Source organism: Cheilinus undulatus, linkage group 22, assembly GCF_018320785.1.
Source record: "Cheilinus undulatus linkage group 22, ASM1832078v1, whole genome shotgun sequence".
Lineage (NCBI taxonomy): Eukaryota > Metazoa > Chordata > Actinopteri > Labriformes > Labridae > Cheilinus > Cheilinus undulatus.
In genome coordinates this window covers 2,673,316-2,745,404 of record NC_054886.1, presented here as the reverse complement: position 1 = coordinate 2,745,404, position 72,089 = coordinate 2,673,316, and the positions used below count along the sequence as shown (strand labels likewise).

Below are 72,089 nucleotides of genomic sequence, written 5' to 3'. Positions count from 1 at the left end.
TTGACATTATTCAATGATTGCCTTTTCAGCAGCAACAACATCTTCAAGTGATAATATTTGGCCAGCTAATGTAGCTCAGAGTTGCTGCATTTTCTTCTCCACCATGATCTTTCGTTAAGCTCTGCCAGGACCACTATTTGTCACAGAAGCCTCCGTTTCTTTTCTCTTCTGAACTAACCACTGCAACACTTTTCTCACTCGGAGAAACCACACAACTGAGACCTTTAACTTTCTCTATGAAGAGAAATAGGAGATCAACTGGTCTGTTGCTTTCTTCTCTCTTTTGTTCATCATTTTCTGTGCAGTTGGTGCTTTTATGACATCCGCAAAATTGACTTTTGCCTCTCCTTTGATCTCTGGGTAATCACTGTTAAGAGAAGCATAGTCTACAATGTTAACTGGCCATTCTGTCTCATTCTTGAGGAGAAAGTCAGGACCATGAAACCATCTGTTATGGCTGAGAAGGTATTCGATTTTCACACCACGAGATGCCTCATCAGCTGGGTTCTACTTTGTATCAGCATATCTCCATTGTGAGACATCAGTGGCTTCTCGTATTGCAGATTCCCTATTGGCGACAAAGGTGTGAAACCGCTTTGTTTCGTTCCTGATATACTTTAACACTGTTGTGCTGTCTGTCCAGAAGGTTGAACTGTCAATCTTAAGTTGCAACTCATCTTTAAGCATCCTGTCAACTCTCACTGATAACAGGGCAGCTGTAAGCTCCATCCTTGGTATTGTAACACTTTTTAAAGGAGCAACTCGTGCCTTTCCCAAAATGAATGCCACATGAGTCTTTTTGTCATCATTTTGCAGCCTCAAGTAGGAGACTGTGCCGTAACCATCAGAACTGGCATTAGAGAAGTGATGCAGCTGGGCACTTATGGGCTGTCTGATGTCTTTGGGCTTAATACATCTTGGCACACTGAATTTGCTGAGGCCTTTTAGACCTTCCAACCACCTAACCCACTGCTGCTGGTAGTTTTGGGGAATATGATCATCCCAGCTGAGATTCAGCCTACAGAGGTTTTGCAGCATCAACTTGTGTCACGTTGTATCAGATCACCATTTGGCCACCACAGAAAGTGAAGGAAGCCTGTATCTTCTTTTGCCACTTTGACTTGGTGATACATTGCTTGTATATCAGCCATCATTGCAATCGGCTTTTGGTGAAACCTTGTGAGAACTCCCAGCAAAGAATCTGTCAAATCAGGTCCCTGAAGAAGCTGACTGTTAAGTGACATCCCCTTGAAACTTGCACCACAGTCAAATACCACTCTCAAAGTACCCTTCTTTGGATGGCGTACACCATGATGTGGGATGTACCAGACTTTGCCTTCCTCTCCTTTTAGTTCGTGTTCTGGTACTCGCTCTGCATAGCCCTTATTTATAACATCACTCAGGAAATTCACATATTCCTCTTTAAATGCAGCATTTTTCTTTAATTTCTTTTTCAGACACAAAACCCTTTGCTCAGCAGCAGGTCGATTGTTTGGCATGATGACGTTATCCTCTCTGAAAGGTAATTTCAAGCTGTAATGCCCATTGTTGAGTTGTACTGAACTGTTCACAATTTCCATGAATTTGAGATCTTCTCTGGGCATTTCTGGCTTTTCCTCTGACTTTTCGAAGTCATGGTTGTACTGCTTTACTGTCAGTTCCTCTATGTTAGCAATGGATATTCGGTTGGCTGTTATAGTGGGACAGCTGCTGCCAGTATCATTGCCTCCTCTTAGTGGCCCATGGATGACCCATCCCAGTAGGGCTCGAACAGCGTAAGAACCTTCACCGTTGCTGTTTACCACTTCCCATGGTTCCATCACTTTTGGAACATTGGTCCCAATTAACAACTCAACCTCAGCATTAATGACAGGAATTTCCACAGAACTTAGATATGGCCAAACACGTAGCTCTTCCTGTCTCAGATTGTTTTCCTGTGTCACAGGCATCTTGGGCTGGGTGTAAGCATCAGGCAGTTCAAAGAAGTTATCACTGTTAAGTGCAGCTACTTCCAGTCCTGGGGCGATGTAACTGTCCACAAACTTCTCCTGATTTATTGTTCTTACCAGGATTTTAGCACTTCTGCCTCTCACTTTTAACTCCCTCATGAGTCCCTCAGAAGGTGGCTGTGCTTCCAGGATCTAAGAAGGCATAGGTTTGAAGCACTTTGCTGCCTTAAGTGGCCTTAATCTGTACAGGTACAATTGCCAAGACACCATCCTGCTCTCTGGCCCCTATATGCCCACAGGTCTTGGGAGAAACTACATCACTGTCTTAAACTAATTCATGGTATGTGTTCTCTGATTTGGTATCTTTCCCTTTTGAATGAATGTGGAGGATGGTGGGATGTTTCAAATTACACAATGTGCAGGACATACGACGACGACAGTCTTTGCTCATGTGTCCAGCAGAAAGGCATCCAAAACAAAGACCTTTCTCTTTTAACGGGTCAAGTTTTTCTCTGTGAAGCATTGTCTCCATCTTGGGGCAGACCTCTAATCTGTGAGCCTCTTCACACAACAGGCAAGATGCTTTTGTTGGCTTACTAGGTAAGGTTTTCTCTGTTTGAATTTGATTCCTGTTTCCAGATTTAACAGCCGCCACAGATGTTACAAAACTGCTTCCTTTTCTTTTAATATGAGTTTGGGAGACCTTGTTACCACTCCTGTGCTTTGGAGGTGAACTTGGTTCATCCTGAATGCTTCCAAAGAGGGGGTTAGAAGCAATTGACACTTGTCTCTCAATAAAACTCACAATATCACTGAAACATGCTTGACGACAGTGCCTTTCCTGCAGCTCATAAGCAGTGTTCCTCCATTTTTTCTCTCATCTTGTATGGTAATTTCAGGATTATAGCACGCATGTTGGATGGCATGTTCATCTCCGACATGTAATTAACATCCTCCATGGCATTACAACAGACACGTAAGAACAAGGCAAATTCTTGCACAGCCTTGATGTCCTCTGATTTGACAGGTGACCATTCGAGTGCCTTTTTCATGTAAGCAGTTGCTATTCTTTGCTCATTTCCAAAGTGTTCCTGCAGAAGTGCCTTTGCTCTTTGGTAACCCCTGTCAGGTGACATATGTTGACAGCTCTTGACCAGTTCCCGAGGCTGTCCCTCTGTATACTGCTCCACAAAGTACAAACGATCAACACTGCTAGCAGTCTTTGTCTCCACCCCATGCTCAAAAGCTCTAAAAAATGCATTGTACTCAAGTGGTACGATAAAGAAGATTGCTGTTGCACTAAAAGAGCTGTTATATCATTTTGCTGCTGCATGATGGTAAGAAGACTGCCTTGGTCAATATGAGCTTGCAGTGGGCTGCCACATTGAGTAGGTTCCTGTGTTAAATGCATAGTGGGTTCCTGTTTGGGATAGGTGCCGTGATAACTTTGCTGTAAGACTTGATGTGAATGAGGTTTGTGGCTTAGAGCATGAGCTTTTGGTCCAATCTCTAGGTTATTTTCTTTGGGCCGTGCTCCCATTGCGGGGACAGCTTCACTGCTGCCTCCTGTAGGTGGATGATAACAGTAGTCATTTAAATCCTTCAGCTGTGCCTCCATTTGCACTGTAGCTTTGCTGCCTCCTATAGGTGCACTGTAAAAAATGTCTGTGGAAAATACGGCAAAAGACTGTCAAATAGCAACAGTAAAAGACCGTAAAATAAATAAACATATATTACTGTATAAAATACACAGAATTGCTGTAAATCAAGCAACGGTATGAAACATAAATTTTTACAATTAAAGTACGTAATAATTACAAAATTGTACCGTTTAAACGAAAGAAGATTGTGAAAATAAAGGAAAAATACTGTAATCTTCAAGACGGGCAATTACTCTAAAAATTACAGTAGTATTTTGTTAAAATTACAGACTTTTCTCTCATGTACATTTAAATTCACAGTAAAAATCTGTGAAAAAAATTGCAATCACATACCGTAATTTTAGCAGGGACAAGAGGTTAAAAAAACTGTATGATCAGGAAAGTTCTGTAGAAAATACAGTAAAAACCTGTCAACCTGCAAAACCTGTGAACAAGCACCAATTTGTTGTTATGTTCACATTTGTTTCTCAGTGCTACACCACATGATGCTGCCTTGTGAAATAAACGGACAGTTACAGTTAATATGAAAACCTTATTGAAACAAGAATGGTACCAAAAATCATTTTGTTTGTTCTTAATTTGATGGATGAAAGTGGTCAATTATTTTAGTTTAACTGATTTATTGGAAAAGAATGATGTTAATTGCTCTGACAAAGAATGCCGTTGCATTTGTAAAGCCATTCCACTTCCTTTAATGCATCTAACACAAAATACATTGATGTACTTTAATGTTTCAGTCAATCTTTCAGAACTGAAATTGGATGACACATATTACCGATAGGAAATATAACAAGGTAATTGGAAAGAACTATTTTATATATACATAAAGAGAGAGAGAGAGAGAGATACATACTGTATATATAATATGTATATAGTACAGTTGAATATATAGTATATACATTATATAAATACAATAGTTATTTTTACTGGTTAAATAACTTAAACATGAATGCAAATAGAATGACAAGAAACCCTCCATAATCAGTTTTAAAAATGAATGTGAACTGTACATATAGTCTATCAAATTGATTTCTAAGGGAAAAAAAATTCTTAAAAAAAAAACAATATGAAACCATGGTTTAGTTTCTGAAATTTTAATTTACTTCTCATACCTTATGTAATTTAATCTAAACTTCTCTTTACCTGTATGTGGGGTTATTTATGTCTAGTAAATACGTGTTGTTTCATGTGCCTATGCTGTATTAACTCTTGGAATCTGTTCAATAAAGTTGTATCAATATAAAAAATAAATATATAAAAATAATTTTGAAAAACTGTTTCCCGTCGCCATTCAACCCTGTCTACACAGGAACGTCTTCTATTCTGTCTGTACTAGAACAGCGATTTGGGTGTTTAAAAATGGAACAATTTGGAAACGAGCTCCAGAGTGAACAGTTTTCAGGTACCTCCTTCCATGCACACAAACAGTGCTGCTTTCTCGAAATGCGTTTGCGCATTGTGGTTGCAGTCAATTGCCATGCGCGAATACGGTTTCGCGCAGGCGCGGGGAAAGAAGGACCTAATACGCATGCGTGTGTGGTTCGTTGGAAAATCAAACCGCCAACGGCTGCCTGGTAAACTACAGCGTTTTCGTGTCTTCTGTGGTCTCGTGTGCGCGGAAATATTTCATAAAGTTGCTGTCTGCTCGTAGAACGAGCTGCAAACGAAGATGGAATACAAAGCAGGACATTGGCGTGTATTAATTCGACGTCACCCGGAGCATCAGCCTACGAGCTATTGGTAAGGTATGTAGAACTTCTTTTGTCGTAGTGTCAAATTTTTCTTGAGTTCTTTTCATTCAGTAACACCACGTGTTTATAGGTAGAAGTTAAATGGGTCAGGAGGCTTTTTGTTTCAATTCTAGACCAGCCAACATTGCTGTCTGATTTGTATTTTTTGCTGTCATTTTAGCGTGGAGAACGTTGAACACTTGCTGTGTTGGGGTCCATAAGTGAACCCCAAGCTCAGAGCTAACTCCGCCCACTTCAGACTTTTGAAAAATGTACAAAAAATGGGCGGTTGGGTGCTGGGAACACTTGGAAGAGGGAGAGAAAAAGGACGGAGTTTTCCAGATGAGGTGGGAGTGACCGTGAGGACCGTGATGCCCCCTAGCCAAAAAGTGAGAGTCCCGCCGCAGCACTGATGCTTCAGAGCGACCTAAGGTGAAGGATTTTTCCCCTTCAGAGTCACATTCATATCTGTGTTCAGAGTCACATTCATATCTGTGTTCAGAGTCACATTCATATCTGTGTTCAGAGTCACATTCATATCTGTGTTCAGAGTCATATTCATATCTGTGTTCAGAGTCCCCTGAGGCAGGCTTTCCAGCTTATTCCTACTCCTCCATGAATATGGGCGCAACTTCCGCTCCGTTCTATCTAAACGGGACTTTGTATAGAAACGAGATGCTAAACGTGACTATTAAAGCAATTTTGATACCAAACTACATAAACTTAGACTGCTTAACCTCAAACGGGATAATATTATTATTATTTCTCTAGCCTCTACTGGAGAGTTCACATTGATGACATTACTTTAGATAACCTACACGGGCATATTTAGCTAACTTTATTAGCTTTATATCAGTATAAAAAGATACATTTCTAGTTTGTGGAGTTGCTGAAATTCTCATTTTACACACTAATCCCTCTTAAATATGGGAATTATATTTATAAAATTATCCATGACTCAAGTTGCCAGCTCTTCAGTTTGGTAAATGTCAAGTTTTGTATTAAGAATTAATGATAAATTAATACTAAAAGAATCACATCCCCGATGCACTTAGACAGTGGACAGCATGTTGTGAGAGACATATTTAACTTTGTCATAATATTAGTACCATGAACATAGCAACAGGTACTGAGCATTACAGAAAATATGATTAAAAATTTCAGCTCATTGATTTAACAAAAATGAAGCAGTATTTATTACAGCAAATATTTATTTATTTCAGAACAACCACTGTGGACACTAAATCACTTTAGTAAGCCTTTGGAAAAATCATGTTTTTGCTATTATTGTTACTGTACTGGAAGTTCCACTTCCATTCATAGCTACAGTAGACCCCCAGGAATAATGTGGTATCCACCTTATTTACTTATCTACAGCTTATAATACAAACAATGTGAACATGTGATAACAAAAATATAAATATTTACAAATTCCAGAAGAATTCCTATTGAAACAACTGTCGTTCTTTGTTAGCGTCCATAGTTAGGTGCTGTACTAGAATACATGTATTTAATGTAGCCTACTTCCGTTTTGGCACCGGAAGTTTCGCCCATATTCACATTTACCGTAGCGGCCCCAGGAATAAGGTGGATAGTGTGGTGGTGGACTGTGGTGGTCCTGGGCACTACCTGTTGGCTCCAGCACCTCCTAAATGCACAATGGGGATATGTGCACGTCAGTGTCATGGCACTAAAGATTTAATAGCTCACTTGATTTTTGCAGGATGCCACAAAGCTCAAGATTCAGAGAGGACAGTTGGAGGGCTGCTCAGAGGACATAAAGGGCTTCTCTCCTGTTTCGACAAAAAGAAGACAACCTCTTTTGCCTTGTTGAAACATTCTTGCCAGATGGGGTACCAGTGGAAAGCCTGCCCCATGTATTGATTTTTGTAGTAAGTGGATATCAGAAACACTTTAAAGACTCATTTGGATGGTAATGGATGATTTGCTTGTAATTCTTTTCTACTTTTATCATCCTCCCAGGAGCCTCTTGCTAGGCTTCAAGGCAGCTCATGCTATGCATTGACCAGCATTGGGATCCACTCAGGAGTTCCTACAGAGGTAATAATTTTTCCTCTTTAGAGGTAGTTATATGGTATAGTGTAATGCTGGCAAAATGTTTTATTTCCTTCCAGCCGTGTGCATCATATGATACAATATCAGTTATTTTTATAACTGTGTTATCGTCACCTGTAACAACTGCTATCCTGAGGAAGACGGTTCAGGACAATAAGAGCCAAAACTAACAGACTGAAAAACAGCACATATCCCAGAGCAGTTGCAATAATAAACTAGAAAAACACTCAGAGAGCGCAGACCTCCGCCATTAGCCCTATCTCCCAATAGTGAAGAGTCCTTTAAAAATTCCTAGATCCAGACGATGATCTGAATCAGTCCCAAAATCAAATCAGTTCTTCCTTTTGCCATTTCTGACATTTCCTGGAAATTTCATCAGAATCTATCCATAACTTTTTGGGCTATGTTGCCAACAAACAAACTAACAAACCCTGCCAATCACATAACCTCCTTGGCAGAGGTAATAATAATTGCACTGAATGGAACTGTGCAAAATTTCGTTGTACTTGTGTACAATGACAATAAAGATTCTGGTTCAGATTTTTAGGTTTGATAGTGTCCAAATTTTCAAATTTAAACAACAAAAAAATAGATGTGCAGCATTTTTCTAAACCAAAACTGTTGTGAGCAGAAAAAGCGCAAGGGCAAGCAAGATGACATACAGAGCTGTGGGATCAACACACACTCTAAGTGGAGGGGTAGCACCAGTCACAGCTTAGTGTTGATTTTAGAAGAACATATAAACACAGCAACACCCTGATAACTGCTTGACAGCTGGATCACTCTACATGTATGTCTGCATTTTTGTGTCTGCTGTAGCTTCTGCCACAAAACACAAGGGATGTGACAAGACATTCAGCTCACGGGACAAGAAGAGATTGGGTCCACTCCTTTTTTGAGTGACTTCAAAATTGGATAGTACTTTGCAATCAGTGCATACATAAGTGTTCAAAACTTCTAAGTTGACATGATTTGGTGCTTTACCTTGTCTTTCTATTTTTCCTTACTCTTTTTTAAGGTCCTGTTTCTTCTGCTAGTAGTGACTAGGACTCCATTACTTTATACTGTCTCCGGTATTCCACTCTTCTAAAAAGACGCCAGTTATCAAGGATTAATAATGGTAAGCCTTGCACAGCATTTGTACATACCTCAATAGATTCTTTAGATTAATCTGGTCATGTAGAAATACCCAGAATACTGCCATGCCACTGCTTTGTCCAGCTTGTTCTCAGTGTTCTGATGATCACACCATATGGGGGCCAATACAGTTTTCTGTGTGAGTCATATGTTTTCATTATGATTGATTTAAAATTCAGTGCCCATCATCTTTGTTACAGCAAAATCCTTTTGCACCCCAAAGCATTTAGGGTAAGTGTACCCATTAGGCCCACCAAAATCTAAGTTCACGTATTTTTCATAGATACTAAGATGGTTTATAAACATGATCATTTGTTAGAATGAAGGATTAATCCCTCATTTGAAGGTATATTTATTTACTTATGCATATTTTAAAGAACAAATTAAAGAAATGTTATGAATAAAGTCAAAAGTCTGGCATGGCCTTAATTGGTACCTAAGTACCATTTAAGCCCACGTGTGTTCCAAATAAGCCCACAACCACGTTTATTGACAGAAATTTAAAAAATTATTACATTTTTCAAGTAGTAAACATACATTAATTCAGTAACATGTTATACATGTTAAACAAAATAGATTTTTTGAACTTGGATTTAATGTTTGGCTTGTAACAATGGACCACCACAAACATGACTAAGTAGGCCTAAAACTAATTTTTATTGGCTTTAGTATTTAACATTTCATTGAACATTTTATTTAAATTTGATTCAATATTGACAAAATAAAAAAATGTATTTGTTTTAAAAAGTATTAAATGACATTACAGTGCATCAACAATATCTTATTGATCTTGGATTTAATGTTTGGCTGTCACAATGATGATTTTAGGACAGTTGCTGTAATTCCTCTTTTTTGTTGGCATTTTTCTCACTATAAACAAATAATTATGCAAAATTAACTGACATAACAATTCTTCTGGGCAGTGTGTGATCTGTGATGTACTCGTGTTAATGAAGTTGGTGAGGTATAACAACATCCAACACAGGATTACAGCGAAAAGCTATCAAACCTCAAAATTTCATTTTTTTCTATTGAAACACATAAGATGGGCTTAAATGGAACACACTGGGCTTAAATGGTACTACAGTGACTACCAGGGAAATGAAGATAATATGTTCTCACCAAAATTAAACAAATGTTTAAAGAAATGCCTGTAGGCTAAATATGCTGTAAAACTTGCCATCAATGTTATTCCTCTTCTGCCAAACTTTCCGAATTATCAAGGAATTCTTGTTCAAAGTTTTATGTAAGATTTATGTAAAATGAATCAGAAAACACTTAGTTTGTGTACTTATCATTTTTAATCATTAAGCAGTGTATCTGTCAGTAGGGCTACATGTATTGACTAGTGATTAGCTCGCTACGCTAGCTAGCATGACTCATCTTTTCACATAAAACTAAATAGTAAGAAATTACAAAAAACTACCTGTTTATACACAAAAAACAAATCAATAATCTCTCAAATTACATAATATGAATGTACTTAACAAGTCAGTGGCTGAAAATGGTTGAAAAGAGGTTCTTTCTGAGGGGTCCCAAAACACCAAAGTTTTGAGTGACTTTATCTGAGCCTCTTGAGACTGCACAAATGTAGGCGGGCCTTTTTCAATATCTACAAATGTGATTGGTGTCAAACAAAAACTGACATATAATTAAGAAATTGTGTGATTGGACCAAATAATGTATAGCATAAGACAGGCCCCTCTTTTTTTTTTTTTTAAATTGACTTCAAAGTCGCCAGTGGGCTTAAATGGTGCCTGGGCTTATTGGGTAGGCTTACCCTAAAACAATACAAAAATAACTTTATTCATCCCCGAAATTATATAGAAATTATATATAAAATTATATATTATATTTACATGTAAAAGCAAATTCTATATTTATTTGGGTGGTCTTACAAGTAAATATATATATAAAGAGCATAGTTTGCAAATATTTATCTTGTGGTTCAACTACCTAAAATCACAATATAACCCTTATGAATGGTTCATACCAAGGTCTTTTGCTAACACTTGTGGTTTGGGCTATTGTGTGTAGCTTTAAATCAGTGTTAATTTTCGACTAAAACTATGACTAAAAATGTTCATCGACAGCTTTGTTTTCCATGACAAAAACTAGACTAAGACTAACAAAAATAGATCTGTGATGACTAAAACTGACAAAAACTAAGTTTAGTTTTTGAATAGAATGTAATGTAGTTTTCTGGACATTCAAAATCCATGATATCTCTCCACTGTGGGTAATTCTGTCAAAAACAATGCAGCTGTAGCTCTTCTGTCTCTCAGCTGTAGAAAGCAGGGACCCCAGGTTTGGCAGGGTGCAGAGAACATCCCACTATGACTTGGTACCAGATTAAGCAAGACAATAAATGCTTGGACTAAAAGTAAAACCTAAAATGTGAGGACTTTTTATGGGCTAAAACTAAATGGACAGAAATGACTAAAATGTGACTGAAACTAAAATTCATTTCACTTAAAGACTAAAACTAAGACTAAAATTAAAAATATCTGCCAAAATTAAAACTGCTTTAAATAATGACATCAATTCAAATTTATGTTTAGTTTTTACAGCAATAGCTATGTCACTTTTTGTGTGGGTCCATATCTTCTTGGATATGTGAAGGAGGGGGAGCTCAGTGGATACAAGCCTGGGCACCACAGCTTTAAACTATAGGAAAAGCAAATTGCAATTAATATGTCATAACTGTCTCATTATAATCAATAACGGAAAAAGTAATTGGCTGTTGTTAGGTGATTGCTGACTTAATAGCTGGCACTTGTGGGTACATTTGCGTTTCTTCACCATATTCTATTATAGAAATGATCTATATGTACTGTACACACTGTTTATTTTATTCTGTTGTGCTGATTGTAAGCATGGCTTATTAGAGCCTAGTTTTCTCAAATTTACATCTGTGTAGGCATTAAACTGAAGCACTGAATCACTCTAACTTTGCTTTGTATATGTACTTCCTGCAGAGAGGATGGAGCCAGTCCAAAGTAGAACACCTGATGAACTGTGCTCGAGTCTTCAAGAAGATGAAGTTTCTTGGCCATGTGAAGCTTCCCAAGTGGAAGGCCTTCTTCAGTCAAGACTGGACTCATTACTCTTGAATCATTTAGGGGCAAGTGACTTTGTTTCATCTTCATGCATTACACCAAGGACTACCTGTCATACATATGGACACAAGCTTTTTCTTCCAAGATCTAAACTGCTTTGTGAGTATACAGACAAGTTATCAGATGTGTTGAAAGGTTTTTTATTTCAAACATATAACTGCAGAGTTTCTTGTTGTTTATTCAGCTTGAATCTTTTGTTAAAAGTAGGAGTATTAGGGCACTACTGCAAAAATCTAGCAAATTAACTGAAATTTCACATGTTTTGTACTGTATTTTTTACAGTAAATTTCTGGCAACCACAGCTGCTGGTAATTTACCGTAAAATTTAAAGTAAGGCAGTATTAAGCTACTACTGTAAAATCTGCAAACATCAGCTGTAATTTCTCATGTTTTGTACTGTATTTTTTACGGTAAATTTCTGGTAACCACAGCTGCCAGTAATTTACTGTAGAATTTAAAGTTGGGCAGTATTTTGCTACTACCGTAAAATCTGCAAATATCTGCTGTAATTTCTCATGTTTTGTCCTGTATTTTTTACGGTAAATTTCTGGTAACCACAGCTGCCAGTAATTTACTGTAAAATTTAAAGTTGGGCAGTATTTTGCTACTACCGTAAAATCTGCAAATATCAGCTGTAATTTCTCATGTTTTGTACTGTATTTTTTACGGTAAATTTCTGGTAACCACAGCTGCCAGTAATTTACTGTAAAATTTAAGTAGTTATAATAAAATACCGTTAAACATTATAATGGTCTACTGTTTTTATTACTGAGATAGACTGTATTTAGGTTTACAGGATTTCTGGTGTTTTTAAAGTAATTTACCGTAAACAGGTTTGTTTCATTATCGTTATTTTTACAGCCAATCCCTGTAGAAAATGTTGTAATAGAGCTGTAATTTCTACATCAAATTACAGTAAGTTGTACAGCAAATTACTGTAAATATGGTTACAGTATAACTGTTATTTTTACAGCAAATCCTTGTATAAACGGTTACAATATTGTATTTTTTTAACAGAAATTTACAGTTAAAAAAAAAACAGGTTTGAACTGTAATATTTACAGTTGTAGAATGAAAACACCGTTTTTTCTCATACATTCTCACCGTAATTTTTACAGTAAATCTCTGGTAACCACAGCTGCCACCGTTTTACCGTAAATTTAACGGAATTTTTTTTACAGTGTGGAACGTTGAACTGATGGTTTGATTTTTTTATACTGTGTCTCCAATGACATTGCAGCTTTGGCGCCTCCTGTTGGTGGAAGATTGAACTGATGCTGAAGATTTAGACTTTGTGGAACAAATGCCATGGCGGAGGGTCTGAGAGATGATTGATATTTTGAGCCTTTCAGGTATGAATTCATTCCATCTGAGTTTGCTCTGCAGCTCTGTACATCAGAACCTCTGTACTTGAGTACTTTAACTTTTGCAGTGTGGGCAGCAATTTGACTTTGCAATTCAAGGGATTCCTTTTTCCTCCTGATCTGCTCCTCCTGAGCCTCCAGCTCATGTTTTTCCTTGAGCGCAGCCGCTTTTAGCCAGAAAAGCAGCTCTTTCAGCCTCTGCTTTAAGGCATCTAGAGGAGATGGATGACCTTGATGATCAATGGCTAGCGCGACCAGCAGATATGCGTGTTTCATTGCCAACATTAGAGCTGCTGTCCCCTGGACCAGTATCATCAGTGATCACAGTGTAAGGAGCTGCATTTACCACATTGTCATCACCCACTTCATCAACACCAGCATGTTTACATAGCTTTTTTTTTTTAATCAACCAACCACTTTTCAATCTTTTGTTGCATTTCTTTATTGCTTTGCATTTGGGTTTCAAACCATTCATTTTGTTTCAGCATTTCATCATTAGGTAAAAATGATTTCAGTGTTTCATGCAGCTCATTTATCTCCACATTCAATCTCAGCATCATGTTAAATTTTGACTCCACTTCAGAAACATTTCTGTCTGAAAGCACCAGTAGCTTGTCCTCCTTTATCATCTTATGTAGTCTTTTTATTTTGGAATTCCTTTCTTTTTGATCAGAGATTATTTTTGTTTCCAGGGCTTTAGCAGTAAGTTTAACTGATCTCTTCTCTGTTTCGTTCTGATTGACAGGTAGATTCCTTTTCACGTCACTCATTTTGACTCTAACTTGTGAAACAGGCCGGAGCTTAATTTAGAATTGTAGCAGGATTTACCTTTATCCCGTCTATGAGAAGGTCAGTCCCTTCCACAGTTTAGAACAATTCCAAAACAGTCCTACCGTGATCCTTCAGCATTTTCAACCAGGCTGTCACTTGCCGGTGTCCAGTTGGAGAGGAGGAGTGAAGGAGTGGAGCTGGAGCTGGGTCAGTGTGCAGCGCTGTCATTCATCCACATCGGAGCGTCTGTCCATTGAAGCGTAGTTTTTCAACACAATGTAGTGGCAATCTACTGATCAAGAAGGCCACTGGAGGGAACTTGAAGTCATTTCCAACTCATGGTGGTTAAAGAGAAGGAGATCCACCGTGATTTAAGATTAACACTTTATGAACGATTCATTGTCTTAAAAACACCTACAAAAGGGTGTGCTACATTACTTTAAAACGAGCTCGACATCAAGAAACACAAAAGAAAAACACAGTAAGGCTCCGACAAACACTAACTTAACCACACATGGTTGAAAAACTGTGTGGCTTCCCCTAATTCATGATTCCCCGCACCTGTTCACCTGTGACTCCCTTTTCTTGGTGAGTGGCTGTGATTTCCACCTATACCAAGGTGCATGCAGTGACGTAGCAACAGCCGCAATGTTTACATGCAAATCACAACATACTAAGACACTTCAAATTGGCGACAACAGACTGTGTTAAATCTGATCCAGGTAATGTATAAACAACTTTACCTGGCCGTCACATTAGTAAATGAATCCTGAAGATATCAGTTTTTGGAGATCAATGCTATCCGTGATCAATGAAGTGGTGCAGTGTCCTCATTTGTCAGAGTTTACAGTTGAGATTCTAGCAATTCTAACAGCGCTGCAGAAAATAGAAGAATGTCATATTAAAATGTGATTCTTTGTACTGACTGGGCTTCAGCTTTATTAGCATTAAAGTCATTTCAATCAAAGAGGAGACAAGACATTGTTAATGAAATGTATGAAAGTTTATAGAGATTTAAGAATATTGTTGTAATGTTTATGTGGATAGCAGCTCATAGGAGGATTAAAGACAATGAAATGTCTGATTGAGTCTAAAAGTGTCTCTGAAACTTGATGATAAAATGAATATCCCTATCAGTAAAAATGAGGCTAAAGCATTAGTTAAAAGTCACATCATGAAAGTATGGCAACAAAGTTGGGATAATGGATATACTGGAAGGCACCTTTATGCAATACAGCAAGAAGTGTTGTCATGACATGGCTCAGGTGGTCACAACAAAGGAGGGAGACAACACCATGGCAAAGTTTTTAAAGAGATCTTCATTTTCAAATCAAACCAAATTGAACCAAATTAAGCATTCAAATCAAATAATCAAATTAGGCAGTTTACTATTAAACTGAATTGAACCAAACTAAAGAGTCAGAAATGCCAAATTAGACCAAATTATGCCAAATTACTCAAAGTTACTTCAAATTGGATCAAATTAAATATTTACAGCATGAAGTATGTAAATCAGTAGAGTCAGTAGTGTAGGATGTACATGAGTTAAGATAATGTGTGTAAATGTTGTAAAATGTGAACTGAACTAAACCTAATCTAACATAACTAAACCCAACTGTGGTATACCTGTGTGGAGGCCAGGTCAGAGAGAGAGGCTGTGTGACTGCAGGAGTTTAAATAAACTCCTTACTCTAAGCACAGGTGTCTGAAATTATTCCAATAAAGGAGCTGCACTCACAGACACAGACACTCAGGCTGACAATACCAAACATCTCATGATGTCATGGACATCACAGTGGGTACAGTGAGGAGGAGGAGGAGTAGAAGAACACATGAAGAAAATCTATGAAGAAGATTAAGAGTAGGACATGGTCATGTCTTGTTCTCTCATTATTTTTCTGAAGGCAGTGGACTACACAGCTTATATCAGAAGCGTGTCTTTAACAACATACCTTGCTATCAGTGTGTTTAGTGCTTCCTTGGTGACACACTCTGCAGCTGGCGGTGAATTAAATCCAGTCTTGGGTTGTTTACACGGGGTGGCTCCTCCCTGCTTGCTCTGCCCAGCTAACGTGAGCTGTACCTGGGTTAGTGGTATTTTTAGCATCCGGCTCTCTGGAAACTAGTTCGGCTGAAGCGCGTTGTTTAACTTGGCACTTTGAGAAGTTAAAATATCTGTTTTTGGAGGTGGAAAGGTTTACTTCCCTGCTCTTTTTCGTCCTTTATCTCAAGGAGGGAATTTAATTCTGGTGTTTCCGAGACAGAGAGCTTCAGAGCCGTTTGTGTGTTTCTGCAGAGGCTGTTCTCTCTCCCAGGATGTAGATGTGCTTATCGCTCTGTCACGTTGTCTGCCTAACCAGATGTTTACTAACCTTCATCAATGAGCTGTCGGCTGTAAAATTAACGTGTGATCTAAATTCCCATTCAGAGTAACGGCATTATTAATTTTAAAAAAGAAATGCACTACACTACTAGAATAAAAAGTAACAGAGTTACTGTAATGCGTTACAGTAACTACAGTAATGGCCACTTAGTAACGCGTTACTCCCACCACTGTTGATTGCAGTGAGGGGCCAACTACAGGGAGGATAGATTTAAGAAACTTTGGAGGGTCACAGGAACTAGAGGAGGGACGCACATGTTCTACTGTGCTAAAGAGGGTCTGTAAAGAGATTGTAAATTCAGGTAGTTGAGCTGGGTAATTCAGTGGGGCTGGAGGGTTGACAGACAAGGTGATCTTTGACCTAAGGCCATCAGTCTTGTCTTTAAAGAATGATAGAAATGATTCAGGATCCCTGGGAGATGAGACAGGTAAAGAGACTGGAGAAGGGTTTACCAACTGGTTAATAGTATTAAAAAGGAATCTAGGGTTTTTACTCATGATCAACCCAGAGAAGTTAGCAGCTCTCACCTTTTTTATATTTGAATTTAATTGCTCGCAATAGCTCCTTCATGTGGAGATGGCGAACTTCAAGGTTAGACTTTTTCCACCGACGTTCAGCCTTCCTAAATATCGTTTTTAATTGTCTAACACTGTCATTCATCCATGGAGTTGTGTTAATGACTGGGGCCGTTCTAGCAGTTAAAGGAGCTATGAGATCCAGTGCAGAAGCACACAAACCATTAAACCAGTTAACATTATCATTTATATTGGGGAGCTGGTGGGGGGGTTATTGGGCAAAGTGGAGAAATGGGCAGAAAGTAGAGGAACAGAGTTTTTGTTGAGGATACAGGGTTCCCGCAGATCCTTAAAAAGTCTTAAAAGGCATTGAATTCATGAATCTAAAAATAAGGCCTTAATTGGCATTAAAATGTCTTAAATCAGTCTTTAAAAAGTCTTTAAAAATTTTAGCACATGAAAAGTAGGATTTTATGATTATAAATAGTCTCAAACCTCAAAATAAATGGTAACTTTTATTTTTTTGAATAATTCACTGAATGACTCTTGTGGTAACATCAAGCAATCAAGATAGCGGAACCAACAAAACAGTGGCCGGGACTCTTAGAGCAGAGCACAACGTTCATGTAGCAACTTTGGACAACATGGGAAAGTGTAAATTCAACAAAAATTGGCTGTCCAACCAAGATTTTTCTTCATGGCTGAAAGCGGTACCAGCATGCCCGCCCCTGCCTAGACGCAAACTGCACATAGCGCGTATAGCCTCAACATCGTGGAGGGCCTCACTTTGAGCGTCTTCTTCTCTCTCTCTGCACGTCAGTCTGGTGTTTGTATGATAAATGTGAACGAGGTAATGTATGTACAATGTTGGCCAAACACAAACTTTACCTGGGCATTATGTTAGTAAATCAACCCTCAAGATATCTGTTTTTGGAGATCAGTGCCATACATGATCAAAGAAGTGCGTGCAGTGTGCGCTCGCCCCCCCCCAACGCATGCAGCACAGAAACTCTAATCACGTATGTCCTGTATATTCACCTGTTATTCTGCAACCTCTCTTGTCAAAAGTCAGCTCCTACTGTCCTTTAGTTTGTGAATTTATGGTAAAACTCTGTAAAGCTCCCGCGCTGGTTCTGACCAGGAATTAATAGACATCGTAGAACTTCCTTGCGCTGTTCAGCTGTCTTAAAATCAGATCACAGGTGAAAACAGATAAAGACAACGTATATTAGGTGATATAATAAAATAAAGCCTATTGATAATGACACAGAAACATAGTGAGGAAGATACAGAAGCAAAATGGATAAGCTACTGCCTGTGAGGGGAGGGGAGGGGATGCAGGGGTGTGTTTGAGGGGGGACGAGGGGGGCAAGATCACTAGTTTATGCTAGTTTAATTCTGAGGGAGAAACCCCAATAAAACAGAGCTAAAAATGTGGGATTAATGTTTTGATGAAAATAACCTAAAAAAGTCAGATAGACATTAAAAATATTATCTTTATTATTCTAACAAGGATTATGATCATTGAAAGCAATGGCAACATTATGTATGTGTTATTGTAAAACCGAGATGGTGGGTGTGTGGGTCGGGTATTTCATTCAACCTTTATTTAATCTAAAAAAAAATTATTGAGGGTATTCCCTCATTTTCAATGTCGAGGGCACATCCAATAAAATGCATCAAGAAAATTGATACAAAGAATATCAACAATACAATTAAAATCACTTACGTTCAAAAGCAGAATAGTTCATTATCATAGTTTTAAACTGACCAATAGGAACAAGCGCTTGCAGTTTAAATGTTTGTTGTAAAATGTTCCAAGTGAATGCAGCAGAGAAGCTGAAAGCAGTTCTTTTAAATAAAGTGTTTGCACATGGAATTTCAAGCATCAGGAAGTTACTGGATCTGGTTGAGTATTGATTATGAGACTGATTTAACAGAGATGAGATGTACGATGGCATATTACCAAGTAAGGCTATATAAATGAATAAGAACCAGTGCCTGTCACATCTTACAGACAGGGGTGCCCAGCCCACCTTTTCATATAAAGTGCAATGATGAGTGGAGTAACCTTCACCAGTGATGAATCTGATGGCTGAGTGATAAATGGCATCCAGGGGTTTAAGAGTAGAGGCAGAGGTGTTTCTATAAACAACATCACCATAATCTAAAACAGATAAAAAGACAGCTTCAATGATACATTTCCTTCATAGCAATGGGAAGTTAGTTTTATTCCTGTAGAAAAATCCATTTTTTTGTCTTAACTTGCTGGCCAGGGAGTCAATATGAAATTTGAAGGTGAGTTTTTGATTTTGGGACCTCATATCAGAGTCTGCTTAGGGCCTCATTTCTGCCAGCGGCAACCCTGGGTACCAGGCAATGTCCACGAGGCCATTTGTGTTTGTTGTGAAGTTGGTCTTAAATTTGATTTCAAATGGCATTAAAAAGTCTTTAAAAAGTCTTGAATTTAACTTGCCTCAAGCTGTAGGAACCCTGGGATACGAGACTTAGGCTAAGTATACATTTCTGGGTTGATGTGTTAATATGTAAAGCTGCTTCAAAAATAATACGTTGATGGTCAGATGCAAAATCAAACTTATTCACAGAATTAACTGTCATATTAAAGGTAAACACAAGACTGGACACATGTTGCAGAAGATGAATAGATTTGGAAATACTCAAGAAATCTGATGCTGATGAATTAGAGAGATTGTCAACATGAATGTTAAAGTCACCAGCAATAATGGCTCTGTCAAATTTAAGTACCAGAGATGAAATTAGGTCAGAAAATTCATTAAGAAAACCCACATTTAAATTTGGAGGTCGCTAAACAATAACACAGCAACAGGTGTTTTTCACAAACAATTTTAGAAGCCAGTAATTCAAAGCTGTTGAAGGAACCAAAGTTGATTGGTACACAGGAGAAATTATTTTTAAAAACAGCTGCAATGCCCCCACCTCGGCCATTTATCCTAGGCGCATTTAGGAGGGCAGATCTCCACTAGAGGGCAGCACATCCCCAGTATAAGTCAGGTCTCAGTGAGTAAAAGGAAATGAAGGTTATGGGAGGTAATGAGATCATTAAGGATAAAGATTTGTTAGTCACAGACTGGGAGTTTAACAAAGTAAAGATAACTGGAGTCTGACTTTTAGTGTTTGCGTTTGTACAACAGATGTTTATTAGATTCCCTGCCCCGGGGGGGTCAGACAAAGGCTATGTGATTGGTGACTGGATTTGATTCTTGAACCAATTCTAACAGGAATAGGGTGTGTGGCCAGGGAAATACAACCAGGTGCAGAATTTACATTGGGGTGGGGCTTGATTGGTGTTGCATAGAGTCAGTCCTTACTGGAAGTCTGCACAGTGTGTCTGATATTAGCCGCTAGCATTTTGAACTAGAACTGTTTGGATGCAGACCATCAGCTTTAAAATAAGACCATTAGTCCCCCCCAAAAAATCAAAATGGCTGATGAAGCCCACAGCATAATCCATGCAGGTCAACTGCAGCCAGTGGCTGAGACTAAGGAGTCTGCTGAAGCGGCCAATACCGTGACCGATCGTGGGCTTGAGACAAACATCCTCTAGTGATGCAACCTGGAAACATCAGCTGTGATGTTACATGGAGTCCTCAAGTGTTCTGGGTCTTTCGAACATCATACACTCTCATCCAGGTGACCCAGCTGGGGTTGATCAAGCCCGAGCTTGTGTCCAGGTAGCACTACCCTACCCACGGATCTCCTCTTCTGATCCACAGCCACCTTGAGGCAACCTCAGCTGCCTCAGTGGCCTCCTTGATGCCTTCTGGTTCCTGTGATGCCCAGGATGTTGTAGGCCCAGCAGAGGGACTGGCCTGCAGACCCTCTGCATCCTACCTCAATGGGCTAGCATCTTGCTCCCCACCCATTGCGTTGGCACTCGTCCACCAGCTCAGCATATCTGGCCCTCTTTCTCTCGTTGGCCTCCTTGATGTGGTCCTCCCAAGAAACAGTGAGCTCCAGGAGGACAACCTGTTTGGAGATAACTGAGAATAGGGCCACATCTGGCCTAAGTGATGTTGTGGTTACCTTTTCTGGGAACTTGAGATGCTTCCCCAAGTCAACTCTCAGCTCCCAGTCCTGAGCCTTTGCTAGCAAAGGAGGTGGTCCTGGCAGCAGCTGATGGTTTCTCCCTGGCTCTGACAAAAGCGATGTTCTTCTTCACTGGGCGGAGGTGCTTGCAGTGGTCAATGCCACTGCAGATGGTGTTGCTATGGCTCTCAGCACTTGGTCATGGCGCCAGCGGTAGCGCCCCTCACCCAGGGCTTTTGGACAGCAGCTTAGGATGTGCTCCAGGGTCCCTCTCCTCTGGCAAAGGGTGGATGGGCTCGGTAGAACATCGTAGGCAGCCTGGATCAGAAATCGAATTTGATGGGGCTCGGCTCTCCACAGCTCGTCCCAAGAGACCTTGTGCTCCACCGCCTTCTCTCATCGTGTCCAGGCTCCCTGCTGCCACATTCCGACTATCCTGCTGGCTCGTTCCTCCTCGATGGATGCTCGCAACTCCTCCTGGACCAGTGCTCTCCTGATCTTTCCCTGGGCACCTCCTGGACCAGTGCTCTCCTGATCTTTCCCTTGGCCTGGTTGTAGCGGGGTGTTGTGCTACTGCCCAGGCCTACTCTTCTTCAGTTCACTGCCCCACCCAGTGCCCTGTGCCAAAGCTGTGATTCAGCCACCTCCACGGCCTCAGCTGCCCTCCACTTCCGTCCTGTCCTCACTTTAATCCCTGCCTGTGAGACCTTCGGGTCACTTGATTCTCAGTATTGCAGCACATCCCTTGTACGGCTCACCTTAAACTCTTTAGTGAGGCTGCTGGTGGGAAGCCTCAGCATGTTGTTCTGTCCGTATAGGGCAATGCTGCTCAGGCTCTGAGGTAGGCCCAGCCACTTCCGCAGGAACCTACTGACTCTCCTCTCTAAGCCCTCAATGGTAGTGATTGGGACCTCAAAGACCAAGAGGGTCCAGAGAATCCTTGGGAGGATGTCATGTTGGTATATCCAGGCCTTAAACTTTCCTGGTAGGCCCGATTTGTTCACTGAAGTGAGCTAGGATTCCAGCTATTGGATGGCTGCTGTGTCTTTCAGGCTGCAATTGAACACCTTTTCCAGGCTCTTTACCGGTTTTTCTGTGATTGATGGTATCTGGGTGCTACCAATTGTGAAGTGGAATTTGTTTGTGACCTTCCCGTTCTTCAGCATGAGGCATCTGGATTTCGCTGGCTTGCAGCTCATACGGGCCAAGGTGGTCAGCTCTTCCAGGCCCTTCAAGATCCATCTTCTCCCGGGGACGTGTGGTGTTGTCCCCATTAGATCATCCATAAAGGCCCTAATGGGTGGCTGTCGAACTCTAGAGTTGCAGAGGGGCCCTCTGCACTGAACTTTAGCTGATCTCACCAGCTTGTTCATGGCTAGTGCAAAAAGGATCACTGAGATGGTACACCTAGTGATGATTCCCTTCTCCACCTTATGCCAGTCTGATGTTGTGGACCCTGAAGAGACTCTCAGGCTGAATCCATTGTAGTAGTCCAGAAAAAAGTCTCTGAACTTGCTTGGGATGTGGTGCCAGCGAAGAGCTTCTTCCACCAGCTTGTGGGGTATGGATCCATAGGTGTTAGCAAGGTCCAGCCACAGCACAACCAGGTCACCTCTGTTCTCTCTAGCTTCCCTGATTAGCTGGGTGACGACAACTGTATGTTCCAGACATCCTGGTACTTTTGAGAAACCTCCCTTCAGGACTGAGGTATCGATGTAGGAGTTCCTCAGGAGGAAATCTGTCAAGTGTCAGGCAATAATGCTGAAGAATATCTTTGCTTCAACACTGAGCAGAGAGGTGGTTCTAAACTGCTCCATGTCTTTTGACTCTTCCTTCGGAATCCACACTCCTTCTGTGAACCGCCACTGTTCAGCGACCCTTCCCCTCCTCCATATCACCTTCATGAGCCTCCAGAGCCTGTGAAGTAACCTTGAGTAGTAAGTAGACCTTATAAGGCACTCCGCTAGGTCCCGGGGCTGAGCTGGCTCTTGCCTTCTTGACAACCTCCTGGATCTCCTTCCAACAGGGCACCTTCCCATTGATGTCCAGCGTTGGTGCAGGGGGGTCTATCAAAGACAGGCAGTTGCCCAGTTCTTGCTCCTCTCAGAGTGGTGCAGACGTGGTGGTTGATGTCAGCTTTGGAGCAGGTGAGCTGGCAACTACGCTCCTGGCCCAGGAACTGTTTTGTGAATCCAAATGGGCTTGCTACAAAGGTAGCTCACTTCCTGGCTCTTTCTTTCCTCCTTCTCCTATGCCATTCTGCCCTCCTCAGAGTCATGAGCCTCTTGCAGATGATGTTGCGCAGCTCTGTTAGGGGTCCTCTCTCCTCCTCTCTCACCTCCTTTAACTGGCGCCTCAGGCTCTTCAGCTCTTGCCTGAGCTGGTGGATCTTATTCGCTGGTTGCTTTTGATGTAGGGGAGTTTCACTGTTCTCTTCTCCTCTTGCCCAAATCTCTCAGCTGCTAGACTGATGATGATGGTGGTCATGGTCTGGAGGCACCAATCAGCTTCTCCCTTGGATGTAGCATCCAAGATGCCATTGGCATCCTCATCAAACTGGAGCCATTCCTTCTCCTTATTGGCTTGGGGCCACTTGACCCAATGATGTTCTGATGGTCGGTGTTGCTTTAGGGCTTGAGTCACCTGGAGGTTCTGGGCACTGTGGGTTGACTCCAGGCCTGGCCCCTCCTGCTTCTCACCAGGGTTGGCCCCTGAGCGCTGTGACACCTGCTCTGTCTGCATACACCTCATCTTGGCCTGGTGGATCTTCAGACCACGTGGGGTCTTGCACACTTTGCCACAAATGCACTGTGTGCTCATGGTCGAGTTTCCCTTGCTGAGGTTCGTCATTCTTAGGTCTGTCCGAGTGGGACCCTCATTCCCCCTCTCTCGGTGATCCCTGGGGGTATTTCTCCGTAAGTTGATCTGTAGCTTTATGTCGGGTTCTTCCTCTCAGAAGATGCAGATCAGGTTGCTAGCCCTTTCTGCCCCAATGCTGTCTTTCCGGGCTGTCCACTGTCTCTCCAGCTGTCACCACTCTGTTCTTGGTTGTCAATAAGTCTCTTCCTGATAGTCACTGGTTTTTCCAGGCAGAAGCTTGAGACATACATCCACTAGTAAAGCATCCTGGACACATCATCAGTGATGTTACCTGGAGTCCTCAAGTGTTTCAGGTCTTTCGAACATCATACACTCCCGTCCAGTGACCCAGGTGGGGTTGATCAAGCCCCAGCTTGTGTCCAGGTAGCGCTACCCTACCCATGTGGGAATGGGGCCTGAAATAAAAATGGACTTTCCACAGCCTGTTAGAAATTTAAGAAGATCTTTGAAGTGGGATTTGGTCAGTTCGGATTGATGGTCGGTAGTGCCAATTTGTACCGGTGTGGACTATTATCCTTTTGTTGGAGGAAGGGAGAGAAGGCAGTGAGTCCTGCAGCTTTTTTTAAAGTGGCTCCAAGAAGACAGTGGGTGATTGCATCAAAGAATTGTGCATTTCTGATAACCAATTATCAGTGTAGACGGTGTAAACAGAGGCTGAGGGATTGCTGGCCGAGCTATGGCCAGCAAGAGCGCATCACGCTGCACCCCTGTGGTGTGTGGTGCACACATTTTACCGGTTGTTGCTGTGGGACATGCTCGCCCAGAGGAGGGAGGTCTTGTTTACTGAGAAAATCAAACCTGTTGGTGAGCGGGATGGACAGAGGAGAAGAGTGAGGGGAAGGCTCTCAGCGATGCAATGCTTTTCCTCAGATTAGAGATGCTAAATGAGCACGACACACACTCTGAGAGGGACCAGTCCAATTCTTTAGCGATAAAAAATATAAAAGGCAGCAAGTCTTCAGTGGAAAAAGGATCAGTAAAAACAGTAAAGAGCGAAAAAGCGAAGAAGCGGTTTGGCAGTTTGACAGCTTACTGCCAACACCGGCCTTTCCCAGGCAGGGATACTACCATGTTGGTCTGTAACTTTTTATTTGGGCATCTGATGAGAAAACTTTTGCTCCTGGTTGAAATGCGTTGATAAAACAACTTGTAGCCAAAAGCAGAACTTCAGATAGGGACATAAAAACAGGAGTAAAGAGTGCTGATTTCTTGTGTTGTAAAAAATATTCCAAGTAAAATGTTTTTGGCTGAAGGCTTTCCAACATTTCCTCAGCTCAGTACTGAGACCAGACACTTGTGGAGAAGAACGCTGTCCATCATTGAATCTGACTTCAGGGCAGCTGTCTGAGGAAGAAAGATGACTCCCACTCTCAAGGTAGGAATGAATTTACACTCAACAAATTTAAAGTTTGACTTTTTCCTTTCTGACAATTTGATGGAGTTGACCAGGTGATTTTCTGGCTCCAGTGAGAAAGGTTTGGATGTCCTGGAAGGTTAGACATAGTTATTTGGTGTAGTTTCCTCTAACTGCAACTGACTCCTGACTCCACTGACTTCTACCAGGAGGCCATTTTTGTTGCAGTAGTATGGAAAAGTGTATCAGTTTGACATTGAAAACACTGCTATTGTGACAACTCTCCTCCGCAGTAATGCAAAGCTGTCAGCTGAAGATCTCCACCATGACTGTTTTCTTTTCTGCTTCTTGTTGTTCTAGAAATGGAGGGGCACGCCTCGTAGTCATGACTGTCAGCAGTGCGGTAAAGAGTTCCCTTATTCATATGATTTAAAGAAGCATATGCTAGTTCACACAGGAGAGAAACCATACAGCTGTGATCAGTGTGGTATGGCCTTTTCTCAAGCAAGTCATCTAAGGATGCATCAGCGTATCCACACAGGAGAGAAGCCGTACAGCTGTGAGATCTGTGGGAAAGCTTTCATACAGTCATCTGCATTGAAGAATCATATACGCACTCACACTGGAGAGAAACCATACAAATGTGAGGACTGTGGTAAAAGTTTCAGTCAGGTGGGTTACTTCAAGACTCACAGAAATATCCACACCAGAGAGTTACTCTACCCTTGTCAGGATTGTGGTAAAGTCTTTGCTCATCAAGGTGCTTTAAAGCAGCATGAACGCATTCACACTGGAGAGAAACCATACAGCTGTGAGCTATGTGGTATGGCCTTCTCTCAAGTAAGTACTCTAAGGAGCCATCAACGCCGCCACACTGGAGAAAAGCCGTTCAGTTGTGATCAGTGTTGGAAAGCTTTCTCAGTCTTAGGGACTCTCAGGTTACACCGCCGCATTCATACTGGAGAGAAACCATACAGCTGTGAGCAATGTGGGAAAACATTTTCAACTCAAGGTAGCCTGCAAACTCACATTCGTGTGCACACTGGAGAAAAACCCTTCAGCTGTGAGCAATGTGGAAAAACCTTCAGGTATCAAAGCAGCTTAACATTCCACCAGCAGATCCACACTGGAGAGAAACCACACAAATGTAGACACTGTGAGAAAGCCTTTAGACGTCAACAGGACTGCAACACACATGAACGCATCCACACTGGTCTGAAACCATACGTCTGTGGGGAGTGTGGGAAGAGTTTTGGTAGGTCATCTACACTTGGCAGACATAAACTCACCCATGCTGGAGTCAGAGAGTACCAGTGTGAGCGCTGTGACAAAAGCTTTGTTTCAGCTCACAGTCTTGAACAGCATCTGCGTGTCCACACTGGACACAGGCCGTACTGGTGTGTTGGTTGTGAGAAAAGCTTCACATGGAGCTCTTTGCTGAAAAAACACAAATGTGTCAAAAAAGAGAGCTAGGGGGTGCTCGTGAGCAGCAACATGTAAAGACATGTGTTTACTCTGCATGAATTAAAATTTAAATATTGTTTTTAGCTCTCACTCAGTCTAAAAGTCAAAGAAGGACATACTACAATGTGTTTGTAGTAGTATAATTCAAAAAATAGATGTCTCCTGAACTGCCTGGTGAGTTAAATTGCCCTGAAATGCCAAAACATTCAAAGGCCAAAGCAGGCCCAGAGGTCTTGGACTGTCCCGACCCTGAATCCCCGAAAACCCCCGAGAGCTTGTCAGACGTGAACGCGATAATGATGGCGCTGCAGAGAATGGAACAAAGTGTGGTAGCTGAGATCGATACGTCCATCGCCGCATTATCAGGTGAACTACACAAGAAAATAAACCATCTCTCGAGGGACATGAGAACGGCAATTCCCGGAGTCCAAAAGAGATAAAAGCATATGCTACACAGATCGATAGCCTGGAGGAAGGAGCTAACAGCTATGCTAACAGGGTCGTGGAGTTGGAAAATAAAGTTTCGTCTCTCACATCGGAGATCACTTGGTTGACAGCTAAAACCGATGACCTGGAATGTCGCCAATGGAGAGAAAACTGCAGAATAATCGGCGTGGAGGAAGGTTTTGGAGACACGCAACCGGGGGTGGGGGCGGCGGTGGCTAATCTGCTGAAAGATACCCTGGACCTGACCTACACACCCACACTGGACAGAGTGCACCAGAGCCTGCAGCCTAGACCACACACTAACCTGTTATATGCTAGAAGGTAGGGGGACTATTTGTAGGGCAGTCTCATGTTCAAGGAAGACCAGCCCAGGGTTCCAGGATGGCAAGAGGAGGTTTGTTTCTTTATCTGGTATGTTTTCTTTTTCTTTTTTGTTTTTTTCTGATGCAGTATTTTAGTTTCATCATGACTTATTCTGATACAGTACACAGCCAGTGTGTGTATTTATATCAAGTCTTTTCATTACAACCCCAGTCTACAAATGGTTTCTGAAATAGAAAATAATCAAAAAGGTGCAATATCCTTTGTTAGCTGGAATGTTAAAGGATTGAATAATCCGCTGAAACGAAGCAAAATACTGACTCACCTTAAATCACTCCATGTGGACATCAGATTCTTACAAGAGACACATTTGAAGATTGCTTGTCAGGGAGGTTGAGGTGTAAGTGGATTGGACAAATTTTCCATTCAGATTTTAATGATAAGGCCAGGGGGACAGCTATTCTTATCAGGAAAGGGATTCCTTTTGAACTTACCAATACAATTTCAGATGTTAATGGATGTTATGTCATAGTTGTGGGCAAATTATTTAATACCCCCCTCATTTTATTTCATGTTTATGGCCCAAACTGGGATAATCCTCAGTTCTACCTGATTTGAACTGCCATCAGCTAATTTGGGGAGGGGATTTTAATTGCGTCCTTCATACACATCTTGACAGATGAATCCCAATCCAAATAGCTCCCTGTCAGCTTCAGCAACTGTTGTGAATTCTTTTCTGCATTCCTACAGCCTGTGTGATCCATGGAGGAAAATAAATCCCACCACCAAACAATTTTCTTTTTTCTCCCCAGTTCATCACAGTTATTCAAGGATCCACTACTTTATTGTGGATAATAAATGACTACCTTTGATTTCCAGCTGTCAGTATCATAGTATAGTCCTGTCTGATCACTGTCCTGTTCAAACTGATATACAGTTTCCAGACAATATAGCTCCCCAGTGCATTTATTCAATCATTGTATGTATCTGTGTGTTTTGGTGGACTACATTTTACTCTCATTTTGAGTGTATAACCTGTTATTTGCCTCCTGAAGGGTGAGGGTGGGGGTGGGGGCGGGGAATCTATGTGTCATGATCTTCATTTTATCAACATGTTTTGTATTTGTTAAAAACAACAATAAATAAAGTAAAAAAAAAAAAGAAACAGAATGAAACTGAGTAAAGGAAACACAGTCAGGCTTAGTTATGTGGATAAACTCTGGAAGATTGGCTTACATGACCTAAATTAGTCTTGTTCAGTAGAAAAATCACAGTGTCTTATATTTTTAACAAAAGAAACTGACTACAAAATGATTTATGTCAAGATAGAAACTTGGATTTTTATTGTTGAAATCACAGATTAAATGAAGTTACATTTACTTTTGCCCAGATTGATTTTTCTCAGTGTAAAAAGATGAATTTGGTTAATCTACATTAAAAAATCAGATTTCTAAGTAGAGCTGGCTGGAGGTTTTTATCAGACACTGAAAAATAGCCAGTCAAATGAATCTTTACATAAACCACTCATTTATTTTAGTTGAAGAACCAAAAATCTCTGTAACTTTCTCTCACTCTGTTAGTAGGTTGAACAAAGCTAGCCTTTGCTTAGTTTGGTATTTCTTCTTGAAATAAATGTAGTTTGAAGTAAAGCCGGCTTTAAAACAAACTCAGTTTTATGGTGTTGATTGATCAGAGCACAGATTTGTAGCCATTAGTTTGTGTATTTTTCCACACTTCATTTCTAGAAGCCTCTTCCAGCAGGCCGGTATAAATCCACCTGACTGCTGTTTGACTCTGCTTTTATTCCTCCATAGCAGAGATGATGAGTGAGGAAGAGCTCTCTTTAACAACACTAATCTCTCACAAACAGGATCAGAGGAATCTCAGCAGTCATCTCTCCACACATTTCATCAAATCTACATTTACACTCTGCCCCAGGGCATCATGGGAAAATTCTGCCCACATTTGAAACCCCCCCTCAATCAACAGATCAGCTGTAAATTCACAAAGCTCTTTATCCCTAATACTGAAATACCCACAATGCACCACAGGGAGTGCTTTTGGGTTTGCACTGTGTCTTTGTTGTGAAATATATGATATATATGGCCATATATAATAATATATGGTGTGAAAATCAACTCAAAGATACCTGGGAATGTACCTCACAATATTCTGAAGGACTTCATAGATCATAGTTTTATTTTGATTTTTTATGAATATTTAATATCTGCCATTTCGGCTAACGCGCCTCACCTCCCTGATTTTGGAGTGCTGTAAATCAATAATGCTCCAGTAAAATTGTCTGAAAATCAGCACAGGGGTATCTGGGAGTGTACTTTACAATTTTCTGTTGGAACTTATAGACCATAGTTTGAATTTGGCTTTTTATGATTTTATTTCTCACATATCTGCCATTTTGATTATTGGGCCTCACATGCCTGTTTTGTAGTGCTCTAAATCAATAACAATACAGTAAAATTGTCTTAAAATCAGCACAGAAGTACCTGGGAGTGTACTTTACAATATTCTGTTTGACTTCTTATATCATAGTTTTATTTTGATTTTTTATAATTTTATTTTTTTCATATATCTGCCATTTTGACTGTTGGGCCTCACATGCCTGATTTTAGAGTGCTGTAAATCAATAATGCTACAGTTAAATTGTCTGAAAATCAGCACAGAGGTATCTGGTAGTGTACTTTACAATATTCTGTTGGATTTCTTAGATCATATTGATTTGTTAAATTAATATTTAATATCTGTTATTTTGGCTATTGGGTCTCGCATGCCTGATTTTGGAGTGCTCTAATTTAATAATGCTACAGTCAAGTTATCTGAAATTTATTCAAACATTAACTTTCCGATGCATTTTGACGAATTTCAAAAATTAACAGGGACAGTCAAGACAGAAAAGATTCAATTTCTATTCACTGATTTGTCACCTCAGCCATTTGCCAAGAGAAACCACGATGTCCCTGAATGCATCACAGACACAGCCCCGTAAATGTTTGTCTACGTGCGCAACACAAATTTAAAGCCTGGATGGTGTGACTGCATATATCCGAAGCACGGATGGCGTGACCGCAGTGTGATTATCAGGAGGATCAATGAAAAAAGAGATATTTTTAAAATTAATAGCACGAATATTTGATGGAATGAACGTATATAGTCTTTCAAAACTAGATTTATATCTCCCTTTCACATTTCTCTGCTGGCTGCGTTCTTAAACCCGTTCTCTAAACTTCACAGGCTGAATCTCTGGACTCCATCAGACGGCTTCATTCCAGCTGCAGCTCAGTTCAGACTGCTGAGACTCTTTCTAGAACCGTCTGGTCGTGTGGCAGATCTTTGGTCTGAACTGAACATGAGAGAAATAAATCCTCCAACAATAAAACTGGAGAAAATACTCACTTAAAAACCTTCTTCACCTTCTCTCAGTATTGTCTCTCCTTGTGGCATGTGCTGCTCCAACTCTGTGTGTCAACTAAAGTTTCTTCTTCTTCTTCTTCTTTTTCTTCTCTGGTTTTTAACGGCAGCTGGCATCCATGAAGTTGCATTACTGCCACCTTCAGTTTCTCATACTCTAGTTACTCGATCATTTTATTCTCTGTATAACAATCCAGTCACAGTCAAAAAAGTCAACACTTCCTCTCTCCCTTGCGCACATTCTGCACATTCAAGAATACCTTTCACCCTATTCTTGGCTCTTCCTATTCTCTCCAACTTATTCAACATTATTTGTCTTTCTTGTCTGTATCTATCACATGTCACAAGTGTATGTGCTGTTGTTTCTGGCTCCTGACAATGCTCACACAGTCCTGTTGGGTGTTTCCCTCTTACGTGCAGTGTACTGTTCAAGTTATTATGCTCAATCCTTAGTCTTGTTATTATTACTTGTTCTTTCCTTTTATGACCTCTGTTTCTTGATGCTCTTACTCTGTTTTGTATTGATTATAAATGTCCTCCTTTGGTCTCAGTGTTCCATTTTTGTTGCCACATCTGGGTCACTTTGCTCCACAAAATACTTTAACCCTCTGACTTTGACAATTTAAGATTTACTTCAATAGCTGTTCTTCTAACTGCCTCCTTTGCCAGCTTGTCTGCTCTTTTGTTCCCAACAATGCCCACGTGTGCAGGGACCCACAGAAACACAACATCACATATCTTTTTCAGTCTTTCAAAAGAGATCAATATTTCAAATATTAAATCTTGGTGAGATCTTACTACACCTGTTCCAATACTGGTCAAGGCTGCCACAGAATCACTGCATATGGCAACTCTTTTGCAGCCACTCTGTTCAGCCCATTCTATTGCCATAACCACAACAAACAACTCAGCAGCAAAAACACTAATGTGATGGGATGTCCTCCTACTGCACCCAAAATTAACACCAGGTACTGCCACTGCAGCACCTGTTGCACCTGTGAGAGGCTCCTTTGACCCGTCAGTAAAAACTTGGACCCAGTCCTCGTATCTGTTTTCTACAAGATGATTAAATCCATTGACTAAATCTGTGTTTTTATTAGCTTGCTTAGAAGCTCAAAGTCTATTGTTCGCTTTTCATACAGCCAGAGAGGCCTTTCAGGCCATAGTGCAGTCTCTGCAAACTCTTTTTCAAACACACCCATATCGTTAGCTACTTCATTTCCCTTCCATCCAAAACTTTCTTTTTGAGCTCTTTTCTTCTCCCAACAGTCCTGCAGCACACTTTTTGCAGGGTGCTCAGCACCCTGCCCTTTAATGTTAACCCAGTAGTGGGCCGTCAGTTGCTTCCTCCTCAAGTACAATGGCATTTCCTTTGCCTCAACCTGGAGTGCACAGACAGGAGAAGATCCGACTGCTCCTAAGCCCAGCCTTAGCGCTTGTGCTTGGATAACATCTAAGCCTGCCAATACTGACTTTGCTGCTGAACCATACAGTATACTCCCATAGTCCAACCGGGATCTGATTAGGGCCACATAAACGTGCTTCAATGACATAAAGTCTGCACCCCACTGCAGTCCTACAAGGCATCTCATGACATTTAACACTTGTTTACATTTGTTGATCAACTTACTGATATGATCTCTGCAGGTTAATCTCTGGTCAAAATGTACCCCTAAGAAACGAAAACTTTCAACTCTTTCAATTTCCTCTCCATACATTTTTAATCTGCAGTGAGTTAGTTTCTTTCTTGTAAAGAAAACAACTTTTGATTTTTCCACTGAGAACTTGAATCCCCATTTAGTCCCCCACCTCTCGACTTGGTTGATCCCCTCTTGTATTTTCTTGATAACATGCTCAAAATTCCTCCCCCTTTTCCACAAGGCACCATCATCTGCATATAAAGATCTCCCCATTCCACATGGAACACTTTCAAAAATATCATTAGTCATTACTGAGAATAATGTTGGACTTACTACGCTCCCTCGTGGCGTACCATTTTCAACTTCATACTGGCTGGATAATTCTGCTCCTATTCTCACCTGAATAGTTCTTCCATTTAAGAAGTCCATTACCCAGTTAAATATTCTTCCTCCAATCCCCATTAGGTGGAGCTTTATCAGGAGGCCCTCTTTCCATAACATGTCATATGCTTTCTCAACATCAAAAAACACTGCTCCTACCATCTCTTTATTCACTTGGGCTTTCTGTATTTCCTCCTCCAAGCACACCATTGGGTCCACTGTTTGTCTCCCTTTCCTAAACCCACTTTGATAAGAAGCCAGCATACTTTTGCTCTCTAACAAGAAGATTAACTGCTCATTTATCATCCTTTCCATTAATTTGCATACATGTGACGTAAGAGCTATGGGTCTATAATTCCCTGGCTTGCTTGCATCTTTCCCAGGTTTCTGTATTGGAATGATGATTGCTTCCTTCCAGCTCTTTGGCATTCTCCCTTCTTCCCATACCTTGTTATATAGTGTCAATAACTTCCCTAAGCTTCTTTGGCTTAGATGCTTGAACAAACAGTAACATGTTTCATCTTTCCCTGGTGCAGTCTGCCCTGTTTTATTAAGCGCCCTCTTCAGCTCATCCATGGTAAAAGGAACATTTTCCACTCCATCAGAATTCATTTTTCTACTGAGTGCCCCTTTGTTTTCTGCTCTTGTTCCTTCTCTGCCTCTTTGACCTTCTTCTGATAAATTATTTGTGCTATGCACCTTAGTGAACGTGTTCGCCATCAGCTCTGCTTTTTCTTTATTTTTGACTGCTGTGGTGCTTCCATCTATCAAAACAGGATAACTCCACTCTCTTCTATCCCCTCCCATTTTCTTAATCGTCCCCCACACTTCCCCTGCTTTTGTTGAGCTTCCTATTGAGTCACAATACTGTCTCCAGTGATTTCTTTTGGCCTGTCTTATCGTCCTTCTCACTGCTGCCTGAGCTTGCTTGTACTGGATCAAGTATTGAAAATTATGGGTTCTTTTCACTAGTCTGAATGCTTTGTTTCTGCTTCTCACTCCCTCCTTACATTTGCTGTCCCAACATGGCACTGCCTCTTCTTTTTCTTTCCTTTACTTTTTGGAATAGCTTTTGTTGCAGCTGCTATAATGCTTTGTTTTATTTTGCAATCAAGCATTTCCACAATCAGTTCCTCACTGACCTGGTTTAGTAGTTTGTCTCCTTCTTCCATAAATACCTCCCAGTCTGCTTTTGCAAATATCCACTTTCCTCCAACACTCTCTACACCCTGTGGGGAAGCAGTATTAATTTTGCACCACACTGGATAATGATCACTCCCTATAGTTCCTCTTTGATACACTGACCAATCACATATTGTTGCAATACTGTGTGATACTAGAGTCAAGTCTAATGCTGACTCCTTTCCAGAATTTACATGAATTCTTGTGTGGCTGCCATCATTTAAACACACCAAATGTTTCTCATCAAGCAGTTCTTCAATTATCTGGCCATTATGATCTGTCCTGACACCTCCCCATAGTGCACTATGCCCATTAAAGTCACAACACCAGATGACTGCACCCTCACCCTGCCCATTTATCTCTTCCAGTTTACTCAGCTCCAACCTCTTGCAAGGGTTGTAATAATTTACAACTACCAGTTCTCTCCTTTCAGCCCACACTTTCACCACCACATTTACTTAAACAATGTATTATAAGTAATCCTGGTGATAAATGTACTGGGTAACTAATGGGCAATATTATTATTAGAGGAAAAATGAATGAAGAAGTTCTGGACAACTGGAGTATTTATTCATGTTTATGGTATAAAAACATTTTCTATTATTTTGCATGGAGGTTTTTGATTTGGAAATTTTCACCTTTCCCACTGGGTCACATGATATCTTTTTTCTCTGAGTCATTTTTTAGAACAAGATTACAAAGAATTGAATAAATTGACCGAATTTTTGCATTTTGTTTTTCCATTGCTTTAATTGACATGAAAAAAAGTGAAAACTGCATATTTTTCATGTTTCCCCAAAAAATAATAAAAAAGAATAACCAGAGTTTCTGAGGCTGGTTTTAACCAGGAAATGGCGCTGTCTGAAAATACACTGACCGTTTTAAAACGCAGCTTGGTCTACACCGCTTTCCACATTATTAAGCAAATGACATTTTTCTCTTATTTTCTGAAATATTAATGCAAATGACAGTCAGAGTATTTTTCTAATCATCAGCCATTAGAGCATAATTCAGATGTTTTTGAACAAACTTCATAATGACAACAGTTATTTAAAAAATAAAAACCTCCAAATGCACTGTTCCACATTATTAAGCACAACAGAGTTTTAAAACGTTTTTTGGTTGTAAAGAAGTGAAAATGGTCATGTGTTGAATCTGCAGCATTAGGAGGTCATATTTACTGAAATCAAAGCTATTTCAATCAAAAACATCTTAACAGGCCAAGTTCATGTTAACATAAAGACCACTTCTTTGATATCACCTTCACTATTCTTGCATCCATTGAACTTGTGAGGTTTTGGAGAGTTTCTGCTTGAATTTCTTTGCAGGATGTCAGAATATCCTCCCAGAGCTGCTGTTTTGATGTGAACTGCCTCCACCCTCATAGATCTTTAGCTTATGTCTGTAATTCTGTTTGTTAAAGAGTCTGAACATTTAGATTTAAGGTTTGTTTTTTGGTAAACTGGTCCTCCCCCATGGTCTTTTTATAAGAAAAACAAAAACAAATTGGTGTTGACGTATTGATTATTATTAGTAGATAGGAAGAAATATCTGACAGATGTGCCAGGACAACATGATAAAAAATTAAACTCCTGTCATGAGCAGCAACTTAAAGAACAATGTCATAATATTTGACAAAGGTTTTTAACTCAGGTCATTGCATGAAAACACATACTGGAGTGTAAAGTTAACAATTTTAACAAAAATCATCGTATCAGCAACAGTAGCACAAATTAATAGAAATGAGAAAATGATACATAGCCTATGAAAACTATAATTATTTACTGAAAACTTACTTTAATTTGGACCTTTTGCTGATCCCTGTTGATTTGTTTCTAAACAAGTCGTAGTTTTATTCATGTTAGGGCTTCTTTTTCCAAGTTTTAATAGCTATTATTGAGCAGAATAGCCGTAAATTGGTGCATATTCATCCGTTATTTAAGCAAGCAGTGTTATTAAGACAGGACGGTGACAGATATGGACGTAAAACGTAAGGATTCAATCAGGTTTGTGATTGGTGGAGATTCATTCTAGAACGCTTCCATCTGTAGGGGATTTCCCTGGTCTGACGTCATATACAGGTATACAGGGAGTTACGCTGGTCTGAACCTATTCAGCCAGACATTTGGAGAGTTACGTTCACTCCAGGTTTATTCTGTTTGAAAGCTGCGAGCAGGGCCGGTCCAAGCTTACCTGGGGCCCTAAGCAAAGTTTGATTTTGGGGCCCCACACCGCCGATCACTGTAACTGATGCAGTCAATGCTAGATAATCTGCACATAAACAACTAATCTAAACCCCAGTGGAGAAACATGAGGAAACAGAACTTGAGATAACCCTAACCCTAACCTGAAGTGATCTGTCTCAGTTGATTGTTTAAATGAGTTAAACTAGACTCATGTATCTGACCAGTGTGTATGAACTGTCTATTTAGTCCACTGATGATCATCCCTGTACATAATGGTAGTGACTATTAGATCCACACTCTGGGCCCACTGGCATGCATGCAGTAAACTGAGCTGTGAGCTGGACTGTTGTGGATCTGGATCTTACATTGGTTTTAATGAACAGACTTGAGAAACAGCCTAAAACAGCGTTATACGAATCCCCCGATGTAAAACATCAACTTAAACTATTAAATCTGAGGTGGGGCTCTGTTTCTGCCTGACTTTTACTCTCAGTACCTCATTCCCTTCACAGCCTGGCTGATCTCACTATAGTTTGTCTGAACTGCTTGTGAACGTTCACTTCCTCTCTCTTGGGGGCCTCCTGGTTGTGACGGGGCCCTAAGCAGCCGCTTATGTCTCTTATGGCCCAGCTGGCTCTGCTCTTTTAATTATGATTTTTTTTTATCTCATAATTTTAAATTTCAGCGCTGAGCTGCTACTGTTTTCTCAGGTATTTTCTCACACTGATATTTAATATGAGCCATCTATTGAGACAGGAGTGTATTTGTCAGACCTCACTTGATATATAAAGAGAAGCCAGAGTTTCACTGGGAACTATTTTAATATCACTTTTTCTGGTTCACCTTATTTTCACAAACTAGAGGTCATAAAAAGGTCAGGACCTGAAGTGGAAAAGTGTGCTGTGCTCTAATGGGTTCATCAAATCCAGACTGATATAAAAACAGTGCTCTAAAGCCAGCATCAGTTATAGTGTGGAGCTTTATCAGCTGTTTATTCACATTTTATGGGAGGAGGTTCTCAATAATCAGGATGATAAATCTGCCTCTTTTATTTATAGAATTATTTACATCCATTTTAGACGAAAGTTTTCCACTTGTTCAGTTTAACACAAAATGCAAGTCAAAAAAGTGTAAGCCCTGGATGACTCCAGGTCTACAAAGATCTTCTATTAAAAAAATAAGTTGTATAATATTGATGTTTACAAAAATATATTAACCATTTAACTTAATTACTACAAACCGTAAAAAGAACTATTTTCATAAAACTTTGAACAATCTCATAATGATATAAAACAACATGAGACTTCATGAATGAATTATTGAATAAAAGGAAAACATTTACATCAGTTCCATCTCAGTTTTCTGAGGTTTTGACAGAATTCACTAAACCTCTGGACATCACAAATAACTTCAATCAATATTTTTAAAAATTGTGACAGTTTTGGCCAGAAATATAAAAAATACAGACAAATCCCCTCTTATAAATATCACAGAGCAGTATTCTAGTATCAGTATGTTTGACCCTCCTACCTATAGAGAAGTAGAGGACACTATTGTAAAAACAAGATAAAAATGCAATTTCAGCTGGAATTGCATGGGAATGCTGAGAGAGGAACTGTGGAAGAACCGATGAAAATAGTTGAGAAAGAAAAAAAAAAAGCTGAAAATAGCCTAAAAATCCCTGATAATATCATAACATAGCCAAATAGCAAAAAGATAGCTGAAAATTGCATGAGAAATCCCTGAAAAGAGCATAAAATAGCTAAATAGCAAAAAATACCTGGAAATAGCATAAACAATATCTAAAAATAGCATAAAATATCTAAATAGCATAAAATAACTAAGTAGCTTAAAAATACCTGAAAATTGCATAAAAATCCCTGATAATAGCATAAAATAGCTAAAAAGCATAAATGGCTGAAAATTGCATAAAAGCTGAAGAGTGCAATACCTGATTAGTGAAAAATGTAAAACAAACAAACAAACAAAAACAAAAACAAACAAACAAAAAAAAAACATTAAAAAGAGATCCATTTAGAATTTTGTCTCCAGATTTACACTTCAGCACATTGTTTTATAATATTGTTCAGATGAGTGCTTTGAAAATGATAAATTAAAGCCACTCGTATGTGACAGTTTAAGCAGCAAGACAGCACAAAACAAAGATGTTTGAAAGAATGGTTGTAGCAGAGGACAAGCATGCATTCAAGTCACTTTACTCCACTTTCACATGAAAAGGGAAGTTTGGGACATTTCTGGGGGAATGAACTTGTTATCTTGGGAAACTCAGGTTTGTCATCCTGACAAAGGAGAGAAATAGTTGAGATCTTTGGGAAACAACCTAAATTTACTCCTTATTATGGGAAAATGGAGTCAATCAAATATAAACATGGGCTCACTCAGACATCCAGAACTTCTGACCCCCATATTTGTGACCTTCTGAAAACAGCTCAATCAGCTACTTTTTGGCTCCGCCCCCCTAACTGATAACCACTGGTCTACATGTGGTCTAGATTGATTGTGCTGGTGTTGTTGGTGTCATTGTTCTCCTTTCTGCAACAGCACACAGAGGTCCAAAGCTTCCCAAAGGTCTCTTTTTTGATGAAAACATACAGAAGTAAGTCTGCAAGTGGACTCAGCTCTAGAAACATGATGGACAGGACATGTAGAGTGAAATCATATGATTTTGAAGTGAAAAAAAAAATAATCGGCAGGAACAGCAGAGTATAAATCAGCAGCACCAGGACTAAGATTGCCACGATTCTCCGTTTTTCATCAGAGGGGACTGAGACAGAAGTAGAGAGAGCTCTGAGGGTCCCAACCAGGAAGAATATGAACAGTGGGAAGGGAATGATGTAGAAGATGGAGAGGATGATTTGTGTGACAAACTCAGTAACCCAGGGTAACAGTGAAACTTAACACAAGAGATATGATCCAGACTACAACACAGACCGCCACAGAGATCCTGATGGTTCGTCTGAAGCGGTACCACAGTGGGTGGGCGATGAGCAAATATCTGCAAAACAAGATGGACGTATTATCTCTGAAAAGATGCACAATACTACAGAAATATTATATTTAATACTATTTAAATAGATAGTTACCTTTCCAGTGAAATACACAGCATGAAGCCAACACTGGTAATTAGACCAAAATTGTGAATACGGTTCACAGGGATCTTTATCTTCTGTCCCTCAGGTTTGGACTCCCAAATGATCAGACAGCAGAGCTGAATGAGGTCTGATATGAAAAGGTTGATGATGTAGATTGGAGCCACCTGACCATTCTTTACCTGAGGAAAATATAGAAACAGAAACAGAAGAGAAGAAGTTCTAAACACGTTCTGTAGTCCTCCATCCAGAATGGACATCAACCTCTGCACAGCTACTGCAGTAACAGCCTGGTCTACATTTTCAGTCAAATCTCATTCTCTATGTCTTGAGTTTATTTACACAAGCTGTCAGCTTCTCCTCCCTGTACCTACTGAGCATCACTGATGGGATCTACATGAACTACAAAAGAAATAAAGATTAGTTCAGTAGTAGTATGACTTTAAAAGTCAGCTGAAGTTTATGGGACCAGCATCACCTTTTATGGTAGTCAGTAAAAAAGCTAATCAGATAGATAGACCCAGTAGTGTGTAGAAATAAAAAACAGGGGATCAGGGAGCCCATGGACCAGTGGATAGGTTTCTCTATGAGATTTTCTATTGTATTCTGTTAGCATCATGCTACGTATGGATTAGCATCCTCTTTAACCAGTAGTACACTGAGCACTTTTCTCCTGATTCATACACCATGTTTGAGTAACACCACTCACTTTGAAGTCAGGCCAACTTTCAGCTCCATGGTACGCTGTTTCTGGTGTAGTGTAGGGGACACCATGGCCCACCACGGCCCAATCAGCTGTCCCAAACCTTGGAGCATATTTGACTTTGTAAACTGTCCCTCATGATCTTAAATCAGCATGTAAACAGTAGGAATGCCTAGCCCATGAGCCTTCTCTGGCCATAATAATGAAATAAACAAGCAAGAATTAGTCCTACCTGCATACAGGTAGACAGTGCCTACAAATGTATTTGACCCCTTCCTGATTTCTGCTTTTTTTGGTTGTGCATATTTGTTACACTGAAATGTTTCAGATCAAAGACATTTTTATATAATTGACATTTTATAAACAAATAAATAAAGACATAATACACATACCAGAGAGTAGAGAGCATAGATGGCCATGAGTAACAAAGGGAGACCGATACAAATGATGATGCATGTCACTACATGCAAGATGAAGTTGACGTTTTCATAATACTCATCCAGAAGGTCATCATGATAGTCCATGGTTTCATTCAGGAGGGTGGTGTTAACAGAGATGTTTGCCATTCTTCAGAGTGAAACCTGAAATCACAGAGATCAAGATTTAGACAAAAACATTGCATGACTACAATCGTTTTTAAAATTTAAGTTCCTGTAAAGTGATAAAAAAAAAATCTTTATGTAGGTTTGTTGTATGATAGACCACTGTGTTATGGACCACCAGGCCAAATTTCAGTCATGAGAAACATCTCTAAAGTTATAAAATTAAGGTTGAAAATCACTAACATTTCTCCAATCATCTTTTCCAGAATTCTTGGAAAAGTTCTGCCCTTTCCAAACTCTTTCTATGGGAGCTTTCCCTGTTAAATGTGAAGTATAGTCATGCTATGGATACATGAAACAGTCTATCTGGCAGGTAAGGTCAGCTGTTTAAGAAGGAATGGTATTCTAGTCTTGTAGTCAGTGACCCACAGTCTTCGCTAAACCTTAGTCTGAGACTAAAAACTCAGCCACTTGCTGACAGATTGTCTTTAGACGTGAGAGTCTCAGATGTCAGTCTTTTTAGAGTCTTTTTTTTTTTTAAAGATTTATTTTTGGGCTTTTTCGTGCCTTTATTAGAGATAGGAGGACAGTGGATAGATTTGGAAACAGGGAAGAGAGTGGGGAAAGACATGCAGTAAATGGTGCCACCAGCCAGATCCGAACCCGGGCCACCTGCGTACATGGCACACGCCCTAACCACTCAACTACCGGCGCACCCTGGGTATTTAAAGAGTTTTAGCAAAGTCCTCTGGTGTAAGGCTGGTCTAAAAGGTTGTTTCCACCGAGCGTCCAAATCAGTTCAGTGCAGTACGGCACATTTTTTTGGCATTTCCATAGAGAAAGGGTCCCCAGAATCTGACCTGTACCGTCCCACTTTTCGGCACTCTTCCATAGGGGGGCCAATCTTACCTACCCGTACCAAAAAGGTGGAGCTACACACAACAATAGGGGCTGCACTGACGTCACGTCAGCGCGCGACTCAGCTGCTCGCCTCCGGGCTTGAAACATGGAAGTCTGCGCTGTGAGAAGCAGGCGAAAACGGGAGAAAAATGGACCAATATCTGCCTAAATGGGAAATATTTGGACTCGACAGAGATCCAAACTGTTTCCTAGTCTATGGATATTGGTATCTGGCCACAAATCAAGTTTCCTGACTTTTATCTGGACCTGATTTTAAGAACACAAAGCAGAACCTGAAGGCTCACATCAGCCTGATCCATCTGCGATGGATGAGAAACTAAATTAATGCAGAGGTTTTGTGAATACGAAGCCTTAGAACAGTTCATTCTCATCTGTAACTAGTTATTAATCTACGTCTTACGTTAGATAAACTGTGAAAACATCGCTCTGTGGTTGTTTAACAGGCTCGTAAAACTTCAGGCTGCAGACTATTTTAAAACGAGATCAGCACCCCCCGGATTTCTGACTTAATCTAGCTTGATTTTAACACCAGCTGAACTTTTATTTTATTTTTAATGTGACAAATTCTCACAGTACAGCTCTAAACTTTAATATTTTGTCATATAAACTGTTCTAGACTAGATATATTCACATATTAATGTAGCGTAACGTCTCTGTACACATATTCCATCAGCTGAGGATCTTTACTGACAGCGGTTAACATCATTAAAATGTAGTTATTTAAAAAAAAAAAAAAAAAAAAGCACTTTGAGCTGAAATAAAGCTGTTTACTGCTTATTCCCGACTAATATCTGTCACACGTCCTTTCTATAACTCTGCAGCTGGAACAGCAGACTCGTGCTGTCTGTGACATGCATGCTTTTACAGCCCCGCCCACCCAAGTGAGAGCACAGGTGTCTGTGGAAACGCAAACTATTTTGGGGTTTAGCGTACCAAACCATACCAAACTGAACTGAATCAAACCGGACCCCCTGATGGAAACACGGCTTATGTTGGCCCTCCAATGTTACATTTTCATAAAGCTGACATCCTGTCTGAATGGTTCGTGCATGTGAGCTGTGCTGCGAGCACAGAGTGAGGCATGGACGAACGCTCTGCACTGTGACTGAGCTTCAGATTCTCAGGAGACAACGCCTCGAAGCATTTCATATAGATTAGAATCTGATAACCAGACCAAACTGCACACTCCTGACGTGTCTCTCAGGTGTGTGCAGGCTACATGGCGTGCTACCTTAATGTCTAAATGGATAAATATTCTGGTAATATTCTCATCTTAAGTAATGAAACATCAGCGTGTGAGCCTGTAATTGATAAGACTGAGCTTCAGTCAGATGAATGACTTACAGGAAATAATAACAGTATTAATAGTGCATATAAAACATGTTAAAAACTCTTTGTACCCACGTATAAGGCAGAGAGAGAGAGAGAGTAGCACTCAGGTAAATGATTTTCATTTCATCACCTTCCTAAAATAATGGTCTAACTTACTTTAAGTTATTATTTTAGTCATCAAAGATCTTTTTTAGCAGGTCTTATGCCCTATTCATATGGGACTAGTATTAGCCATGGACCTCTGGTCATTTGTAATAATCATGCAGGACGTCTGTGATCTTACTCCACTATGAAATCAACCATGTCTGTAATTTGTGGAGTAAAATTTCCAGAGTAAATGACCGACCATATTTCAGCACACAGAGGTCCACAGGTCAAACTTATCCTGTATGAATGATCATCTCTGTGATTTAGGGGGAAATTATTGTTTTTTACAGTCCATGCAGCTTTTTCTGCTCCTTTTATGATTGAAAACAATCATAGAGACTGTGTAGGAGATTGTTAACAAAGTTTGAACAGCATTTGAATCATGGAGGAGGATGCTGATACTGAGAGATACTCAAACAATCCTGCAGGCTATCACAGAGACACGCTTGGATTTATGGTGCTTAACAAATTTATTAGACCACCTGTCATATTTGTCTCAGAGACCATCCAGCATCATGAAGTGCTTTAATGCGGACTCTTCCATTTTCAGTCAGCTCTCCACGTTTTACCATTTTGAACAGGAATGAGGAATTTCAAACTGAATTCACCCAAATTTGAGCCGACTCACTTGGCTTCTCTGAGAAGTCAGAAATTAATCAAACATAACATTCAACCACTAAAACTAATTCTTCTGTTCAGAAATGCAAGTAAATAACTATAATTTGACATATTAATGAAGAAATAATAATGTGCTTTACTATTTTTTCAGTTTTTTTTTAGGGCAGCTGTGGCATAAACCTTACTTTGGTTAGGGTAAGGGTGGTCTAATACATTTGTTAAGCACTGTATTTTAACCATCACTCCCTTGTAATTTTTAGCTCCATCTGTCCTTGTTTGTCCAGAAAACAGATAGGCAGAAAGGTGTTAATAAAATAATCTTTTTTTTTTTTACTTTTTTCAACTTCAACCCTGACCACTAGAAATTGTATTTTTTTTTTTTTAAATTCAATGTTACACTCTTTTTAATGCCAGTTATTGTACACCATGTCACTGGTATTTTTTCTGGTTAAAAAAAAACAACAACAACACAAAAACACCAAAATTCCCATGTAAATTATCTAGAAGAAAAAAGTTGTTTTTTTTTCAGTAAAGTTTGGGCCATGGCAATGATGAGTAGTAAAATTGATTTTGATGCACTGAATTTTTTTCTATAGTGCCAAATTCCATATTTTAGCTCCATCTGTCCTTGTTTGTCCAGAAAACGGACATGCAGAGAGATGTTAATAAATACTAATTTTTCAACTTTTTTTAAAACTTTCACTGCTTCAGATCTCTTCAACAACTTCAACCCTGACTACTAAAAAAATAGATAAATAAATAAAAAATAAAAATCAACGTTACATCCTTTTTATGGCAGTTATTGTACACTATGCCTATGACTTGGATTCAGTGACCTAGCATCCATGCTGAACAGACGAGTCTATCGGAGCGTAAAACACGCCAGTTTTACCCTCCTTTACTCGAGCCTCATTCTGTACCAAATCATTTGCGAGTGAATAAATTTGCTCATGGTAGGTTTATTTTATGTACAGGCATAAAAAATCAGGATGTATGTAGGATGTGAATCACGAACGCGCATTTCCACCTCTAACCAAAATGTGACCACAAGTATGCCCATTACACACATACAAATTTACTGCATCTTTGAGACATGATATATTCTTTCCTATTGATTGAAAGGACCCGTGCATCCTCATGCATGTAAATCCACTTGCTATGAAGTGAGGGCAAAGTAGAAATTCTCCAAATGTCCCCCTTTCTTAGTCCCAGACTGCAGAACTCAGAAGTAGCATTTTCGACAGTAAACACTCCACTTAAGGCATGTCCAGTTGTAAACATAGATGCAGATTTACACCTAAGCACACACACAGGAGCACACAAACTTTTCCTTACACATGTAGCCCACTCTCAGACATCCATATCTAGTGCCATGAATCGGTTAATTTAATTCTGATGATGTTTAGTGGATGAAATAGTGCTTCAAACACTCTGAGTCCATGGAAGGTAAACAATGTCTGCGCTACCGAAGGGGTTAAAATGATGCGTTGGCACTATCTGCTGGATCACTGTGGAATGGGGAAATTTAGATCCCTAGTGATCGACTGACTGCAATAAAACAGTTGCTATAAGGTGTTTTGGTGCCATAGACACAGTCAAAAAACGTGTTTTTAATGGAAGTCTATGTGTCTGATTTCGGACAAATAAGGGTGGATGGAGCTATTTTGCGTCAACCAAGTTCTATTGGCAACACATTCTTTTTTTTTTTAATGAAGAAAAATAATAACTTTGGCGAAATTTGATACCTCAATCCATAAAAATGTGACTATCAACTCAAATAAATTATGATAAAAATGATGAATGTCCTCAAAACGGACATAGAAGGATCCGAGGGTTAATAATATTTACAAGTTATCAAAAAGTGTCTAACATCTAAATCCTTTAAATAGTATTTGTAATAAGATGACAGTTCAGAGATGTTTCAGTGAGCAGATCTTACCTGGATGAAGTCTCTTCACTGATGTCTGATGTTTCTCTGCATCCAAACTAGGGCTGTCGCAATATACTGATATTGACGATGATCGTGGTATTAAAACTTAAAATTTCAATATCGTGTAAAAAAAAAAGTGCATATGATAATATCGTGTAAATGATCCAGTGCCACTTGAACAGTTTGTTCTCTACATCCGCCCCTGTTTTCTTCTGCCCTGCTTAGTCTCCTTCCTGCGGCACCCCAACAACCCCTCCCCCTTCCTCCTCACACACAAACACTGACCCTCCGCAATGACACAGCGACTGCAGTACCTCCTTAGACAGGTATTTTGAGTGTAATTCATCTGCCTAAAGAGAGAACACAACATAAATAAAGTTAAAGATAAATTAAATTAATTGTCCCATTATTATTTAATTTTTTTATTGAAATCGTGATAATATCGTTATCATGAAATTTTTTGCCCATGATAATCGTGAAGTGAAAATCTGATATTGTGGCAGCCCTAATCCGAACTGTCTTTGGTGATTATGGTCAGTGATCACATTCACTCAAAGGCAAAAACTGACATTGTCACAAACAGTGTGAAAAAAAGGAAGCAGAGACCTTCTATGAATATATCTGATGTCATTGTGGTTTCCTCTTTCATTCCTGTCATCATCATCAGAGCAGAGAAGCAGAAGGAGAGATATGACTGTCACATTTTCTCGTCTCTGTAGATTCACTGGTACTGTGTGTGTGTTCTGACACAAAAAAAAATATCCATGGGGCCTGATTGCATGACTTTCAGTGTGAATAAATCGCCTTCTCAACTTCAGTAGGGCAGCATTTTATTCTACTTTAATTTGATCCAATCATTCTGATCCCTGAGTTTTATTTAAGGTGTTAGAGTCCATCACCAGCCCCTCCCCTTCACATTTTACTGATGATTCTCAGGATTTATGTGAGAAGTTTTCAGTTCCTTCTAACAACAAAGTCAAGGACATCAGGGAAAATATCACACCCCCAGCCTGTATTTTAAATCCAGGGAGAGATTTTTAATTATTTTTGTAGCTTTAAGCTGGTGTCCATGTCCTTTTTAGCTGTAATTTTATCCCAGATAAAAACAGCTTGATATTATCCCCACCAAATTTCTCAAAGAGGTTTTTAACACGGTTGGACCCAGAATTTTATCAGTAACCAGATCAAAATTTCAATTTCAGCTGTGTTTGTGTTTATTGTTCTCTGACCCAATTGTTGTTGTGTTGTCCCAGTCCATGACATGATTTTGTCTTTTGCAGTGGTCTGATATTGCCGATTTGAAATTTTCCTGTTCTGCCTTTTCTTTTTCTGTCCTTGTGAGTCGTCCTGCTGTCTCCTTTTCACACTCCTTTTGGTGTTCATTTTTCTCATGTCGAACATTCTTCCTGTTTTTCCTATGTATGTGTTTTGGCATGATTTGCATGGTATTTCATATATGATGTCGCATTTTTTGTCCGGTTCTATTTTGTCTTTGGGATGAACTAGCAGCTGTCTGAATTTAGTGTGTGGTTTTACGGCCGTGTTTATTTTGTGTTTTTTCATTTCTCGTTGTATTGGCTCTGTTATGCCTCAGATGTACTGTATTGTCACCACATCTTTGTAGTTATTTTATGTACAGTCGCTAGAAAAAAAATATGTGAACCCTTTGAGATTTCTTGGATTTCTGCATAAATTGGTCATCAAATGTGTTCCGATCTTCATCTAAGTCACAATAATAGACAAACACAGTCTGCTTAAACTAATACTACATACAAAATGATATGTTTTCATGTTTTTAATGAACAAAACATGTAAACATTCACAGTGCAGGGTGGAAAAAGTATGTGAACCCCTAGGCTAATGACGGGTTGACCCTCCTTTGGCAGCAATAACCTCAACCAAACTTTTCCTGTAGTTGCAGATCAGACCTGCACAACAGTCAGGAGGAATTTTGGACCATTCCTCTTTACTAAACTGTTTCAGTTCAGCAATATTATTCGGATGTCTGGTGTGCATCACTCGCTTGAGGTCATGCCACAGCATCTCAGTCGGGTTGAGGTCAGGACTCTGACTGGGCCACTCCTGGGCCACTCCACTCATAGCAGGGAACATGTGCAGAAAATATATTTTTTCTAAATAACCAGTGTCAAATTGTTCAAAAAACTAGTTCAGAAACATTAAATTCTTTTTATGTCATTTCTCTGTGTATTTTCTTTATTTTTGAGAAATAGTGGTTATACCAACTGACACTTAATGGCTACACCACCTGTCCTGAACCAGTTGCTCCTATTTAGGGTAAAGACCATGTTTCTTTAAGAATTTGATTCTGACATCACGGTACCATGTATGTTTGTTCTCACTTTGTCAATGACAAAAAAACAAACAAACATCTGCAGATATCTGTGAACAGACCCAACAGCATTTACCAACTGCTGGATAACACAAGAGACAAGTATAATACATAAGACATAAGACAAGTGTATGCTCCATGTAGAAAATGACTGGTACTCTTTTGTTATCATGACATTGTATTTTAGAGTCTTTACTTTGAAGAGTACAGTGGACAGATGATTGTGGGTTTTAGGCATATACTTATAGAACCTATGTGCCTAGAGTCTGTGTTTTGACTAATTAGTGGTTGAATCTGTTGATTGGTGTTGTTGTTTTTTGTTGTATTGTCTCTGTCTTTCATTCTCTCTCTCTTCTTTGCACCCATACCCCACTTAAATCACTGTGTTGTTGTCATTCTGTGGATTTGAACTATGGTACATCATATATTAAGGCCAAAATATGACTCCAAAGCACATAAAGAAAGACAGGACTGAAAAGAGTCTGAAGGAGTCACTTTCAGATGAGGCTTTTTAGGCACAGTGCTATGACATATGTGCTTGTGCTGGCCTATTTCTCCTCTGTCCATATAAAGTATGTCAGTATTGTCATGAATAGATTTCAAATCAGTGAAAGTACTGGCAGTGCAAATAGTAGATAGTCAAAGTGATTATTTTACTGTTTGCAGGGGCGGACTGGGGGAAAAGTGGCCCGGGAGTCATTGACAGACCGGCCCATTTAATGCGTGGTATGGGGAGCCAGCCAGCTGGCAGCACACGTTTCATACAACTTGATGAAAAAAATCTATGCATTTGGTGTTTGACTAAAATTCAAACAGTTATCAACAAACTGAAGAATCCAACTGAGCAGCCAACAAAAAACTGCAGATACTTCTGCAGTGATTTTAATGCCTACAGATCACTGATTCAATATTATAAGGACCCATCAGTTTACCAGGCTGTTGGACACTGGAATTACACTGACTATCTATACCCTGAATAAACCACTAGAGGGCAACATCATCACAACAAGAAGACATTTTAAAAGACATTTTATTGAAAAATATGACAAAGCTAACGACAAGTGCATAAAAAACTTAACCCAGAGCATTTATGAAAATGAGAACTAAACTGAAAATAGTAAAGTGACATTTGAAAAGTAAAAACTTGGAAGGTGAAGGACATTCACTTGATTCTCCTTACTGAAGCACCTTTCCTCTGCTTTTTTGGTCCTTCCTGATAAACAGAGTCAGTTAGTGCCAGTCTGTCTCCAACTATCCCCCTCTTGATTGTGTGGTATAAAAGTGAGGGATGCAAGGTGCAGTTCAACTCAACAACATAATGGTTTATAGCAGGGCTTTTCAAAGTGTGTGAGAGTGAGCCTCCCCTAAGAAGAACTGATCCATTCGGTGGACCCCCACCCACAAAAAGGATTCAAATTAAAACAATTAAACAACAACATTTCAAACATTTATGTCTAATCTTTAAACATTTTTAACATGAATATATTTGGGATATTTTGGTTTGCAAATGTCCTTAAACATCTGCCTTTCCCTCTTATTCAGTCATTATAACATTAAAAAAATACCCTTTTTCATATTTTTGGGCCATTTTACAACTTCTTTTTGCTTCTTTTCCCCACTTTTTCCACTTTTATCCCATTTTTGCCCTTTTTCACCTTTTTGCCCATTTAAGCTACATTTCATCATTAAATATCCCTTTTCTCCATTTTTTTGCTCATTTTTGTGACGTCTTTTTGCCACTTTTTCACAATTTTGCCACTTTTATCTAATTTCTTGCCCATTTAAACTACCCTTTGCCATTACATACCACCTTTTTCCTCTTTTTTTATGCCATTTTTGCAAATCTTGACTGCTTTTTGCCCATTTAAGTCACTTTCCACTCATTTTTCTGTCACGTCTCACAAATTTTTTTGTTACCTGACCATTTTTCCACTTTTTCTCCACATATTCACCCATTTTTTTGCTGCTTTTTTAACATTTTTGCCACCTTGAACCTATTTTTATGCTACTTCAGGTTGTTTTTGCCTCTTTTTACCTCTTAGATTGCGGCTCTTGCAAAGGTATTTTCAATCATTTGGCTCTTTGGTTGAGTAACACTGCTCTATAGCATAGTCCCTACAGTAACTATAAGTTTATTCATTTTGCTCCATGCACAGCAGAGGTTAGCAAAGCAAATCACCTTTTTTCTGGTTTATGGTTCCACGCCTCCCCTGAAGCTCTGTGGCGCCCCCCAGGGGAGGCCCGCCTCACACTTTGAAAACCACTGGTTTAGAGAGTACTCGTCCATGTGTTGCTTATGAAGGCTGGGTTGAAGTGGTTTATGTTGACAATGTGGCAGGGGTAGAAAGTAACTCATTACATTTACTCAAATGACTTTATCATTGAATCTTCTACTGATTGATGGACAGTATTATTTTGACAGCACTATTATAATGACATTAGATTGACATCATACCTGCAGAGAATTGAGCTCAGGTGGGTTCCAGGGAAGAGTGGAGTCTTGATCAGCATCACCAACAGATGCAGGCCCAAAGTCAACTTGTGAGTCTTCAACAGATGCCTGGATGGCATGGGAGACAGAGGAATCTGGCCCATCATAGAATGGGTCTGCATCTTGATTCAGCTCAAGAATTCAGCAGTCATCTTCATATTCCTGCAATCCTCTTGACTGACAAGTACCAGTGCCAACATCATCAGAAGATCCTGAATGTAGGGTCTCTGTGTTTTCATCTCAGGAGAGGCTGGTCCTGATTGCTGGCTAGGTTCCACAGTCTGTTGGTTATGGAAGAAGGAAAATCTTCTTATCATCTACTATTTGGTTATCATATGGTCTTGTCCATCACGTCTACTGTCAACCACCTGATGCGAGCCCTTGAACTTTGACCTTTTGTCTACACATTTGAAGTCAATGACAAAATTCATTTCTGTGTGCTCAAAAATGTGCTGGTATTTCAAGCTGAAATTAGTGACTGTGTCCTGCAGATGTAATTTTACAGCCCCTCGTCTCCTCTGAAGGTTAGAGTGATTTTCAGCTGGTCTGCTAACCGCCAAAGAAGTCCAGAGAAGAAGAAGAAGAAGGTAAACCTGATCTGTGCTAAACTAAAGTTAGTGGTTTGACTGTGTCACAGTTGTTTGTTTGTTCATCTTCTATGTTTAGTAGTGATTAGGGTGGACATGTGTCCGGACAGGCCGGAATTTAAATGCCTTGTCCGGCGCCGGACGCTTATTTGTCCTCTTTTTGGAGTCGCACCTGAATGTAACGCAGCATGTAGGGTTCGTTCGAAAAGTCCAAAAAATTACCTCTTAAGTCCTTTCCTATTCACTTTTCCTTAACCCCGACGAGAAACGTCACAGGGTCAAGGAAAGGTGTGAGTAAGAGGATAGGAAAGGAGAACTGTGGTGAGTAAGGAATCTGACTGCACTTTCTCTAGGCGGATGTTACGGATGTGACGCGTGTTTTTTGTGTAAAAACTACAATTTAACGTTGATGGACTACAAAATTCGCAACTTCCACTCGGTGTGTTCTCTGTGTTGTGTGCTGTGAACGCTAAAACGTCAGAGATATGAGCTCATGAAGATTTTTATATCCTAAAGTCTCTTCAGGAAGAGGAACCGTGAACATCCAGAACAGCAGAAACCTTTCTCTTAATCTGAACTTTCTACTAAGTCAATACAACGAGATGAATAATGTTCAAGTCCTTTTGTTTCATAACGATATTAAATACTTTTGCTTTATTCCCTACCTAATCATTTTTTCTTTAATTCTCTCGTCTCTGTTAAATTTATTACGGAGTCTACTCTGGTTTCATCTTCCTTTCAGCTCGTTCTGTGAAAAGCTCTATAAACTGCGTCTTCCCTGAGTAATTATGATGATAAATATAATAATCACAATATAGCAACATGTCGACTTTATCGCTTTAGTTGGTTGTGATTTACAAACTTAAAACGTTTACTTTAATATTTCAAAATAGCAAGACAAATACAGTTTAAAATACTGAGTGATCGGTTCACTGTTTAAATAAAATGGAAATGAGAAGAAATGAAATCCTGATCATAAGTTGAATGACAAAGTTTTCATGTCTGTAATATTTCTCTGTTCATCCCTACTGCCTTCTGTTTATCACTTGTATTATACGTTTGACTGAATTTTACGGTCTAAATCAGGGTTAGTTAAGTTATTCTAGTTATTCAAGTTATTCACCTGTTCTGATGAGCGGTCAACAGGTGCGTCACTTTAAATGAAGTTTACGCAAAGCATTGTGGGTCATCTTTTCATCTCTCTTGGTAAAGGATGGTCCAGTGTTTCCTAGGCTAAAGGAGATAATAAAGGAAACAATGAAGCTCCTTTCCTTACAATTTGGAGAATTCAAACAGTCCTTATCATGGCCGACACTTAAATACTTCCGGGTTGTTTCACTCAGTTAGGAACCTTCCTAAGCAAGATGGACTTTTCAAGCGCACCTTTATTATAAGGCTTGAGTCTTTTCCTTGAGTCTTAGTCCCGCCCACCAAAGACTCATGGAGAGACCGAGGAATCGACAGGGAAGACTGAAGCCATAAGACCGACGATTAACGGTCCATGGGACGTCCTTACCTCTGCAGCGTCACTTGAAGCGACGTCAGTTTATGATGACGGTGCCGGCTGATCATCAATCAGCTGATCATCAATCAGCTGATCATCAATCAGCTGTCAGCAGGCAGAAACAGCTGATTGTGTCTCCATAAATTAACAGAAGTCGGCATTTACAGGGATCAGAAAACCCCTGCATGAAGAGAAACCTGCAGTAAACATCAGAAGTTTTAAAGGCTCATGAACTGATGGGCTGGGATTTTAAAGTGTTTGAAATAAGCATTTACAGTGAAATACTGAGAATTTATTGAATTAAATTAATAATAAAAAGTGAATCAGTATAGAATTTATATTTGATTTGTTTTCTGATTCACCTTCAAACATCAAACATGTTAAAAGCTCATAAAATCAACAGAATCAAATACAAATCTTCCCTTTCCCCCAAAAAACCGAAATCATTTAGAGGATTTTTTCTACATTCGGTCTGTCATAACCTTGAATTAAGACAAAAGATAGTCATAGAAAATGATTAAATTATTCTGCCCACCTGATTTAGAACAATTTTAGCCCAATAATAGTCGTTAAAAGTACGACAATACAGAGACGTCTTTACAACAACATGAAAATTACATCTTTACACCTTTCACTTTTCTATTAAATCTAGACGTTGTTTAGATAGAGTGGAGACGTTTTTAATTTCATTGCAACTATTTTCTGATATAAAAAAAAATGCGGGCTCTTTCTACCTGCAAATGCTATATTACCAAATTATTAATTATCATAATTATTCGGTGTGAAGGTTGATCAAACCTGACGCTATCAGACTGATAGAAACTTTATTAATACTGCTATGATTTAAACCTGTTTCTTCTTAAAATCAGACAGACTGCTGCTGTCTGATTTTAATTCTCTTCATAATCTAATAAACAGAAATTTCTAAATAGACTATAACACTTAGAAAAAAATATTGGTAAAGACGTTTAAAAAACATCTCCACTCTGTCTAAACAACGTCTAGATTTAATAGAAAAGTAAACGGTTAAATGCTGTAAATTTCAGGTCGTTGAAAAGACGTCTCTATAAAGACCTCTCTATAAAGACGTGGCTGTAATATTGTCATTTTTTAACGACTATTATTGGGCTAAATTTGGACTAAATTAGACGGACAAAACATGGCTCACTTTCTGACGACTATCTTTTGTCTAAATTAAGGCTGTGATGGACTGAATGTAGAAAGAAAAACATCTAAATGCTGTCGGCGTTTGGTGGGAAAGGGCAGATTTATATCTGAATCTTTAGATTTTATGAGCTTTTAACATGTTTGATGTTTGAAGGTGAATCAGAAAACTAATCAAATATTAAACTACACTGATTCACTCTTTCTTATTGATTTTATTTATTCTCAATATTTCACTGTCAATGCTTATTTCAAACACTTATTTTAAATCCCAGCCCATCAGTTATTGAGCCTTTTAAACTTCTGATGTTTATATTCTGTTTAGAGTCCGTTGAGTCTGTTTATCGTCTGTAATAAACTCTGTTTCTCCTCCATTATTTATCTCTGCTGGTGCTGTAAAGTTTCACTGTGTAGCACCGTCCAATCAGAGAGAGATATCCAATAAGGGGGCGTGCCTCTGAGTAAAAAGTGTTCCGGGAAGCCTGCTCTGATGTGTCTTTCCTCATCGGTCTTCAAATCTCAGTCCTCGGTCTTATGGCTTGAGTCTTAAAACCCTGTAAGGGCTTTGGCACAGCCGTCAAGATGGCGGATCGGTAACTACTTCCGGTTCGAGCGAATCCGTAGGATCTGAGACCGATCTATAAGTGACTTGGGATCCGGCCACTGTCCATTGCTCTCTCTCTCTCTGAGCATCAGTCCGGTGTTTGTCTGTTAAATCAGTGTTCATTTCATCCACTAAAACTATGACTGAAAGATCATAGGAGGATTAAAGACAATGAAATGTCTGATTGAGTCTAAAAGTGTCTCTGAAACTTGATGATAAAATGAATATCCCTATCAGTAAAAATGAGGCTAAAGCATTAGTTAAAAGTCACATCATGAAAGTATGGCAACAAAGTTGGGATAATGGATATACTGGAAGGCACCTTTATGCAATACAGCAAGAAGTGGGTACAGCGAGGAGGAGGAGTAGAAGAACACATGAAGAAAATCTATGAAGAAGATTAAGAGTAGGACATCCAGGTTTAAACAAGACACTTGATAAAAAAGCATCTGACAGGACTATGTGAACAGTGCAGCCTTGTGGAATCAGTTGAACATGTTTTATTTCATTGTCAGAAGTTTGAAGATAAGCAAGAAATATTGAGGAGAGAAGTCAGGAAACTGGGAGTTGAGATGACACTTAAAAATCTTTGAACTGTGGGACAAAAATGTCTGTTCAAGAACCTTATTGAGACAGGTTTAATGTGAAGAATTTAGGATTGTTTTGTTTTAATTATTTTTTAATTTACAGTATTTAATTATTTTGTTTTATTATTGGTTGAACACTGGGCCAAACTCCAACACAGTAGGTGGCGGTATTGCACCTTTACGCTGAATGCCACCTGCCAATAAAACAAAAAGAGGCTGCCGGCTACACAAGGTTCAGGGCCAGGAAGAACCAACATCTCCAGCATTTAGGGAGGACTTTCTGGAGAGTGATGGTATCAGAGTGATGGAGCAGTTACTGCACACTCACACTGAACCGTCAGGACCGTGTCTGGGCTCTTTTGAGCCTAAAGTCCAGAACGTTTGACCATTGAGAGTACATTTGTTCCTGCTTGGAGACGGCATGCTTCACTGCCCCGGGACTAGGCCTGGGTTCAAAAGATCGATTCTCCGATTCAGATCGATTCTTTTCTTAAAAATTCAATATCGATCCATAAAATCCAAAGATCGATCTTTTAATAAGTGCCTTTTTTCCTCTCCTGTCGGCTCCTCGCAGAGCCTCAGACTCAGACGTCTCAGACTTACGTCACTCACACGGCCTGAAAGTTAATCAGCACTCGCTTCTAAAAACGTTTAGACTCAGATTCAAGGTTTAAATCTCACACCCAATCATCTAATTTTGGATATCTGGGTGTGTTATTAATACGAGCTGCATATCTGCATATATCCTCAGACGTAAACTTCCGCCAGTGCTGTGAGAGCAGCGGAGCTCTACAGGTGGAGCTGCTGCTACAGACCGGGCAGACTCACACACACACTAGTGATCGTCTGAGATGCTACGTTAAAGAGGAGCAAACCCCGACTGATTTGTGAAACCCCCGTATATGCCGCTCCATACAGTGTGCTTAATTTTACGACCCCTTATTCCTCTGTTTCACGTGCAAATTACGCACGGCCCCGCTGTACAGCAGGGAAATGACGGAGCGCTCAGTCATTGAGAAAACTATCAGTAACAAACTTGCATCTCATGTAGATTTTCTATCAAGTTAGCAAATGTACATTAGATGATAGATAACATGATGCATATTTCTATTTATAAGCGCTGTGGATCTTTAAATTAAAGAGCATAGATATGTGTCTATAGAACACACCTCAGACAGCAGACAGACAAACATTACTGCACCACACTGCACTATATCTGAAAATGTGACTATTACTACTAGTAATAGTTTTTAGTAAGATAATTAGTTAAAAATAATTGATCAAATTTACTTATTTTATTTTTTAACAAGACTTTCAACTTGGACTTGCAACAAGTGACTTATTTCTTAAACACTACAAAGACAGGCAAACTGAACAAAAAAAGAGGTAAAGTAATGATGAAAATACTTTTAGCTAAGGGTCAATTTTTGATGCAGACCCTGAAATTTTTAATAATGTGCCTAGTTGGAACATTCTTTGTACTATTTCCAACTAAAGTTCTCTGAGAATCTCTTAAATGTAGAAGCAACATAGGATTTTTTACTAAAATATCTCTACATGAATCAATATTGAATCGAATTGAATCAGGGCATTGAGAATCGGAATTCAATCGAATCGATTCAGGAAACCAGTGGCAATACCCAGCCCTACCTGGCACTGAAGGACGAGGCATGGGACAAGCAAATGAAGTAGCACAAGTGCGGGAACGTGAAATAAATTTAAATATAGGCCTGTTTTGGCTGTAAATATAGGCTTGTTTTGGCTGTAAATATAGGCCTGTTTTGGCTGTAAATATAGGCCTGTTTTGGCTGTAAATATAGGCTTGTTTTGGCTGTAAATATAGGCCTGTTTTGGCTGTAAATATAGGCTTGTTTTGGCTGTAAATATAGGCCTGTTTTGGCTGTAAGTATAGGCTTGTTTTGGCTGTAGATATAGGCTTGTTTTGGCTGTAGATATAGGCCTGTTTTGGCTGTAAGTATAGGCTTGTTTTGGCTGTAGATATAGGCTTGTTTTGGCTGTAAATATAGGCCTGTTTTGGCTGTAGATATAGGCCTGTTTTGGCTGTAAGTATAGGCTTGTTTTGGCTGTAGATATAGGCTTGTTTTGGCTGTAGATATAGGCCTGTTTTGGCTGTAAATATAGGCCTGTTTTGGCTGTAGATATAGGCTTGTTTTGGCTGTAAATATAGGCTTGTTTTGGCTGTAGATATAGGCTTGTTTTGGCTGTAAATATAGGCCTGTTTTGGCTGTAAATATAGGCCTGTTTTGGCTGTAAATATAGGCCTGTTTTGGCTGTAAATATAGGCTTGTTTTGGCTGTAAATATAGGCTTGTTTTGGCTGTAGATATAGGCTTGTTTTGGCTGTAAATATAGGCCTGTTTTGGCTGTAAATATAGGCCTGTTTTGGCTGTAAATATAGGCCTGTTTTGGCTGTAAATATAGGCCTGTTTTGGCTGTAAATATAGGCTTGTTTTGGCTGTAAATATAGGCCTGTTTTGGCTGTAAATATAGGCCTGTTTTGGCTGTAGATATAGGCCTGTTTTGGCTGTAAATATAGGCTTGTTTTGGCTGTAGATATAGGCCTGTTTTGGCTGTAAATATAGGCTTGTTTTGGCTGTAGATATAGGCTTGTTTTGGCTGTAGATATAGGCCTGTTTTGGCTGTAAATATAGGCCTGTTTTGGCTGTAAATATAGGCCTGTTTTCGCTGTAAATATAGGCTTGTTTTGGCTGTAGATATAGGCCTGTTTTGGCTGTAAATATAGGCCTGTTTTGGCTGTAGATATAGGCCTGTTTTGGCTGTAAGTATAGGCTTGTTTTGGCTGTAGATATAGGCTTGTTTTGGCTGTAGATATAGGCCTGTTTTGGCTGTAGATATAGGCCTGTTTTGGCTGTAAGTATAGGCTTGTTTTGGCTGTAGATATAGGCTTGTTTTGGCTGTAGATATAGGCCTGTTTTGGCTGTAAATATAGGCTTGTTTTGGCTGTAAATATAGGCCTGTTTTGGCTGTAAATATAGGCTTGTTTTGGCTGTAAATATAGGCTTGTTTTGGCTGTAAATATAGGCCTGTTTTGGCTGTAAATATAAGCCTGTTTTGGCTGTAGATATAGGCCTGTTTTGGCTGTAAGTATAGGCTTGTTTTGGCTGTAGATATAGGCTTGTTTTGGCTGTAGATATAGGCCTGTTTTGGCTGTAAATATAGGCTTGTTTTGGCTCTAAATATAGGCCTGTTTTGGCTGTAAATATAGGCTTGTTTTGGCTGTAAATATAGGCTTGTTTTGGCTGTAAATATAGGCCTGTTTTGGCTGTAAATATAGGCCTGTTTTGGCTGTAGAAATAGGCCTGTCTTGGCTGTAAATATAGGCCTGTTTTGGCTGTAGATATAGGCCTGTTTTGGCTGTAAATATAGGCTTGTTTTGGCTGTAGATATAGGCTTGTTTTGGCTGTAGATATAGGCCTGTTTTGGCTGTAAATATAGGCTTGTTTTGGCTGTAGATATAGGCTTGTTTTGGCTGTAAATATAGGCTTGTTTTGGCTGTAGATATAGGCTTGTTTTGGCTGTAGATATAGGCCTGTTTTGGCTGTAAATATAGGCCTGTTTTGGCTGTAAATATAGGCTTGTTTTGGCTGTAAATATAGGCTTGTTTTGGCTGTAAATATAGGCTTATTTTGGCTCTAAATATAGGCCTGTTTTGGCTGTAGATATAGGCCTGTTTTGGCTGTAAGTATAGGCTTGTTTTGGCTGTAGATATAGGCTTGTTTTGGCTGTAAGTATAGGCTTGTTTTGGCTGTAGATATAGGCTTGTTTTGGCTGTAGATATAGGCCTGTTTTGGCTGTAAATATAGGCTTGTTTTGGCTGTAAATATAGGCTTGTTTTGGCTGTAAATATAAGCTTGTTTTAGCTGTAAATATAGGCTTGTTTTGGCTGTAAATATAAGCTTGTTTTAGCTGTAAATATAGGCTTGTTTTAGCTGTAAATATAGGCCTGTTTTGGCTGTAAATATAGGCTTGTTTTGGCTGTAAATATAGGCTTGTTTTGGCTGTAAATATAGGCTTGTTTTGGCTGTAAATATAGGCTTGTTTTGGCTGTAAATATAGGCCTGTTTTGGCTGTAAATATAGGCTTGTTTTGGCTGTAAATATAGGCTTGTTTTGGCTGTAAATATAGGCCTGTTTTGGCTGTAAATATAGGCTTGTTTTGGCTGTAAATATAGGCTTGTTTTGGCTGTAAATATAGGCCTGTTTTGGCTGTAAATATAGGCTTGTTTTGGCTGTAAATATAGGCTTGTTTTGGCTGTAAATATAGGCTTGTTTTAGCTGTAAATATAGGCTTGTTTTGGCTGTAAATATAGGCTTGTTTTGGCTGTAAATATAGGCTTGTTTTGGCTGTAAATATAGGCTTGTTTTGGCTGTAAATATAGGCTTGTTTTGGCTGTAAATATAGGCTTGTTTTAGCTGTAAATATAGGCTTGTTTTGGCTGTAAATATAGGCTTGTTTTGGCTGTAAATATAGGCTTGTTTTGGCTGTAAATATAGGCTTGTTTTAGCTGTAAATATAGGCCTGTTTTGGCTGTAAATATAGGCTTGTTTTGGCTGTAAATATAGGCTTGTTTTGGCTGTAAATATAGACCTGTTTTGGCTGTAAATATTGGCTTGTTTTGGCTGTAAATATAGGCTTGTTTTGGCTGTAAATATAAGCTTGTTTTGGCTGTAAATATAAGCTTGTTTTGGCTGTAAATATAGGCTTGTTTTGGCTGTAAATATAAGCTTGTTTTGGCTGTAAATATAAGCTTGTTTTAGCTGTAAATATAGGCTTGTTTTGGCTGTAAATATAGGCTTGTTTTGGCTGTAAATATAGGCTTGTTTTGGCTGTAAATATAGGCTTGTTTTGGCTGTAAATATAGGCTTGTTTTGGCTGTAAATATAGGCTTGTTTTGGCTGTAAATATAGGCTTGTTTTGGCTGTAAATATAGGCTTGTTTTGGCTGTAAATATAGGCTTGTTTTGGCTGTAAATATAGGCTTGTTTTGGCTGTAAATATAGGCTTGTTTTGGCTGTAAATATAGGCTTGTTTTAGCTGTAAATATAGGCTTGTTTTGGCTGTAAATATAAGCTTGTTTTGGCTGTAAATATAAGCTTGTTTTAGCTGTAAATATAAGCTTGTTTTGGCTGTAAATATAAGCTTGTTTTAGCTGTAAATATAGGCTTGTTTTGGCTGTAAATATAAGCTTGTTTTGGCTGTAAATATAGGCTTGTTTTGGCTGTAAATATAAGCTTGTTTTGGCTGTAAATATAGGCTTGTTTTGGCTGTAAATATAGGCTTGTTTTGGCTGTAAATATAAGCTTGTTTTGGCTGTAAATATAGGCCTGTTTTGGCTGTAGAAATAGGCCTGTTTTGGCTGTAAATATAGGCCTGTTGTGCCTGTAAATATAGGCCTGTTAGCATGAGTCATGCCAGGTGTTATTTTTCAGCCCACCTCCTCTCTGAGATAAAAACTACTGTTCCTTTCTTTCTGAATGGAGCCACCACTATGACACCTTTCTAGAAGTTTGTAAGAATGAGGCAGCGGGCTTCTGCAGACCGTGGACACTTTAGGAGCTGCTGTCTGATAATGTGTCTCTGTTTGTCCTCAGCTCAGTGCTGAGACCAGACACTTGTGGAGAGGAACGCCGTCCATCATTGAATCTGACTTCAGGGCAGCTGTCTGAGGAAGAAAGATGACTCCCCCACTCAAGGTAGGAATGAATTTACACTCAGCACATTTAAAGTTTGACTTTTTCCTTTCTGACAATGTGATGGAGTTGAGCAGCTGATTTTCTGGCTCCAGTGAGAAAGGTTTGGATGTCCTGGAAGGTTAGACATAGTTATTTATTGTAGTTTCCTCTAACTGTAACTGAGCTTTTGTCTTGTAGTAGTTTAGTAGTCCAGTCTTCTACAGTTGTTTTAGGGTGCTTTCACACTAGGGGCCCGGTCCCGGATCCGAGTGCACTTGAGCCCAAAGTCCGGTACATTTTGGTAGTGTGAATACAAATGCAGGCCCACTTGGGGAGGTGGTCTCGGGCGCAATTCAAGTGGACTCTGGCACGGTTCGGATGAAATGTAAATGCAACCGCGCTCGGATACGTGACAGAGCGTTGTATCAGCTTAATGACATCATCCTTACAGCTAAACTTCTTTAAACAGCGTGGCAGTTTGTTCACATTTTTCCTCCAGAAAGGGCAGAAATCATGAAAATCCAGTCAATAAACGGTCTGTTGTGACTCACCTTACAGATGAACACTGGCTGGAGTCAGTGAGAGGATGTGCAAAGGCAATAAAAGTCTCCTGTCACCTCAAAAGCCGATGTATCTGTGCAGCGCGAGCCCATTTAATCCTCTAAGCTGCACATAGATGTGCAAATACGAAGACTGAAGTTGCTGGTATCTTAAAAGTGATTTTAATCATCCATGGATGTAGGATGGGCTTTTTGCCAGGTCAAAACAAAAACAATCTTCTTCTTCTTTCTCCTCCTTTGCAGGGTTGTAAACCAGCTACGTGCATACCGCCACCTGCTGTTTCAGAGCAAGTAAATACATAAGTGTGCCAGGTAGTGTTGTCAAGATACCAACATTTTGGAATCGATACCGGTACCAACATGTATTTCGATACTTTTCGATACTTTTCCAAATAAAAAGAGAACACAAAAAATGTCATTATTGACTTTATTTTTCCAGAAAATCTTAGAACTATAACTATGCATAAGTAAATGAAATAAAGTACCACAAAGGCAGGCTTTTCTAATGCATCATGCATGTGTGCATTTACAGCTCAGGAAAAAAAATTAAGGGACCACTTTAAATTTATCGTAAATCAGCATGTCTACATGTATGGCAAAAAGTTTAAAAATCACTGTGAGAATATAAATATAATATAATAATATAAAATAAAATAATATAAATAGGCTATTTAACCCTCTGGGCCCTGAGCCATTTTTGACAAATTTCTCTCGCCTGGTTTCATGTTTTGGGGACAAAAAAGTGAAAAAAGTAACATTCTGTGACCACAGGTTTTCAAGATATTTACATAAATACAAAAAATGTCCATGCGTTTTTTTGCAGTGACAGATACTCCAGTGCTTGCACCCTGTTCATGTTTTTGTGTTTGCCATCATTGAACGCCTTTTTCTTTCTCTGTAATGCCCTATCTGCTCTGTAGTCCATCTCCAAATGGAAGTCGAAGTGTTTGGGCAGGCGCAGTTACAGACAGGATGACATGAGAGAAGCACCACCTTCTGATTGGTTGAAAATCCTCCCAAGATGCTTTGCATGACAAAATGACCTCACTGTCCAAAACAAAGATGGCGGCACCCGCGAAAGATAATCAAAACACAATCGAAAATGGATTAAAAATGGGTAAAACAGCATTTATAATCAGCTCCAATGCAGTGGATTTAATCTTTAAAGACCCTGAAAAGTCACCGAAGTTCCAGGCTTGTTAGAACGGCGTCCTTGAGAGCTACAAGGACGTCCAAGGTAGCAAATGAACGGCAAAACCATCAGCTTTCATGGGAAAAAAATGGTGAGCGACTGTCACGTATGGTTCAAAAGTTATTAATGTTTTTAAAAATAATAATTACAATGCGGTGACATCACGCGGCAACGTTAAAAAAAAAGTACCGGACTCATCCAAGTATAGTACCGTTTTAAATGCCTCAGTACCCCGGTACCAATTTAGTACCGGTATACCGAACAAGCCTAGTGCCAGGGTACAGTTCGATATCGCTAGTGTGAAAGCATGCTTAGGGAGGGGGGGGAATCGCGGTGCGGTTTGAATCAAATGGGCCTAATGTGAAAGCGCCCTTAATTCCAAAAACAAACATTTTCATGTTACTATGCCAACTGATCTCAGGAAAATGAAATCTGTGGATGTTTTGGTCATGAAGGAAAAAAATGTGAATCAGTTTTTTACCTATATCACTGACTCCTACCAGGAGGCCATTTTTGTTGCAGTGGTATTAACAAGTGTATCAGTTTGATATTGAAAACACTGCTATTGTGACAACTCTCCTCCGCAGTAATGCAAATAGTCCATGGGCCAGACCCCAAAATTTGAGGTATCGGTACCACTCAAGGTGGCAAAGGTTTGCAATAATTTTTGAAAAGGTCCATGTCTCTAGTTTATATTTTGGTGTGATAACCTTTGCTCAGTGGTAGCTGAGTCATAGTTATCAGCTGATGAAGTCATCTACCTCTTACTGAAAATTGCCATTTTGATGCTGGTGTATATTCTGCTTTAGGTTCATGTTAAGGACATTTGTCAATGTTTTGTGATATTGTGTTTGGTATCATTTTAAAGGGGACACTCTAAGCTTTCATTTAAACACAATTTTAATTCTTTCTGACAAATAATGAGGTAACAGCAGCTTTTCAAACAGTCATTGATACACATTTTTTTCACAATTTTCGCCTAAATTGTTTTCTATCTTTTAGCTCTGTGACAACTAGGAACATCATGGACACAAAACTCAGACACTGGACTATTCACATGGATATAAGGATTCAGGAAATGCATCTTACAACCATATTATTTCATTGTGAGCTGTTATTGTGAGCCATAAAGTGGACCAATACCAGGCGCAATTCTCACAAATATCTGCTCCTAGTCCAGGTAGATGGTGATTGGTATGTGAGACAGCTGAGAGAAATCAGTGTCATTTGTACCAGTATACTTTGGTTTGGGTAATTTTGTATTTTAAAAACAAAATGTATTTTCCTTGTTTCATAAAAAACTGAAAATAACAAAAAATAAAACAATAAACAGAGAATTATTGTATTAACATAAAGAATAATTCACTAAGTCCCACAGTGATTCTGTAAGGACACATTACTCTCAGTATTTCTGTTTGAACATTCATTTTCTGATTGTTTCTTGTTAGAGAAGTGTGTCTGACTGCTAGCAGTAGCAGCTGAGGGAATCAGAATCAGTTTATATGGTCAGGTGTGTGAACACAAACAAGTGATGTGACTCTGGTTTACACTGTTCTCAGTGTTCAACATCCAAATAGACAAACAGCAGGACAAGATGGAATAATTACTGACTATTTAAGTTGTCATTTTACCATCAGTATATATTTTTATTCTAAGAGTTAAGATAATTACTGTAATTAATTGTCCAAGCCAGTTTTTCAATTGTTCATGTTACTGGAAAGCGGTGCTCTACCTGAGAGACCTACCTGTGTTTATGACAGCACGCCCAAAGGCTGTTGAGGCAGTAGTATTTATATCAAGGTTTGCATGTTTTACTGATAATTACTAGAAAGATTGGACATAAAGCAGAGTGACTGCAAGAAAAAAAAATGGAATCCAGTACCATGGAATTAGAGGAATTAATGGAGAGGGAAATAAGAATTTATTGAACTACAATTCAGTCAGGAATCCTCTTGTCATACATTTTCCATTTTATTGCAGAATGGAAATACGGTTCCATCAGTAGAGAAGGCTCTGCTGAAAAAATGCTCCATGTGTTCATCAAGCAGCATGCTTGAACTTTCCAGGGAACATGGCAAGAAACCTCCATATGGATAGATACATTTATGTTAATGCATTAAATTATTTAAAGAGCAATGAATCCATAGTAGCATGTTTATGCTATAAAGGAAGAGGCTGGGGTGGAGGAGGTTAAGTTTTACCAGCAGCAGTGTGGTGCATCAGCATCAATGCAAACAGGAATTAACGGAAAGTACGTCATATCTAACCCTTTTTGACCTACCATAGAACGCAAAAACAAAAATAAAATGAAACTGTGCTCAATTTGCAAAAAGACAGCATGTTTATAATAACTAAACTATTTACAGTAGTGCAATCAAATCTCTAAGTGTGCCAGAGACTTTTGAGCATACATGTGTTTGCAGAAGGCCATGATGAAACAATAACAAGTGCAACTTGTGACCTGCAAGAAAACAACTTGATAGGTTCGTGCAGACAAAATGTCATCATTCGCCATCATATACATGTAAAGTAGGAGGTGTTGAAAAAGGCAGCGGTCGGAAATATATTCTAGCATATTGTTTTAGATGTGTGTCCTTTTAACTACATTTCTGCAAAAGAAAGAAGGATATTTCTGAAAGGAAACAGTACTGTGGGACACACTGAATGTCTGATATGACATTGCAACTCCTCTGGTTTTACATGCAAAAAGAATTACTGCTCTGTCTCATTTAGTTGCAATTCTAACCGCAGTTAAAGACAGATATGCAATGGGAGCACCAGTGCTCCAGCAGGTCTTAAAGGACTCCACACAATATTGAGTGTAGAGAAAGAACTGAGATTGGCTGGGAGGGGAGAATTGGGATTAGTTGGTCATCAGATGATCTCAGCTGGGCGTATGAGTACCGTGTCCAGCATGAACTAGGCTTTTAGTTCACTCTGATCTAGAGTTTAATTATGAAAGTTAATGCTGGTTAGAAAAACAACAACAGATAAAATGCAGAGAAGATGGTGAGATTTGATTTGAAGATCAAAAGAAAAAATGGCTTATATTAAAACCTCAGCAAATAAAACAGGCACTCCTCAAAAGTGCAGAGTCAGTGTGGATGCTGAGAGCCAGTTACTTTTCAACACAAACATGCTAGCTGTGTCTTCTGAAGCACTGGCTAATAGGCAGGACGTCATGTACTACTGACCACTAACAGCTGGTCAGTGCTGGTCTGACTATAGCAATAAATGGCAAGTGAGATTGAAGACTGGGTCACTGCAAGCAGTGGTAAAATATCTTGAACCAAGTATTCCCACAGCAGGGAGAGGAGAGCTCCCAGCCAACCAATCAAACTTAGATTGTTTAAATATGGTTTTCTACAGTTGGTCAATTTAAGGCTAAAATGGAATATTTTCAGATATTTTTTAAATATGGCATGAAATGGGATGGATTAGTGGGGCAGTCTGAGCATTTGGGAGACATTGCTAGACTCTGCTATGAGCTGTGCCTGGACTCCCTCTTGCTGTGGATGATGAACCTAAGTACTTTGAGATTAAATCATTTTTTGCATCAAAGGAATGATCATCGCTGAATGTTTAGTGTGGTTAAAAATGATTGAACATGGCCACCAGTGAACACAACCACTGATGAAGTCCATCATACTATTCATCCACAGCCACATGGAGGCTTTCTCTGCAGCCTCCTTTGTGGATGGTTGTTCTCCTCAGTGACCCCAGTGCTCTGCAGGATGTAGACTCTGTGAACAGAGTGGTCTGGGAAGCTCTGCTGCCCTCTTAGTGGATGGTTGTTCTCCTCAGTGCCCCCAGTGCTCTGCAGGATGTAGACTCTGTAGACTGTGGCTTGGAAAGCTCTGCAGCCTTCTTCCACTGAGTGGTTCAGTCCTTTCCACATGATTCCAGCAATCCTCCAGGAATCCCCAGTACTGAGGGCATAGTCAAATTTATTGGGACAAGCTGTCCTCAGACAAAATGCCAATAAAGTTGCTGCAATATGTGCTGAACACTGATAATCCCCTGGCATGATGAGTGATGAGACCTCAGCAACTTCCTTCAGCACATGGCCATGGCAGAAATGATAGCAGCAATCCCTCAGGGCTTTCAGGTAGCTGCTCAGGGTGAACTCTGTGTCTCTTTCTCCAAGCAGAGCAGATAACACCATGTACTGGACTTGCCTAAAAAATCTGGAGGATTGCTGGGCTAGTAAGAATTGTCATTAAGAGCTTGGATTATTGGAGTATTATGCTCTATGGGCAGATGCCATTCCATGTGAGCCTGCGCTGCATTGTACTCTCCCATCTCATCCAAGCCACATGAAGCTTCATGTTTTCCATCCTGATGTTCTTGTTCTGCTGTCCTGCTGCTCTGACCTCTTCCTGGACAAACAATGTTCTCCCATTTCCCCCATTTTATCTTACTGGGGTATCAGAGAAGTACTCACACCTGATCATTGACCACTGCCACTAACCCAACCATAGCCTTGTGCCTCATCCTTGCCGTTCCAGTCTCCAGACACCACTCCATTTTAAGCTTGTGTGAATTCCAGTACCAGGAAATTAGACTTTGGGGTTTTTGGAATCTCTGTATTGCCTCTGTGGTGTGGGATGACCTTGGACTCTCCCATGTGGCTGTGAACAGGATACTACCAGGATGTTAGTCTTCCCTCAGAAAGACACAGTGCTCATGCTTCATGGGAAAGCTAGCCACCTGTGGAGGTATATTCTGAGCTTTCCCTCCATCATATCTACTTATTTGATAGGTACATCATCAACTATCAGCCAAAGGATCTGGGGCAGGATGCCATATTAGTATATAGGGCTGGACAATTATTTGCAAATTAGATTAAATCGCAATATAACCTGCTGCAATTTTCAAATCATAGAAAGTGCCATATTCCTTTAACCTGAAATTTGTGTCAGAATACCAGTTTAAAAACCTTTTTTTGCAGCAGAGACGCTATGCATTACATATCATGCAATCATTCTAGTGGCATATTTTTTAGAAAAGTTTACCAAAAAATCCTATTTTTCTAATTTTTGTATGTTTTTCTTGTTAAATATGGGCATTATGTAAAAATGATCTTTCCCTTTAATACAACAGTTCATATCCTATTTGCAAAATGAGACAAAATCATCACAATTAGATATTTTTTCAAAGTTGTTTAGCCCTAGTTTAATCTAATATTGTGTTGTTTATAGTTTAGAATGAATTATTGATCGTTTTTGTTGGAAAATACATGACTTGAGGAACTTAAATAATCGCAAATTCATTGCCAATCACAATATTGGGTAAAAAACAAATCGCAATTAGATTATTTTCTCAAATTGTTTAGCCCTATTAGTATATCCACAACTTCAGATTGCTGGTCAGTCCTGACCTGTGCCCGTTGCTGAGCCAAGTCTCCAGATCCTCCATGGATGTCTGAATGGTGGCTGCATCTTTGAGGCTGTGGCCAAAAAGTTTAACTGAACTGTTGAATGGCTTGTCATTGATGGATGGGATTTTGGGGACATTGCCAGATTTCAGACATTTTGGTCATAAGCCAAAATTAGTTATTGAACTTCTGCACTGCACTCCTCATCAGACAAATATAACAACAAAATACTGATGTTAAAATGGTGACTTAAATAGTCAGTAATTATTCCTTGTTGATAAATTTGTCTATTCAGATTTTGACCACTGAGAACAGTTTGCATTGGTATATGGTATGCACACCCAATTTAGTATTCTTTACATGGGATCTTAGTAAATCAGGCCCTTGGATTACGCTGGGAGTGTTCATGTTAAATGCTCTGCAGATTGTTAAAAATAAAGTTATTCATACTGTACTGATGTGGACATGTTGGTGGTGCTAACTTTCACTCCTCCATTCTCTCAGGTAGAGCACCGCTTTCCAGTAACATGAACAATTAAAAAACTGGCTTGGACAATTAATTACAGTAATTATCTTAACTCTTAGAGTAACAATATATACTGATGGTAAAATGACAACTTAAATAGTCAGTAATTATTCCATCTTGTCCTTCTGTTTGTCTATTTGGATGTTGAACACTGAGAACAGTGTAAACCAGAGTCACATCACTTGTTTGTGTTGACATGTCCTTAACATGAGCCGAAAGCAGAATATGCACCAGCATCAAAATGGCAATTTTCAGTAGGGGGTGGATGACTTCATCAGCTGATAACTATGACTCAGCTACCACTGAGGAAAGGTTATCACACCAAAATATAAACTAGAGACATGGACCTTTCCAAGATTTATCGCAAACCTTTGCCACCTTGAGTGGTACCGATACCTCAAATTTTGGGGTCTGGCCCATGGACTAAAAGCCGTCAGCCGAAGATCTCCACCATGACTGTTTTCTTTTCTGCTTCTTGTTGTTCCAGAAACGGAGGGGCACGCCTCGTAGTCATGACTGTCAGCAATGTGGTAAAGGCTTCTCTTGTTCATCAAATTTAAAGAAGCATATGGGAGTTCACACTGGAGAGAAACCATACAGCTGTGAGCAATGTGGTAAGGCCTTCTCTGAAGCAAAAACTCTAAGGATGCATCAGCGTATCCACACTGGAGAGAAGCCGTACAGCTGTGAGATCTGTGGGAAAGCTTTCACAAATTCATCTGCATTGAGATGTCACAAACGCACTCACACCAGAGAGAAACCATACAAATGTGAGGACTGTGGTAAAAGCTTCCGTCAGTTGGGTCACTTCGGGACTCACAGAAACATCCACACGAGAATTACACTACCCTTGTCTGGATTGTGGGAAAGTCTTCAGTCATCAAAGTACTTTAACGAAACATGAGTGTATTCATACTGGAGAGAAACCGTACAGCTGTGAGCAATGTGGTATGGCCTTCTCTCAATTAAGTACTCAAAGGAACCATCAGCGTCGCCACACTGGAGAAAAGCCGTTCAAATGTGATCAGTGTGAGAAAGCTTTCTCAAAGTTGGCAACCCTCAGCGTACACCGCCGCATTCATACTGGAGAGAAACCCTTCAGCTGTGAGCAGTGTGGGAAAGCATTTTCAACTCAAGGTAATCTAAAAAACTCACATTCCTGTGCACACTGGAGAGAAACCCTTCAGCTGTGATCAGTGTGGGAAAAGCTTCAGTCATAAACACTACTTAACAGTTCACCAGCACATCCACACCAGAGAGAAACCCTTCAGCTGTGATCAGTGTGGGAAAAGCTTCAGGCATAAGAACACCTTTATATGCCACCAGCAGATCCACACTGGAGAGAAACCACACAAATGTAGATACTGTGAGAAAGCCTTCAGAAGTCAACAGGACTGCATCACACATGAACGCGTCCACACTGGTCTGAAACCATACGTCTGCTCCACATTCTTACAAGGAATAAGCTAAACCTAATTAGTAAATGTCTGATATAAACACAAATCTAATCACGTTCATCCCTATTATTCACAGTTTACATCAACCAATCACAGCCCGTGAAAGCATGAGTCACGCCAGGTGTTATTTTTGAGCCCACCTCCTCTCTGAGATAAAAACTACTGTTCCTTTCTTTCTGAATGGAGCCGCCACTATGACGCCTTTCTAGAAGTTTGTAAGAATGAGGCAGCGGGCTTCTGCAGACCGTGGACACTTGAGGAGCTGCTGTCTGATAATGTGTCTCTGTTTGTCCTCAGCTCAGTGCTGAGACCAGACACTTGTGGAGAGGAACGCCGTCCATCATTGAATCTGACTTCAGGGCAGCTGTCTGAGGAAGAAAGATGACTCCCCCTCTCAAGGTAGGAATGAATTTACACTCAACACATTTAAAGTTTGACTTTTTCCTTTCTGACAATGTGATGGAGTTGAGCAGCTGATTTTCTGGCTCCAGTGAGAAAGGTTTGGATGTCCTGGAAGGTTAGACATAGTTATTTGGTGTAGTTTCCTCTAACTGTAACTGAGCTCCTGTCTTGTAGTAGTCTAGTAGTCCAGTCTTCTACAGTTGTTTGAATTCCAAAAAACAAACATTTTCATGTTACTATGCCAACTGACCTCAGGAAAATGAAATCTGTGGATGTTTTGGTCATGAAAAAAATGTGAATCAGTTTTTTATCCATATCACTGACTCCTACCAGGAGGCCATTTTTGTTGCAGTGGTATTGAAAAGTGTATCAGTTTGACATTGAAAACACTGCTATTGTGACAACTCTCCTCCACAGTAATGCAAAGCTGTCAGCAGAAGATCTCCACCATTTTCTGCTTCTTGTCGTTCTAGAAACGGAGGGGCAGCCTCGTAGTCATGACTGTCAGCAGTGTGGTAAAGAGTTCTCTTCTTCATCAGATTTAAAGAGGCATATGCGAGTTCACACTGGAGAGAAACCATACAGTTGTGAGATCTGTGGGAAAGCTTTCACACATTCATTTTCATTGAAGAATCATATACACACTCACACCGGAGAGGAACCATACAAATGCGTGGACTGTGGTAAAAGTTTCAGTCAGTTAGATCCCTTTAAGACTCACAGAAACATCCACACCAGAGAATTACACTACCCTTGTCAGGATTGTGGAAAATTCTTTACTGATCAAAGTGCTTTTAAGCATCATGAGCATATTCATGAGTAGATACTGTGGAAAGAAGTTCACAGCAATAGGATCATGTAAAACCCATGAGCGCACCCACACTGGAGAGAAACCATACAGCTGTGAGCAATGTGGTATGGCCTTCTCTCAAGTAAGTCATCTAAAGACCCATCAGCATCGCCACACTGGAGAGAAACCCTTCAGCTGTGACCAATGTGGGAAAACCTTCAGAAATAAAACCAACTTAACAGTCCACCAGCAGATCCACACTGGAGAGAAACCACACAAATGTAGACACTGTGAGAAAGCCTTCAAAAGTCAACAGGAATGCATCACACATGAACGCGTCCACACCGGTCTGAAACCATACGTCTGTGGGGAGTGTGGGAAGAGTTTTGGTAGGTCATCTTCACTTGGCAGACATAAACTCACCCATGCTGGAGTCAGAGAGTACCAGTGTGAGCGCTGTGACAAAAGGTTTGTTTCAGCTTACAGTCTTGGGAAGCATCTGCGTATCCACACTGGACACAGGCCGTACTGGTGTGTTGGTTGTGAGAAAAGCTTCACATGGAGCTCTGAGGTGAAAACACACAAATGTGTGAAAAAAGAGAGCTAGGGGGCGCTCGTGAGCAGCAACATTTAAAGATGTAGGTTTATGAGCTCTGCATGGATTAAAATTTAAATATTGTTTTTCGCTCTCACTCAGTCTAAAAGTCAAAAAAGGACATACTTCAATGTGTTTGTAGTCGTATAATTAAAAAAAAATAAACGTCTGCTGAACTGTCTGGTGAGTTAAATTGCCTCGTTAATGGGGACACTTGGACAATGCTACATGTTGATAGAGACTCAGTGAACTGTTTGTAAATATACTGGAACACCTCACCCCCGGTGCACCTTCTCTGGGGGGAGGGCAGCAGCGGAGGCTCCTCAGAGGCTCACACAGAGCATGCATTATGATGTAAGGACCAAAGACTTCATTGCACTGAATTAGACAAAAGATATGCTGTCTCACCTACACCTGATTTATATAAGAAAGAGCTACTGCTTCAGTCTGAATACAACAAGCATTCAACCTGGCAGACAGAAAAGGCTTTAGAGAAATGTAAACAAGTTCATTCTGAGCACAGTGATAGAGCAGGCAGGTTGCTTTCTCCTCAGCTCAAACAACATTCAGAGGAACGCACTATACCAGGAATGAATTTAGATCCTAACACAAGCTCTCATAATCCCCAGACCATGAATGATCAGTTGAAACATTTCTATTCTAATCTCTACCAATCTGAGTCAGAAAATGAGCTGACTGAAATATATGCATTCCTTGATACATTAATATCCCAAAAATAAGCCCTGAAGCCCAGGCCTCCCTGGAAACCTCCATAACGCCTGAGGAAATATTGTCTGCTATTAAAGCAACTCAGAGTGGGAAAGCACCGGGAC

At 39.7% G+C, this 72,089-nt stretch overlaps 2 pseudogenes; one reads left to right on the top strand and one right to left on the bottom strand.

Annotated features, from left to right (window-relative positions):
* The first annotated feature begins 24,941 nt into the window (after positions 1 to 24,941).
* On the top strand, positions 24,942 to 71,268 carry LOC121504427 (annotated as a pseudogene).
* LOC121504436 lies at positions 38,375 to 40,434 on the bottom strand (annotated as a pseudogene).
* Positions 71,269 to 72,089: the final 821 nt, after the last annotated feature.